Below are 70,828 nucleotides of genomic sequence, written 5' to 3' on the forward strand. Positions count from 1 at the left end.
TCCCTTCTTTCATAATTTCATGTGTCTGGCATTAGTCTAACCATCTTTTCATCCACTGTTTTTATAGTACTTAGTATATTCATATAGATACTTTATAAATTCTAGGAATCAAATGCAATATCGGCAGAGTTCATTTTTGTATGTATTTGTTCTTTTTTTTGTTCATCCATCAAGATGTCTTAAGAACCATTAAAGATTAAACAAACATGCAAAAAACATTGTAATTAGATCAAGAATAAGTCAGTAAGTCCTGGAAAACATTTTGTTTGATTTTTGACTGACTTTTCCCAATGAAAAAAAAAACTAAACAAAGTACAGGACTTGGAAGCTTAATGCACAAAATGTATAACCTAAACTTATAAAAATGAAAGTCAGGGTGACTTTATATAAAAATGAAAGTCAGGGTGACTGTAATCTTTGTTTTTTTTTCAGTTTTGTTGCTTACACTGTTGGAGGTCATTGGATGTCTTATTATAAGTCTAATTCCAAATGTATTGATTTATTTATAGCCACTATAGTGACTTATCAACAACTGTTCTTTGGATTATAATACTTAAAAGATTTAATCTTGAGAAATGTTGTCCTTCTCTCATCTGTCTAAGTCTGAAAACAAAGACCTCATGTTCAAAATGGTTGAATGCAACACTAGAGTCAAGACCAAATTATACAAACTAGGTACCAGAATATGAATTTCTTTATAACATAAAAATTCAAAGTACACTATAAGGACCCAAGTCCTTATAAAAACCAAACTAAATCAAGCATCTCATAACGTCCCCCTCAATGTTTTTATTACGACACAGGTACACACTCAATCATGAATGTTCTTAAAGATTATTTTAACCCTTTTACCCCCAATGGACGTACTGGTACATTTCACAAAACTCATCCCTTTACTCCCTTGGACATACCGGTACATCCTTGCAAAAAAACTGCTATTTACATTTTTTGCATATTATTTATAACTATGAGAAACTTCTGGTATTTTCCAAAATAATGAGACCAACCTGACCTCTCTATGATGAAAATTAAGGCTGTTAGCGCAATTTAAAGAAAATATATTGCAAAATGTGCTTGAAAAAGAAAATGCCTGGGGATTAAGGGTTGGAAAGTTCCAAATAGCGTTGGGGGTAAAAGGGTTAATATGCCACATATATGTGAGTAAAAGACTAATATAAAGGACTATTGAATTTCAAATTGTTAAAGTAGTTTGCTCAAAATCAGTGTTCAGCATATATCAGCCCTAAAAAAAATTTTTATTGATCGGTTAAATGCTCAAGATTGTGCAAGGTAGTGTGTGGAAACTTTTAAACATATTTTTAGGATTCATAGAGTTGTAAATGAGCTACATTAGCCCATTATCTTGGTATGGAGCTTTGAAATTTATAACTCTCTCTTGCTTTCATCTTAATTCTTTTTTACACACATTTGGATTTTCCAGGCACTGATGTATGCATCATTGTTTGAAGACCATTATGAAGGTTCGTCGCCAGATGACGTAAATTACAGTGAGATATACATGTACGGTTTACTACTATTCATGAAATTTAGTTTGTTTTGCAAGTATATATGTGAGAAATTGACCTTGATGAAATACTGTACTTGAAAATTTCTTATTTCGTGATCATCAAATCATTATTATTCACCATTTTTATGGTATACTTGTATGCATTGAAACCATCCATAAATGTGTGAATGTTCCCATTTAACCAAAAGAGGGAGGAATGTGTAACTAGCAAAACAGGGTTATCTAACATGTTGTGTATTTTGTTTAGAGTAAAATTATGGTTTACATGGCAAATTCTTTAAGAAAAGTCTATTTTAGATATGTTTTATTAGCATTGAAATGACACACACCTTTAGATAGAAGCATTATAGAGAGGCAACAAGATAGAGTACCCTGTCAAGGGATGAAAGCTGTACTGCTGTTTTCCATCACTTACAGATCTGTAAAATTTGTGGCACTAATAAGGATTTATCTAAATTCTTAAGCAAAACTTAAGTGATGAAAACAAACAACTTAGCATTTCAAGTTGAGCCTCTTTATACTCAATTTGTAAATAAAGTCCTTCTCACCAAGTACAATGTTGATATATGAGGGAAGTTTTTGTTACTCATAAAATAGTATAGTAAAACAGGAAGTGGTTTTAAAGCTATTGAAGTTATTGGGAGTAAATTGGTTTGCATGACTATTTTTACTTTTTAGAGAAGAAACAATCTTTTATTAACTGATGCTCTTTTTCTAGAATATTGTTAATCATTTACCCCTTAACTTTTCAGGTACTTGTCTCATTTAGTATCAGGAAAGGAACCAATTCAGGTTAGTCCTGGAAGTGCTGCTAAGATTTTAGAAATGCTGGCCAAAATGAAAAATGTGCTGTCTGACAAGAGTACATTAGATTACATGAAACATCTACTGAATCTCAATGTATCTTACCTGACTTCAATAGTAAGTAAATGGTTTGGCTCATTTGTTCACTTTCTGATTAGTATAAGTTACAGTTAAATTCGTTGCTGATAATCTTAAATGCCTGACTTAATTACCACGTTTCCTTTGCGTCTTTTAAATTCGTAATTTTTTTATTATTTTTTTTTTTACTATACTTTTGTGTAGATAGATGGCCTATTTAAGCATTCATGAAAATTTTGCAGATGGAACCAATATCAAGAGTAGACTGCATGTTATTACTGTTTTAATACAATACTTGGTTCAATTCAAGGTTTATACAGTTTTAGATTTGTGAATTTGGGCCATAAGGAAACAAAGTTAATAGGTTGAAGAGTATGATGAAATAAAGGAGGTTGGAACTCAGGGTGATAGGGAACTACTTAAAGGATCAAATGTATAGTATAGATAAAGGCTGATCCTGCTTGGTTTGTTAATAAACAGTAAATGAAGGAACTTGGTAATGTATCTGCTCTCCCAAACCCTTTTCTTCTTAGATCACAATTAAATTGACAAGTCAAAATCCATTCTTAGTTTTCAAATTTATGTCTCTTTATCTAATATTCTTTAATAACTGAAACAGGTCCTTATGAAATAAAAACGAAGATATTTACGAATATACCTACATTGAACTTGGTTTTTTAAAAACCATCCTTGATTTTAACTAATCAAAAGAAACATGACATTGTCCTCACTATAAGTTATTGTAAGAAATTCTTTTCATACTGAAATGGATAATGTAGATGACTGGGAGAACCCCTTTTACCCAGGATAATACGGCTCAGTCTCCATGAAGCTACCTAAAATACTTGAAGAGTTTTGGGTGTCACTTTCACTAGGTACTGAATGATATATCTGTCAAATTTAATAAATTAGTATTGGCAGCGAAGTATTTGTTGCTGAGCCGGTAGTCAAAGGGACTGGGTGATGCATCTGCTGTCCTTACTCATTATTCTACCTTGGCTTCCAATTATATTTCATGTGAGCCTGATCCCAATCTTAGCCTTGCTATCTTTTAAGGCCCTATAACTTGTCAAATTTGATAAAATAAAAGATTCAAAGTAGAACCCCAACTTATAGAGAGCCAGAAGTTTATACATATTCATTCTACAAAACCGAAAGCCCATGGATGAATGCCTGTACTAATAGATGGTTTCATTGCTTTACTGGGGTATGTACTGTTCGTAAGCAAACAACATGGAAATTTTTTATACAATAAATTTTTGGGCATAAAAGTTGATAAAACCGAGCTTCTGGAGAAGCAATTTGAACATCAGGGGAGTATAGAAATTAAAAATTTTATCAAAATTCTGTTATTTACTCCCTAAAATCATTCAATTCCTTTGCATACAAAGGGCCTAGCAACAAGGGCTTTATTATCTAAATTTATATTAAGTACACCACTATAGTGCTCCCATTAGTATGACTTCTGATTTTTTCATTATGTGTATCTACAAAGTTTGGGATTTATTTTTTAGCTGCTTTTAATGGGAAATAATAGCATCGATGTAGACATGTGTTAAGACAAAGCATTGTGTATTAATTATTTTTGCCATTTTAATTCTTTTACTCTTTATTTTACTTACAGAAAAAAGAAAATAAAAAAGAATCACAGAATAGAACTGGAAAAAGAAGGTATGTTACAGTATTCATTCAAAAGTTAACATCTGAGCATTTTGAATATAGAGAAATAGATGAGCCAAATATTGATAACTCCTGATTACAATAAATGAAACTCTGTTATTCCTATCTCTAAGTATAGTTTAGTCATTTATATGAAACAATGCATACTTTACTATAATATCTTTTTAATGTAGGTCTTAAAACTATAAAACATCAAGTCTAAATTTGTTAAAAGTAAAATTGAAAATGATTCAACTAGAAATAATAATACACAGTTCTAACAAGATGGACCATAAAAAATCTTTTCATTGTACTTCAAGTTTAGATAGTATAATGAATGTCACCATGTACACCTTCATGAAAATACTAGATGATTTCTTGTAAATTATGCTAAATAATCATTAGTACCAGAAGTTAATTGCACTTTCCAAAAATTTAACATCTTAGATTGTCAAGTATACAAAAATGCAGTACAGCAGACATTGCTTCCTGATAGTCAGCAATCTTGTAAGAAATGTTTAGATACTTTTGATACTTTTAAGATAATGGCAATAGTGATTGAAAGTATTTTAGCAACCCCATCTTAACCCCCTTTTACCCCCAGGCTATTTGGAAATTTCCAACCCTTAACCCCCAGGGGGTTATTTTTTTCCCAGCACATTTTGCAGTATATTTTTTTTAAATTGCTCTAACAGCCTTAATTTTTGTCATAGAGAGGTCAGGTTGGTCTCATTCTCTTGGAAAATGCCTGAAGTTTCTCAAAAAATTATAAAAAATATGAATAAAAATATTTTATAGCATTTTTTTTGCAAGGACGTACCGGTACGTCCATGGGGGTAAAGGGATGGCTTTTGTGAAACGTACCAGTACGTCCTTTGGGGGTAAAAGGGGTAATATCGTCTTTTCTCATGGTAGTGTTCTGGAACCCTTTTTATTTCTATGTGTTTACAAATGATTTTTATTAGTCTAGAAATTAAAGTAGCATAATATACAGATAAAGGTGGGTGTAATAAACAGATTAAGTTACTCATACAGTGTTTGCTAGTGATGGTCTTGAAAATTATGTAATGTAATATGGAGATGAAGGTGCTCATACTACTGGAAATGTTAAATGGAGTTCCTATTAGTCTTAACAGAAATCTAGATCTGGAAAGTATCATCAGAGGCACAGTCAGCAGGACGTGAGCTGAATTCCAGCTAAACCAAAGCTTTATTGAATAGCCAATCTCTATGAAATGCTTTGCTAGACAAAAGTGTAGTTTATGACCTGAATATCTATCAAATAATATTTAGTGCTGCTTTTGACAAGGGGTTTCTTTTCACAGCATTTAAATATTTATCTTCAATGTATTTAGAGGTAGTGTTTGTAAGACAATCTATATCTTACATATGTAATGAGACAAGTACCACATTCTGCAGTAATTTTATTTTCCATCTGTGTTCGTATACTGTTCTCCAACTTGCGTGTCTTTAGTCTCTTAGAATCTTACCCTTGTGGAGATGGTTGCTTTTAGTGGTCATTTTACTTTTCAAAAATGATAGTAATTATGATAAAGACCATTGCAAGCAGTATCCTGTTTGAGCATTTTCTCTGTCTATATCAACAGAACTTTCATTATTCCGTTTACTAAGTGTACCCTGCAAAAAAAGTGTGTAGTCATCATTTCGTAGAGTCTTTAAGGTGCCATATGTAGCATACTGCTCTTTAAAAGTCTTATTCTTAAACTATTAAGCTGTGGCATTCTCTAATCATTTTGGGCAATGTCTATTTTCTTTTACATTCCAATTTATCTTTCCATCACATGAACCATTGCCTATGATTTTTATGACATAGTACATTGTTTTAAAACTTAAAAACATTACTTTATTGCTTTATTTGGTAACAGTTTCTTTTCTCCAACTGTTAACCAGTTGATCTATCTACTTGCAACTTTTGTCCTTGTGGTCTTTTTCCATTCAAGATGTTTGTTAGATGCTTTACAGCCTTTTCTACCTGTCTTTTGCATGTGTTATTCAGGCATGTGCCAGCATGGGCATTATGTTATTCATCCTGTCAGCTTCTGTATTTTAAAGAATTGCAGCAATGTTTATACCTATTAGTGATGTGTGAATAAAATTCTAGTCAGATTTTTATAATTAAACTTCCTTCATATTTCAGCACATCTGAAGTGGCTGCCTATCCCGAAACATGTCCCCTCTTTGAAGAAGATGAAGGAGAAGTTGAGGCGGTGGAAGAAACAATTATTCTGGAACCTGGGGATCCTTATTACGAAGAGAAGAGGGAACTTTTGGTCAAAAAGGTATTAATGATGTCTTATTTACAGCTTTGTTCAATTAAAGGAAAATTTCAATTATGCTGGATTTAAAAGGGATTTTGATGAAGGAAAAATCTATTTCTGGGCTCAACCTGTGTCGCTCCGTGAAATGCTCCTTATAGCACCATTTCTAAGGTATAAATGCTGCTAAATATACCAGAGAAAAAAGTTGCATGGAATGCCAGGAATATACCCAGCTCGCTCACCCTTATAGAGTGTCGGTATAGTAACTGGGGCGTGTTAAAACCACTATCAGAGGTCCCGTACCAATTAGTCTTCTCATTCCTCAACATCCCCCGTTACTACGAGGTGCCGTTCTACATCTGACTACTGCCCGCTACTATGGCTGCTGCCCCCACACCCTTACCACTACCCACTCTCTCTCTTCTACTCCCAAGTTAAGTATTGCAATTATCAATTTTGACGAGCTGAGGTAGCGACATATAAAAATTTTTATAACATTGTTAATTTAGTCTGGATGGGTAGCTACAGTGTTGTTGATGCTTCTCCCCTGGCAGCCATTTTGGTGTCGCTACCTCCAAGAGCTTCATGCTTACTTGACGACTTCCAATTAGTTCCTCATACTAATTGTAGTCTTGTTTATTTAGCTCTAGATATCTCATACAATGATTATTTATGATTATTAGATTGCAATTAAAGACTGATTTATTGGAGGAACTTTTTCAGAATAGATTGGAAATAATCTTCATGGAAGTGACAACTGGATTTAATCACAATACCAATTTATTTAGAAATGGCATTCTTTCTTCAGTTTTCATTTGTGACCTGAGTACATTGTTATTTATTGTATTGTATTAATAGTAATATAGTAATGATAAACAGAATTTTAATGACAAAATTTAATACTTTTATACTCCTCTTATGCTCATAATCCTCTTCTTCTCCTCTGCTAATAGACGCAACAGTCAAGACCCTAACACCGGGTACCCTTGTGTCACAATGAGTTTCTGAAGCTTGTCCCGGAAAGTTTTTGCTGCCTCATGGTTCACAAAGGCCAACTGCCCAGTAATTTTTATGTTCTTCAGGCCAAAATGCTGTTTAAACTTACCAAACCCGCATTTGGAAAGACATATGAGGGGATGTGCCATCTTGGCTGGTGAACAACTGAGCTTCATCTTCTGTGAAGTGGTGGAGCAGAGATTGGGCCTTTTCCCAGATGAAATGCAAGTCGATGGTGATTCCCTTGTGTTGCCGATCCTTGATGCACAGAAACGGCATTTTACGTCACCTTGAATGCAACTTTTGCACTGCGTGGGGCACTTGCACCCACAGCAGCGCGAATTTTCATCGCATTCTTCTCAGTATACCTTATAGTATTCTCGTTAACACCGAAAAGTCTTCCTACGGCTACGTACTTCTTTCGTTCCTTGCACTTATCAAGGACTTTAACCTTGTCTTCCAACGTCATAACCTTCCTCTGTCGTTTAGCAGAACCGTCAGAAGTCGAAGAAGCTCTTTTGAGGACCATCATGTCGATACAGCAAAGACAATGTGATGCTCCACAAAGAGGACTGAAGCGGGAGATGCACACATAAGGAGAGACAATGCAAGAGTGAGGCTGATTCAGCAAGAGATGGGGTGATATGCTGTGCAGAGAGGGAACTGGTGCAAAGGAGCGCAGTCAGTTTGAAATCGTTGGCTTGCAAGAGTACTTATTGCCAAATTGCGAATGGGTGACTTTTTATTTAATAGGGTACATGGTTTTCTGTGTCGTATAAGATCAAATGCGCAAAGGTAGAACTGGGGAATAACGAGGCCCAACTGTATTTACACTCATATCTGCCAAGAGGAGGCAACTCCCTTAACTTGGAGACAAACTCCTCTCCTTTTGCCATGAATTTGGGATTTTGCTAATCTGGATAAGTCAGGCCTCATACCCAAGCAAAGGATGGAATACATAAGGATGTTAATAGACACAACAGTGGAAAAAGTCTTTCCATCCAACAAGGAGGTTACAAGACTCAGAAGAGTAGCACACCCTTGTCTATGCTTTCAACATCTATCAGAGTGTCATTGGCAGCAAACCTCATCCCTCACGGCCTTCTACATCAGCAGTCACTTCAGAGGTTTCTGAAGAGACACTGGTCATCTATCAGCAACCCACCCTATCATCTAGTTCCTGTAGAACATTAAGTGAGCACTGATCTAAACTGGTGGTTGAGGGATGAGAATCTCTTAAAGGGAACTCCTTTAGAGTGTCGTCTACCAGACCTACTGCTTTTTTCAGATGCATCAAGAACAGGTCACTGGTCACGAGAGAAGAGTCTGCACATCAACCTGCTGGAACTACAGCTCTCTTATTGCTGTAGTCATTCCAACAGTGCGTGATAGATCACTTGGTAGCGTGGATGAGTGACAACACTACCATAATGGCATACACCAATAAGCAAATAGATACTCTTTCCCAGCACCTCTCCAAATTGGATGTGCAGGCTCATGAGTGGTCACAGAATAATGCAGTCGTGCTGTCGGTGGCATTCATTCCCTGCTAAAGGGACATTCTTTTCTGGCAAAAGGAATGTGATTGCCAATACATTAAGTTGCCAGGGACAAGTGATTGGATCAAAAATTGTCCTTCATCCTCATGTGGCAAGGAGCCTCTTGACTTTGTGAGGTTCCACAACGATCGATCTCTTCACGAGGATCAACATAAAGCTCCCAATCTACTGCTCACCAATTCCAGATCAGGGATTAGAGAACGTATTTCAACATTCATGGAACAGCCTCGATGCTTATGCTTTTCAACAGTCTCATTTGATTTGACAGTTGGTAAACAGGTTACAGTCTACCCCAAAACCTCAAAATGAGATTGGTAGTGTCCAACCAGAGAGGTACCCAGACCTTCTGATGCTTCTGACCAAGATTTCGAGTGTTACCCAATTGGCCCAACTTGCTCTGCCAGTCCCATCTGCAGACACCACAACTTGGTGACATCCCCATCCCTTTTATGGTGGACGCTATTCGGCACCTCTGAGCAAAAGGCTTTTCGAGAGGCACTGCGCAGGAGATCTCTAGATGCATCTGAAAGTCCTCCACAACAGTCTACCTGGAAAAATGGGTCCTCTTCTACAATTGGTGCCTTAGAAGGGATAGTTTTCCTCTTGGAGCCTATATTCAACTGATTGCAGACTTCCTTGTTTTCCTACTTATAGAGAAGCTCCTCTCAGTCTCAGTGGTGAAAGGTTATCAGCCTTGAGCCAAGTCTTTCGACTGAGAAGCGCAGACCTTTCCTTTTGTAGGAATTATCAATGCTTATCAAGAGCTTTGAGGAATCCTGCGCTTCGATAGGCCTCAAGCTCCACTGTGGAATATGACCAGAGCTCTGAGGTCCCCAAAGTGGGTCCCCTATGAACCTTCAAGGCAGGTGTTCGACAAGGAATTGGCCCCCAAGATGGTCTTATTGGCCATAGATTAATAAAAAAAAAAAAAAAAAAAAGTTGGAGAGCTGCATGGCTTATATCTGATTAGTCTTTCCAGGGGGGTGGAGAAAGGTTTTGTTTTCCTTCATTCATGAGTCTGTAGCGAAAACTCAAAATTTAGCCGTAGAAGGTTCAAAGTTCGAATCTTTCTCCATCTCCTCATTTAGGAAAGTAACCAATTGATTTGGACAATTTACTTTTTGCCCAGTGAAGACAAAGAATTTGCCCTCAAGACAGTCTTCTTATTGGCCCTGGGTTCAACAAAAAGAGTAGGAGAGGTGCTTGGCTTATACATGATTAGTCATTCCAGGGGAGGGAGAAATGTTTCGTTTTCCTTCTTTCATAAGTTTGTAGTGAAAACTCAAAATCTAGCCGTACAAGATTCAAAGTTTGAATGTTTCTCCATCTCCTCATTTAGGAAAGCAACCGATGATTTGGACAATTTACTTTTTGCCCGGTGAAGACACTAAGATGCTACTTGAAATGGACTCAACCTTTCAAACCATGACTAAAGAACCTTTTCTTCAGCCTTGGCAGGCTGAAAATAAAGATCTCCTAAAACACTATCGCCTTCAGGTTTCGTTAGACAATAAATAGAGCACAAACTAAGGCAGCGAGTGAGACAGAAGAACCAGCACAAGCTCTTGCTCATGATTTCAGAGAAGTATGCGTAACATCAGCCTTCAGGAAGAACCTGTTAGGTGGCCAAATTGTGAAGGCTGGAGTCTGGAGACATCAGGCAACCTTCATATCCTTCTATTTATGAGAATACGAAGTCATTCGATACATTTTCCTTAGGACTCGTGGTAGCTGCTCAGCAGGTTGTGTACCATACCTAGGTCCCTCACAGGACAAGAAGCATCTCGTCTAAGATACCAATTGTGACATTAGTCTTAGGATGAGAGTAAGAATGTGTGGTAGTTTTTTTTTTTCTCTTTTCCTTCTTCTTCCTTGAAGTGCATAGTCAAACCTTTATGTAGCTGAACCATACCTTGATGTAGGTAAGCTACCATACTGAGTAACTATTCTAATTAAGGTTTAGAGAGAAGTGTTTTCCCCATCCTCTTGATGAAGGGAGGATGGATAGTAATGTAAACCCACTACTTTATTTTAGCTTTACATTTAAGACACCATATCCCTTGGGGACATAGATTCTCTCACCTGAAGTTCAGGTAATAAGAGGTGGATTGGAGTCAACACTCTTGCTCGTCCTAAAGTCCAAATGTTTGACATCACAGGATTTTAAACTAGCTTGTTTGAGTATTGGGCAGAGCTTCCCCCCACTACCCGCCAGTAACGACTGACATTTTGTTACAAATTTTCACAGCCAAGTTCCAGCTTTGCTGAAATCCTACTCCTGATAAAGTACTTAGGTTTGTATAGTTAGGAAAAAATACAAATTACTTTTAAAAATTTGCAATTTTACTTGGAGATAGGATTTGTTACCTTTTAAACTAGGCTCGAGTGGTTGATTGTTAATTCCCATCTCTTTCCTGCACTATACCACATCCATCAGAGGGTGGAATTAAGCAATATTAACCTTGAGATTTTTATTAAAATAAACAGAATTCTAATACTAACATTTGTTTTTTTTTATACTTGCCTGATGTTCATATGCATGCCCCCTCCTCCCTACTGATCAGTAATGTCAAGAGACTAATAATTGGGTTTTCTACTTTGAGACTTGAAGAGTAGGAGGTTAATATGACGTGTCATTGGCTAATTAGTGGCCATCAACCACCAGATGACATGGTGGTTCACAGAGGGGAAGGCATTTTGCAAAACGAGACAATAAAGAACTTTTATTTTGGGTTAGACATCAACACAGCTTCAAGTAAAAGCAATATTAACATCGGGTGAAATAATAAATTTCATGATTAAAATTCTGTTTTTGACATTCTGAAAATAAATCCTTAAGAGTTAAATGCTCAAATTTCTGTAATCCTTTTTATGATACCCCTACTGTCAACATTGACCAACATATAGGAGCATTGAAATAGGAAGTCCATATCTTTGGTACCTTCATTCTGCAGAGGTCAGTTGAGAGAAGTTGGTTCTGGGCAGGAGAACAGCAGGTCCAAATTAGAAATTCATAACCATAGTCCAGTATTATTACACTAACAATAGGTATATGAATGCACAATGTGTTCTTTTTCCTTACCCATAGTCTAGTGTTGTTATGCATAAAACAAAAAGGAAACATTATGTGCTCTATAAAGTAGAATAATAATTAATTGCAGTGTAAAGTAATATTTCACTGGTACTGAGGGTCATGATTGTGAAGTGTATGTCTCTTTTATTGATTTTATTTGTTTTTACTTTCTAATTAAGATTGAGCTAAAAAGCAGTGAATAGCTTCTTGAATGAATGCAGTAATAATTGATTACAAGTGAGAAGTGTTCCCAATGGGGGGAGGGGGGGGAGTATCCAATCTCGCCTGTATAATCTTTTCTTCTTTAACTCTGTCTTAAGTTGTCATAAACATTGTGTACTTCTGGCTCCCTTCTACCAGTAGATCTCTAGATTAAGACAGCTTTTCATGCTGCACAGCACATGTTTGATTTTGTAATTTTCAATATTAATCTTACCCGATAATCATGTAGCTGTCAACTCTGTTGCCGACAGAAATCTACGGTCGGGATACGCCAGCGATCGCTATACAGGTGGGGGTGAACACCACAGCGCCATCTGTGGTCAGGTACTCCAGTACTTCTTGTCAACACCACCTCAATTTTTCCTCTGTCGTGCCTCCGGCTAGACCTACATGGATACGCTGTTGATTCTGGAGTTATTGCTCACGATTTGGTGATGTATTTGCTCTAGAGTTTAGCCTTCGCTATTCAGGAAGCTTTATCATTAGCTTAGCTAGCTTTTGGAATTAATTTGATTAATTATGGTGACGAAGAGAGTATGAACTCTCTTTCACTTTTAAATGGCCGACCCTTCCCTTAGACGGAAGTGTTGGTGTCTAAGAGAGTATAGACTCTCTTTCTTAATTTTGCTTAACAAAAGTTATAGATTTATTTTATATCTCTCCGCCTTTTATAGGCCTCTTCGATTAACTTCCATTTATTATAAACTTATTAAAATTAATTTTTATATTTGTTTATATTCGACCTTTCCTAATAGTAGGCGGTCTTTTCTTGGTACCGAAGTTAATTAACATTGAGCCCGTCATTTCGTTTTTACCTGTTAACATATTATGCTATTTTAATGTTTTTGAAAGAATTTCTTTGATAGTCTCATACTGTTTTCAAAGTTGAACTAACGTTTTGTTTTGTCTCTGCAGTTGTTGACGTTCAGAACGTTCAACTTGCGCTCTATCATTACGATAGAGAGAGAATTTTCACGGTGTCACGTTGCAGTAAGAGTAAACCGATTCTAGCGTTTTGTTCATTCTTTCTTAGCTTAATTGTTTTAATTCTAATAAAGGAACTTTTTATTTGGGAAATCTTTCAGTTTTTTTCCTTTAACAATAATATGTTTTAACGATATATATGATTGGGCTCATCTCTCAGGTTCTAAGTCAAGAGAGAGAGAGAGAGAGATAGAGACGGAGGGAGAGAGAGGAGGATAAACGTTTCGTTCAAGCGAGTAACGTTGTTATCGTTTTTGCTCTTCTCCCTAGTCTCTTTAGGGGAAGAAGGTAAACGTTTCTAGAGTTTTATTCTTGTTCTCAAGCTTTATGCGGTGAGAGATTTTAAACGTAGTTTATTTGATCTAGTGTTTAGTCTCTTTCCAGCCACTGAATTATTTATCTTTCATTATATTTTTCTGTTACATTGTAATTCTGTTTTCGCAATTACTAACTTTTAAGGAAGGATAGAATTGCGTGTTTCAGGTACAAACCACTTAAAGTTTCGAGTTCAGTGAAATAAGTGCAAACAGAAAATCAAAAGTGATAAAGTGATAAGCGCAAAGTGTTACAGTGTTGCGTTCGAGGGTTCGTCTGTTCGTGCCAGTTGTTCGCCTAGTCTGGGACCTCTTACAAGCTCCCAAGCCCAGGGGAGAAGTAATGTCGAAGGACTTATGGGTTCAGCAGGCCTTGATCGACGAACAGACGTTTCCCTCCGTGGTTTCGGGTGTATCTACACACGTTGCCGACGTGATCACCCCACCCACACAAAGACGAGAGAGCCCTTTTATTCCTCGTCTGCGGAAGAGGTTTCTCGCAGAAACCATGGACCAAATCTTGCAGCTTTTAAGTGCAAGTCGGTCCCTTCCGCGCAAGTCCAACTCCTAGGTGTAGCCATTAGCACTGGGTCAGTTCGGACTTGCTGCAGTACGACAACTGCACACCTCCCAGAGAGGCAAGGTGGTATCGCAACAGGCAGTAGCTCCGTCTGTTGCCGCACCAGCTGTTTTAGACCCTCAGTCTCAACGGATAGTAGCTCCGTTTGTTGTTGTCTTTCTTAAACTCTAGTGGTCTATGCTGCAGACAATGCAGTCTCAGCTTGCGGTGTTGATGCAGGAGTTTCAGGCAGAGAAGGTTAACACACCTCCTCCTGCGAGCGCTCCTCCACCTCTACGCAGTCCAGCCTGCCAGACGTATGATGTTGAGGTTCCTCAAGCTACCTCCATGCGTGAGCTGCCGCATTGGGAGTTGCCAGATACCAGCTCTGTGCAGCAACCTCCACTTTCCTTGAGGCAGGAGCCTCTTGCCACGCGGCAACCTCCTCAACACTTGAGGCAGGAGCCTTATGCTTTGCAGCAACCTCCTCTACCCTTGAGGTAGGAACCTCATGCGTTGCGACTACCTCCTCCATCCTCGAGGCAACAACCTCTTGCGGTGCGACAACCTCCACCATCCTCGAGGCAGCAACCTCAACTCCACCTCTGCGCAGTCCACCCTGCCAGACGTATGATGTTGAGGTTCCTCAACCTACCTCCACGCGTGAGCTGCCGCATTGGGAGTTGCCAGATACCAGCGCTATGCAGCAACCTCTTGCGTTGCGGCAACCTCCACCATCCTTGAGGCAGCAACCTCAACTCTTGCGGCAACCACCTCCACTCTTGAGGCAAGAACCTCAACTCTTGAGGCAAGAGCCTCAACTCTTGAGGAACCTCATGCTATGAGGCAGCCGCCTCAACGCATGCAGCAACCGCATTCTTCACAGCATGAGCCTCTCTCTGCGCAGCTACCTCCTCAACCCTTGAGGCAGACGCAACTCTTGAGGCAGGAACCTCACAGGAGCCTCATGCTATGCGGCATCCTCCTTAAACCATGAGGCAGGAGCCTCATGCTATGCGGCATCCTCCTCAACCCATGAGGCAGGAGCCTCATGCTATGCGACATCCTCCTCTACCCATGAGGCAGCCTCATGCTATGCGGCATCCTCCTCAACCCATGAGGCAGGAGCCTCATGCTATGCGGCATCCTCCTCAACCCATGAGGCAGGAGTCTCATGCTATGAGGAGCCTCATGCTATGCGGCATCCTCCTCAAACCATGAGGCAGGAGCCTCATGCTATGCGGCAACCGCCTCAACCCATGAGGCAGGAGCCTCATACTATGCGGCATCCTCCTCAACGCATGCGGCATAAGCCTCTTCCCTTGCAGCTTGAGCCTCATCCCATGCAGCATGAGCCTCATACCATGCAGCATGAGCCTCATCCCATGCAGCATGAGCCTCATCCCATGCAGCATAAGCCGCACGCCATGCAACATGCTCTGCTTACCTTACAGCATGCTCTACATACAGCATGCTCTGCATACCTTACCGCATGCTTCTCAGTCACACATCTTTGGTTGTTGCCAACTCACTAGACTGTCAAGCAGTTTCATAACGTTGCCTTCTAGTCTGCTGCTTTTGCACCAGTGAAACCCTCACTGAGAGAACTTAGCTTTTCTCGGATATGGTTCCTGTAGATGAGAAAGTGCTATTCTCCCTCCTTCTGATATTCCCTTGAGGACTCTGTCATTTGGAGAGGAGCCTTTAGCTGCGTAGCCTCCTATGGACTTTTATTTAAGCATAACATGCTTCCAGGGAAGGTAATGGTTCCACTTCAGTCGCTAACCCCGTCTGTTACCACACCTGCTCCCATAGACCTTGAGCTGTGTTGCAAGACATGCAGTCCAAGCTTAGTCCTTGTTAGAGGATTTTTTGTTTACGGAGTCAGTGTGTCACTGGGAAGACGTTCAACAACCAGCAGAAGTGACTTGTTGTGACGCAGTGCGGCAACCTCAGCAACCCGATAAGGAGTTGTCTGTACGACCCAGACAGTCTAGACAGCTTCGGGTTGTCACTGTACTTCCTCGCTTCCCCATGGTTGACAGTTCACAGACTGTGCAGCAGTACCATGATCTTGTGTCCGGCTCCGTCAGACGACTAGCTTTTAAGAGCTCCCACAAGTCGTCGCTGTCTGGAGATTCTCAGATGGACTATGGATCTGACCAAGGAACTGGGCCTCCTGGTCAATTTTGAGGAGTCCCAGCTCGTCCCATCCCAGACCATTGTCTACCTGGGTATGGATCTTCAGAGTCGAGCTTTTCGGGCTTTTCTGTCGGCCCCAAAGATCTACTAAGCCCTAGTTTGCATCCAGAGCATGCTGAGAAGGAACCGATGCTCAGTCAGGTAGTGGATGAGTCTAACAGGGACACTTTCATCGCTGGCCCTGTTCATCGAGTTAGGGAGACCCCACCTCCGCCCCCTTCAGTATCATCTAGCGGCTCACTGGATAAAGGACATGACGCTAGAGACGATCTCAGTTCCTGTTTCCGAAGAGAGGAGGTCTACTCTCACGTGGTGAAAGAACAGCTTTCTTCTCAAGGAAGTCTACCTTTGGCTGTTCAGAAACCCGACCGCCGTCTCTTCTCTGACGCATCAGACACGGGCTGGGGTGCGACTTTGGACGGACAGGAATGCTCGGGAACATGGAATCAGGAGCTAAGGACACTTCACATCTTTTGCAAGGAGCTGTTGGCGGTTCATCTGGCCTTGATAAACTTCAAGTCCCTCCAGCTTAACAAGGTGGTGGAGGTGGACTCTGACAACACCACAGCCTTGGCTTACATCTCCAAGCAGGGAGGGACTCATTCGTGGAAGTTGTTCTAGATCGCAAGGGACCTCCTCATCTGGTTAAAAGATCGAAAGCTCACGCTGGTAACGAGGTTCATTCAGGGCGATATGAATGTCATGGCAGATCGCCTTAGCCGGAAGGGTCAGGTCATCCCCACAGAGTGGACCCTTCACAAGAATGTTTGCAGCAGACTTTGGGCCCTGTGGGGTCAGCCAACCATAGATCTGTTCGCTACCTCGATAACCTAGAGGCTCCCGTTGTATTGTTCTCCGATTCCAGACCCAGCAGCAGTTCACGTGGATGCTTTTCTGCTGGATTGGTCCCATCTCGACCTGTATGCATTCCCGCCGTTCAAGATTGTCAACAGGGTACTTCAGAAGTTCGCCTCTCGCAAAGGGACACGGCTGACGTTGGTTGGCTCCGCTCTGGCCCGCGAGAGAATGGTTCATAGAGGTACTGCAATGGCTGGTCGACATTCCCAGGACTCTTCCTCTAGGAGTGGACCTTCTACGTCTACCTCACGTAAAGAAGGTACATCCAAACCTCCACGCTCTTCGTCTGACTGCCTTCAGTCTTTCGAAAGACTCTCAAGAGCTAGGGGCTTTTCGAAGGAGGCAGCCAGAGCGATTGCCAGAGCAAGGAGGACATCCACTCTCAGAGTCTATCAGTCTAAAGGGGAAGTCTTCCGAAGCTGGTACAAGGCCAATGCAGTTTCCTCATCCAGTACCACTGTAACCCAGATTGCTGACTTCCTGTTACATCTAAGGAACGTAAGATCCCTTTCAGCTCCTACGATTAAGGGTTACAGAAGTATGTTGGCAGCGGTTTTCCGCCACAGAGGCTTGGATCTTTCCACCAACAAAGATCTACAGGACCTCCTTAGGTCTTTTAAGACCTCAAAGGAACGTCGGTTGTCCACTCCAGGCTGGAATCTAGACGTGGTCCTAAGGTTCCTTATGTCATCAAGATTTGAACCTCTCCAATCAGCCTCTTTTAAGGACCTCACATTGAAAACTCTTTTCCTCGTGTGCTTGACAACAGCTAAAAGAGTAAGTGAGATCCACGCCTTCAGCAGGAACATAGTTTTCACATCTGAAACGGCTACATGTTCCTTGCAGCTCGGTTTTTTGCTAAAACGAGCTTCCTTCACGTCCTTGGCCTAAGTCGTTCGAGATCCCAAGCCTGTCCAACTTGGTGGGGGACGAACTGGAGAGAGTACTTTGCCCAGTTAGAGCTCTTAGGTACTATCTAAAAAGGTCATAACCTTTACGAGGACAATCAGAAGCCTTATGGTGTGCTATCAAGAAGCCTTCTCTTCCAAGGTCTAAGAACTCAGTTTCTTACCTATTCAGGCTCCTGATTAGGGAAGCACATTCTCATCTGAAGGAAGAAGACCTTGCTTTGCTGAAGGTAAGGACACATGAAGTGAGAGCTGTGGCTACTTCAGTGGCCCTCAAACAGAACCGTTCTCTGCAGAGTGTTATGGATGCAACCTATTGGAGAAGCAAGTCAGTGTTCGCATCATTCTATCTCAAAGATGTTCAGTCTCTTTACGAGAACTGCTACACCCTGGGACCATTCGTAGCAACGAATGCAGTAGTAGGCGGGGGCTCAGCCACTACATTCCCATAATCCCATAACCTTTTTAACCTTTCTCTTGAATACTTTTTATGGGTTGTACGGTCGGCTAAGAAGCCTTCCACATCCTTGTTGATTTGGCGGGTGGTCAATTCTTTCTTGAGAAGCGCCGAGGTTAAAGGTTGTGATGAGGTCCTTTAGTATGGGTTGCAGCCCTTTATACTTCAGCACCTAAGAGTCGTTCAGCATCCTAAGAGGACCGCTACGCTCAGTAAGGAAGACGTACTTAATAAAGGCAGAGTAATGGTTCAAGTCGTCTTCCTTACCAGGTACTTATTTATTTTATGTTATTTTTGAATAACTAATAAAATAAAATACGGGATACTTAGCTTCTTTGTTAACATATATGCTGGTCTCCACCCACCACCCTGGGTGTGAATCAGCTACATGATTATCGGGTAAGATTAATATTGAAAAATGTTATTTTCATTAGTAAAATAAATTTTTGAATATACTTACCCGATAATCATGATTTAATTGACCCACCCTTCCTCCCCATAGAGAACCAGTGGACCGAGGAAAAAATTGAGGTGGTGTTGACAAGAAGTACTGGAGTACCTGACCACAGATGGCGCTGTGGTGTTCACCCCCACCTGTATAGCGATCGCTGGCGTATCCCGACCGTAGATTTCTGTCGGCAACAGAGTTGACAGCTACATGATTATCGGGTAAGTATATTCAAAAATTTATTTTACTAATGAAAATAACATTTCATAACATCCTTTTTAAATCATTAGGGTTAAGTGATAGTGTAAAGCTATAAAATATTTAAAATCTGTTGTTTTGCTTCAATTACTATAGTATACTAAGTTTTTATGTATCTTTTTTTTTCAGATAAAAACAAAACAACTAGAAGCCATCCCACAGGTTTCATCTATACCAGGCTTGAATCCAATGGAAATTCCCTCTAAGTTTTTAGTGAAACCATGTTCTTCTGTAGTGGAAGCCCACAAGTTTTGAGAAAAATATCAGTCATGTTTTACTGTTGTCAAAAGGCCAGCGATTGCCCTATTTTATTAATATAAAGACAACTCATTTGTTTTTACTAGCATTAAGGAACCTAAATCTTTAAATGCAAAATCCTCATTTTTACCTACATTATGTGTTTTCCTCAGGTAAGGGTTTTACAGATTTAGGATAACTACTTAAATTGATAAAGGAATGGTTAGTATCAAATGAGACCTTTCCCTGCTATGGGAAGTCATCTCATGCACTGAAAGTTCCCTCTTATTCTCTAACTGTAAACCTGAGTGGGTTTCTTAGCTTGCATTTAAATCACTTACATGAACAGAATACTGGAACTACTGGAGAAGGAACTGATTGTACCTGAGATTTTCGAGTGTCTTTTTATTTGGATTGTGGATATTCCTTAAGATGATTGATAACTAGAAAGTTGTAATTTTTTCCTGTGTTCAAATATACTATACTTTGTTTCAATATGACTATGCCTCTTTCTTTCTGAGAGGGTGAGCATGACTGGTCATGAGCCATTCTATCAAGTTGTGAAAGCAATCCTCATTCCTTCTCTATGATCCCAAATACACCCGGCCTACCTGTCTCACTATAAATGAAGTTTTGTTCCTGAGAGAATATAAAATCTGCTTTATTCAGCCTAGTACTGACCTTGATTACCTTTTACTAAGTACTGATAACTTCTTGTACCACTATGTAGATGATGCAAGCTAAATCCATCGAGGGGAGAAGGTAGCTTATAAAAGTTGTAATTTTTAATACATCTACCAGGACTAGAGAAACTAGGGCAAAGTGGAAATGGATATTTCATTCCATCTGCAAAGCTTACTTAAATGTGAAAGCCAACCACTGACCTTTAGCTGGTGAGGTGGGAAAACAGAGGTTACTTGGGCCATCCACCTTTAGTGGGGATTTAGTCTCCTGGGTCTTCTTGCATACTATACTATTTTTTGTTCACTGACAACAGTAGACGATATTTTAGTTGTGTGAGAGAGATGGGAACGCTGCTCAAAATAATGTCCTAACAGTATATACTGAAGGTTAATCCTAAACTTAAATAGCACCAACTGTTGGTTATGTGGGGGATAATTCATGCAAAAATTTCGCACCTAAAGTACATTGAGTATATGATAGAATATAATTATTCAGAAGGGGGCATCAATGAGAGAGCAATAACAAGAGGACTTGGATGGTAATGCCACTCCAGGTACTGTACTGCCTATCACAAGTAATGTATAAACAAAAAAATAAACTCCTCTGTACAATATACATATCCCATTCTTGTTGTCACACTTCATCAGCTGACAGCAGCATCTCGTGCTATTGCATGATCATCAAACATTCAATACCATTAAGAGGGTGAATGTAACAGCGAGTTCCTTTCAGACTTGCAATACCCATGTAAACATCTTACTCTCTTACAGAAGTCAGATGTTATGGCCCAAATTCCAAAAATATATTTCAATTCTTTAATGGAAGAAGTACAAAACAAGAGGGTAGACCATTTATTTTCTATTTACTTTAGAAAAGGAAATTTAAATAGTTCCTTAGACTGAAAATAAAATGAATAGAATTGGTCACTGAAAGTTACCAAAAAGAAGGGTCTTGATTATACCAGCTTCCAAGAAAAATGGGGATGAAAGTTTACAAACATGAGATTAAGATGGCTTAATGGAAAGAGTACGGATTTTAGCAACAGTCAAAAGAATGCTGAGTTTTCTTTGCACAAGCAAGAAAATAGAAGGGCGAACAAAAATTAAATATGCAACTGAAGAGGAGAAAATGTAGATAAGTAAAATTAGAGCATGGAACAAAATCACTTAACAGCTTTAAAAATACAATTGAAACAGGAACTTAAAAAAATCCTTACAAAATTATCCTTAATACATATACAGTAATGTATATGAACATCAGATGTTTTGACAAAAACTTTGATATTTTCAATATTAAACTTACCCGATAATCATGTAGCTGTCAACTCTGTTGCCCGACAGAATTCTATGGAGGGATACGCCAGCTATCACAATACTAGAAGGGGGTGTACTTACCAGCGCCACCTGTGGCCAGGTACTCAAGTACTTCTTGTTGACACCTCCTCAATTATTCCTCTGTCGTGCTTCTGACAAGACGTTCTGGGATACGCTTATGTTCTTGGAGTATTTTCACGACTTTGGTGAAGTATTTCTCTTTGATTTCGGCTGTCGCTTTACTGGAAACTTCTATTTTAGCTTAGTTAGCTTTTGGAATTAATTTGATTAATTTTGGTGACGAAGAGAGTATGAACTCTCGTTCACCTTTCAATGGCCGACCCTTCCCTTAGACGGAAGTGTTGGTGTCTAAGAGAGTATAGACTCTTTTTCTTAATTTTGCTTAACAAAAGTTATAGATTTATTTTATATCTCTCCGCCTCTTATAGGCCTCTTCGATTAACTTCCTTTTATTATAAACTTATTAAAATTAATTTTTATATTTGTTTATATTCGACCTTCCTAATAGTAGGCGGTCTTTTCTTGGTACCGAAGTTAATTATCGTGAGCCCGTCATTTCGGTTTTACCTGTTAACATATTATGCTATTTTAAGGTCTTTGAAAGAATTTCTTTGATAGTCTCGTACTTTTTCAAAGTTGAACTAACGTTTTGTTTGTCTCGGCAGTTGTTGACGTTCAGAACGTTTCAACTTGCACTCTATCGTTACGATAGAGAAAGAATGTTCACGGTTTCACATTGCAGTAAGAGTAACCGTGTCTAGCGTTTTGTTCATTCTTTCTTAACTTAATGGTTTTGATCCTAATAAGGAACTTTTCTTTTTGGGAAATATTTCAGTTTTTTCCTTTAACAATAATATGTTTTAACGATATATATGATTGGGCTCTTCTCTCAGGTTCTAAGTCAAGAGAGAGAGAGAGAGAGAGATAGAGACGGAGGGAGAAAGAGGATAAACGTTTCCCTCAAGCCTGCCAGGCGTACGAGTAACGTCGTTATCGTTTTGCTCTTATCCCTAGTCTCTTTAGGGGAAGAAACTAAACGTTTCTAGAGTGATCTAGTGTTTAGTCTCTTTCCAGCCACTGAATTTTCTTTCATTAGATTTTTCTGTTACATTGTAATTCTGTTTTCGCAATTACTAACTTTTGAGAAGGATAGAATTGCGTGTTTCAGGTACAAACCACTTAAAGTTTCGAGTTCAGTGAAATAAGTGCAAACAGAAATCAAAGTGATAAGTGATTAGCGCAAAGTATGTCAGTGTTATGCGTGAGGGTACTTTTGTGCGCGCCAGTCGTCCTCCCAGTCCGGGACCTCTTGCAAGCTCCCAAGCCCAGGGGAGAAGCAATGTCGAAGGATTAAAGGGTTCGGCAGGCCTTGATCTGCGCACAGAAGTATCCTCGGTGGTTGTGGGCGTGTCTTACCGAGACCGTCACTCCCACCCGCAGACGATTGAGCCCTTATTTTGCTCGTCTGCAGAAGAGATTTAGAGGAGAAAATATAGGCAGAGTAACGCTGGTCTCAGGTCTCAAGACCTCTTAAACGTAAGTCCAGACCTATGCCAGACGTACGAAGTAAAGTTCAACAACCCGGATGCAGTCATTGGGTTAGCTCTGACTCTCCTCAGTCATCAGTTTGTCGGGCTGAGAGTGCGCCTACACTCCCCCCGCCTATGCTCGCTCCACCTGATCGCAGTACCACCTGCCAGGCGTACGATGTTGTGGACTCTACTACAGTCCATGCAAGCACAGCTTTCGGACCTGATGCGTGAGTGTCGTGCTGAGAGTGTTGCACCTCCTCCTCCTCCTGCACCGGTGGTGCACCAACCGCCTGCACCCGTTCAGCCTGTGCTGCACCCGCCTGCACCGGTGGTGCATCAACCGGCTGCACCCGTTCAGCCTGTGCTGCACCCGCCTGCACTCGCTGCACCCAGTCGCAGCACTATCTGCCAGGCGTACGATGTTGTGGACTCTACTACAGTCCATGCAAGCACAGCTTTCGGACCTGTTGCGTGAGTGTCGGGCTGAGAGTGTTGCACCTCCACCTGCACCCTTTCAGCCTGTGCTCAACCCGCCTGCACTCGCTGCACCCAGTCGCAGCACCATCTGCCAGGCGTACGATGTTGTGGACTCTACTACAGTCCATGCAAGCACAGCTTTCGGACCTGTTGCGTGAGTGTCGGGCTGAGAGTGTTGCACCTCCACCTGCACCCGTTCAGCCTGTGCTCAACCCGCCTGCACTCGCTGCACCCAGTCGCAGCACCATCTGCCAGGCGTACGATGTTGAACCTCTTTCTGTGTTCGCTGTTCCCAGTGTTGTTCAGCCTCAGCCTTCTTTAAGGCAACCTTTGGTTTGGGATCAGGAGGATTACTCCACTCTTCCTCCTCCTCCCCTGGCTGCTCCACCGGTGGTGCAACTCTCGGTGGAGGTACAACCTCTTCCACCTGTGAGTCAGTCTCCTCAGCTGCTGCACCGAGCTCAACCCGGGCACCCTGATCCTGCGCCTCAGACACCTCTGCTTGCGGGAACTTTACCTTGTTCTGCGCAACCTCGGTCTCTTCACGCTCCACTCATACCACAGGAACAGGAACTTTCTGCACCTTCCACTGTTGTTGTTCCAGCTCGTTCTGACTCTGCTGTTTAGCATACCTTACCTCCATTTTCAAACCATGGCAAAAATATGAATCATGAGTTATGAATGTAAGGTAAACATTATGTTGATTTTTAAACCCCATGCAAGCATGCATAAAGCACTCTAGCACTGGTCATGGAATTTCTGAGAATGTTAAACGCCATGCACACGCTCTGCTTTCCTTACAGCAGGCTCTGCTTACAGCAGGCTCTGCTTACTACATGCTCAGCATTCAGCATGCTCTGCATTCAGCATGCTCTGCATACAACATGCTCTGCATACAGCATGCTCTGCATTCAGCATGCTCTGCATACAACATGCTCTTCATACAGCATGCTCTGCATACAGCATACTCTGCATTCATCATACTCTGCATACCTTACCGCATGCTTCTCAACATATCTTGGGTTGTTGCCAACTCACTAGACTGTCAAGCAGTTTCATAACGTTGCCTTCTAGTCTGCTGCTTTTGCACCAGTGAACCCTCACTCAGAGAACTTAGCTTTTCTAGGATAAGGTCCCTGTAGATGAGAAAGTTCTTTTCTCCCTCCTTCTGATATTCCCTTGAGGACTCTGTCATTTGGAGGGAGCCTTTAGCTGCATAACCTCTTATGGACTTTTATTTAAGCATAACATGCTTACAGGGAAGGTAATGGTTCCACTTCAGCCGCTAATCCCGTCTGTTACCACACCTGCTCCCATAGACCTTGAGCTGTGTTGCATGACATGCAGTCCAAGCTTAGTCCTTGTTAGAGGATTTTTTGTTTACGGAGTCAATGTGTCACGGGGAAGACGTTCAACAACCAACAGAAGGGACTTGTTGTGACGCAGTGCGGCTACCTCAGCAACCCGTTAAGGAGTTGTCTGTACGACCCAGATAGTCTAGACAGATTCGGGTTGTCACTGTACTTCCTCGCTTGCCCATGATTGACAGTTCTCAGACTGTGCAGCAGTATCATGATCTTGTGTCCGGCTCCGTCAGACGACTGGCTTTTAAGAGCTCCCACAAGTCGTCGCTGTCTGGAGATTTTCAAATGGACTATGGTTCTGACCAAGGAACTGGGCCTCCTGGTCAATTTTGAGGAGTCTCAGCTAGTTCCATCCCAGACCATTGTTTCCTTGGGTATGGATCTTCAGAGTCGAGCTTTTCGGACTTGTCCGTCGGCCCCAAGGATCTTCCAAGCCCTAGAATGCATCCAGAGCATGCTGAGAAGGAACCGATGCTTAGTCAGGCAGGGGATGAGTCTAACAGGGACACTTTCATCGCTGGCCCTGTTCATCGAGTTAGGGAGACTCCACCTCCGCCCCCTTCAGTATCATCTAGCTGCTCACTGGATAAAGGACATGACGCTAGAGACGGGCTCAGTTCCTGTTTCCGAAGAGATGAGGTCTACTCTAACGTGGTGGAAGAACAGCATTCTTCTCAAGGAAGGTCTACCTTTGGCTGTTCAGACCCCCGACCACCGTCTCTTCTCGGACGCATCGGACACGGGCTGGGGTGCGACACTGGACGGACAGGAATGCTCGGGAACATGGAATCAGGAGCAAAGGACACTTCACATCTATTGCAAGGAGTTGTTGGCAGTTCATCTGGCCTTGATAAACTTCAAGTCCCTCCAGCTTAACAAGGTGGTGGAGGTGAACTCCGACTACACCACAGCCTTGGCTTACATCTCCAAGCAGAGAGGGACTCATTCGAGGAAGTTGTTCAAGATCGCAAGGGACCTCCTCATTTGGTCAAAGATCGAAAGCTCACGCTGGTAACGAGGCTCATTCAGGGCGATATGAATGTCATGGCAGATCTCCTCAGCCGTAAGGGTCAGGTCTTCCCCACAGAGTGGACCCTTCACAAGAATGTTTGCAGCAGACTTTGGGCCCTGTGGGGTCAGCCAACCATAGTTCTATTCGCTACCTCGATGACCAAGAAGCTCCTCTTGTATTGTTCTCCGATTCCAGACCCAGCAGCAGTTCGCGTGGATGCCTTTCTGCTGGATTGGTCCCATCTCAACCTGTATGCATTCCCGCCGTTCAAGATTGTCAACAGGGTACTTCAGAAGTTCGCCTCTCACAAAGGGACACGGTTGACGTTGGTTGCTCCCCTCTGACCCGCGAGAGAAGGGTTCACCGAGGTACTGCAATGGCTGGTCGACGTTCCCAGGACTCTTCCTCCTAGAGTGGACCTTCTGCGTCAACCTCACGTAAAGAAGGTACACCCAAACCTCCACGCTCTTCGTCTGACTGCCTTCAGACTATCGAAAGTCTCTCAAGAACTAGAGGCTTTTCGAAGGAGGCAGCCAGAACGATTGCCAGAGCAAGGACGACATCCACTCTCAGAGTCTATCAGTCTTAATGGGAAGTCTTCCGAAGCTGGTGCAAGGCCAATGCAGTTTTCCTCAACCAGTACCACTGTAACCCAGATTGCTGACTTCCTGTTACATCTAAGGAACGTAAAATCCCTATCAGCTCCTTCGATCAAGGGTTACAGAAGTATGTTGGCAGCGGTTTTCCGCCACAGAGGCTTGGATCTTTCCTCCAACAAAGATCTACAGGACCTCCTTAGGTCTTTTGAGACCTCAAAGGAACGTCGGTTGTCCACTCCAGGCTGGAATCTAGACGTGGTCCTAAGGTTCCTAATGTCATCAGGATTTGAACCGTTCCAATCAGCCTCTTTTAAGGACCTCACATTAGAAACTCTTTTCCTCGTGTGCTTAGCAACAGGTAAAAGAGTAAGTGAGATCCACGCCTTCAGCAGGAACATAGGTTTCACATCTGAAACGGCTACATGTTCCTTGCGGCTCGGTTTTTTTTTGACTAAAACGAGCTTCCTTCCCGTCCTTGCCCTAAGTCGTTCGAGATCCCAAGCCTGTCCAACATGGTGGGGAACGAACTAGAGAGAGTACTTTGCCCTGTTAGAGCTCTTAAGTACTATCTAAGAAGGTCAAAACCATTACGAGGACAATCAGAAGCCTTATGGTGTGCTATCAAGAAGCCTTCTCTACCAATGTCTAAGAACTCAGTTTCTTACTACATCAGGCTTCTGATTAGAGAAGCAAATTCTCATCTGAAGGAAGAAGACCTTGCTTTGCTGAAGGTAAGGACACATGAAGTGAGAGCTGTGGCTACTTCAGTGGCCTTCAAACAGAACCGTTCTCTGCAGAGTGTTATGGATGCAACCTATTGGAGAAACAAGTCAGTGTTCGCATCATTCCATCTCAAAGATGTCCAGTCTCTTTACGAGTACTGCTACACCCTGGGTCCATTCGTAACAACGAATGCAGTAGTAGGCGAGGGCTCAGCCACTACATTCCCATAATTCCATAACTTTTTAACCTTTCTCTTGAATACTTTTTATGGGTTGTTCGGTCGGCTAAGAAGCCTTCCACATCCTTGTTGATTTGGCGGGTGGTCAATTCTTTCTTGAGAAGCGCCGAGGTTAAAGGTTGTGATGAGGTCCTTTAGTATGGGTTGCAGCCCTGTATACTTTAGCACCTTTGGGTTGATTCAGCCTCCAAGAGGAACGCTGCGCTCAGTAAGGAAGACGAACTTAATAAAGAGACAGAGTAACGGTTCAATTCGACTTCCTTACCAGGTACTTATTATTTCATTGTTATTTGAGATAACTGTTATATGAAATATGGGATACTTAGCTATCCTTTAATCTTGTACACTGGTTTTCACCCACCCCCCTGGGTGTGAATCAGCTACATGATTATCGGGTAAGTTTAATATTGAAAAATGTTATTTTTATTAGTAAAATAAATTTTTGAATATACTTACCCGATAATCATGATTTAATTGACCCTCCCTTCCTCCCCATAGAGAACCAGTGGGACCGAGGAATAATTGAGAAGGTGTCAACAAGAAGTACTTGAGTACCTGGCCACAGGTGGCGCTGGTAAGTACACCCCCTTCTAGTATTGTGATAGCTGGCGTATCCCTCCATAGAATTCTGTCGGGCAACAGAGTTGACAGCTACATGATTATCGGGTAAGTATATTCAAAAATTTATTTTACTAATAAAAATAACATATTACGTTAACATGCCATAAAAAAAAAAGGGAAGAAACAAGAAACATGAGCAGTAAACATACATTAGCATGTTACAAGTACAAGGTCACTAATAAGGAAAGCAGCACAGTATGGCAAAGAAACCAATAAGTACTGTACAGTAAATAAACAATTAAAGGGAAAAGCAAAAATTAAAACAAATTAAGATGCATACCAAAGTGGAATAACAAGTAAAAGATAAACTATGAAACAAAACTAAAGTCAACCTCTTCCGCTAAGAAGCACTTGTACCAAATTTGACGTAAAAGTTTTGCTAACTATTAGAATCAACTGAATTCCTAGTACAGTGCAGCCTGGGCGGATATGATTGCACAGATGGTCAGAATTATATCAAATCTCACTCGACATGCAAAATAAGCTCATAAAACAACTTTACTACACTAATATCCAAATCAAGGATAAAGAATATGATATAGGCAAAGATTTTGTCCAACAATTCAAGAAGAGAGTCATGTTTATGAAGACCAGACAGGATAACAATATTCAAAACATGGCAGAATAAAAAAAATATTGAAAAACATCCTTGGGATAGACATGTCTTTGAAATTCTTGAAAGACTTTCTCAATAATGGATTTTTTATGCAACTAAAGAAACATCAGAGCTTCTCAAAAGTGAATTTGAAATCAAGAAGTAAACCTGAATTTTTTTTAAAACCTTCATATAGTTAAAGAATTATCACCAATGATATACTATGGGTCGGGGAGTTTATGTCCTATAGATAATAAAAACCATACTTTGAGTTTTATTAAGGTTTCTTAGTTATGTTTTCAAGAGGATAGTAAATATGTGTTTTTTTTTCTTTAAACCCCATAATTTGCACACACACTAATTTAGCAATACAGTACAGTGTCTGCCAAGATATTCAGCCTCCACAGTTCTACATACAGATGGAATCCATACAAAGAATAGCATCATCTAAATAAGCAATAATATCCATTTTAAAAACTCAACCTAAATATGTATGTATATTATGAAAGGAAATGGGCCAAGAGATAACATTCTTATAGTCACTATGGTACCGTACCATCAACAACTCTCTATTCTTTTAGTCAAAAATTCAGTTACAATGCCAAAAAATTATCTAATGATTCACCAATTCCCATCCATTTCTTTAAAAACAATGTGCTCATGATTAACACAGTCGAAAGTAACATCAAAGTCAAGACCAATTACAGTGTATTATATTATTACTAGCCAAATTACAACCCTAGTTGGAGATCGTAAGAATATCATAACAAGAACAAAAGCCCTAGCAAAAGCCTACAAACTAGCAAATAGATTATTAATTCAGTAATAGGTTTTAACATGTTTTACCAACATACCATATATTAAAAGAACCTAAATAATATGCGTGTTGCATAAATTGTGTGATTATTGGCCGAGGAACACTGAAAAAAATAAATAAAAGGAGTTTAGCTTTAGGAAAACTGAAATGGGGCACACTATGTTTCTCATTGTTCTGTTTGCTGCCTAATGCATAATCCAAAGGGATTTCCTTTCTCTTTGAATGGTAAGTGACAGACACAACTCTGGTTTAAGCAAAGGAAGAACTATTTAGTCTACCCCAAAGCATGCAGATTTGAGGGTTGCTCTTGAGCTTTACCAGTAGTTACTTTTGCTATCATAATGTATTTAATGAAGCATTAACTCTGGGCAACAGATATTTGTTAAAAATGTAATGAGTACTGGATTATCTTGTCTAGCTATCATATAATCAGAAAATCCCTTGCTTTTTGCCAACTCCACACTTGTCAATAACCAAGAAATAAAATATACTTTAAGGGTTGAAAATGCGACTAAAAAAATTCTTGGTACATGAGTGTTCTACACAATGCATGTCACCACTTTACTACCATAAAATTCTGTCACACCTGCTATACTGTACCCTACATTTGTGACTTGTTAACAAAGTTTTCAAATTCGGGGGGCAGAACTTAGCCTCGCATGCCGTGTACAATTCTTAAGACGTCACCATACATATAGAGTACATTTTACTTTAGCAGAAAAAGCAGCAGGCTTATTTTACACTTTGCCAGCATTTTTCATATTGAGCTAACTAGCATAGCATAGATATTACATACTTACGACTAATTCACAAATTGATAATGAATACTTGGCAACACTTGTCAGCATTAAGGCATAAATGGAAATAGAGGGGCATGCAAGAAAAGTTGTTCGACTTAAAAAATGGATATGTAGATAAGAATGACAGGTCTAGATGATTTGAGGGTAGATCCACTATCACTATGGACAATTTTCTTTTACTTATAATTCCTTTTGAGTTTAAACACAAACTCCTGGCCAGATATAAGCAAAGATATATTCTAACGTAATTCTAAATGTTGTAGGATAGCCTACAAGGCCAAATTACAATAAAGTTCAATAAAACTGGGATGTTATTGCAGGAATGATGGAATTTCTAACAAACCTTGGTTATAAGGGTTATTGGTATGCTAAGAAATAAAACTGAGAAAGAAATCACCAGAATATACACACGTATGTTTCAATTTCTATCACATAAGTAGGATAGAGGAAAAAATGACACACTTCACTTCCCTGGAGGAGGATTGGCAAATTTTATGTAATCTGAGGAACACTCAGTCTCTCCCAAATATATTTCCCCCATCCCTATACTATAAACCACCTGTTCTCTCATCATAAACACATATGCTAAGTGATTTCCCTGTTACCTATACAGAAAAAAAATATTCCATTTTTCATCATCCATTGTTCACAATTCCTTTAAACTTTCTTTTACTTACTCTTTCACTTCCCTCATCCTCAATCAGAATTATAAAATTCGCAAACAATGGCCAGCCATTTCACAATACAGTGCCAGTGCATCCACTTGCCATTTTCTTGTCCCTCAACTTTGCAACATCTATGAATTATGATCCTTTCTCTAACTTTTGCATCACTGTATCCATAAATATAACCATAGACATAACAAAACCCTGGCAATTAACTTATTTTAATAGCAAGATAGACACTCTCTGGTCAACCTGTTTAAATTCAATAACTATATTCTTCAAAGATATTAAATTTCCAACTTTAATATATGTTCACCAAACGCTGCTGGAGTGTAATACTCGCATATCCCTACCCTTGTAGGTAGTAAGTTGGCTGGGACACCAATCACCTGTGAGGTATTGGGTTCTTTGACTGGTCAGACAGTAGTACACTGGAATCTGGATCAATCTCTTTGTTTACAGCTCATTTTTCCTTTGCACGCACACACACACACACATACACCGAATAGTCTGGCATATTCTTTCCACATTCTTCTCTGCCCTCATACACAGTATACTTGACAACACTAAGACTTCCAAACAATATTTCACTCAAGAGATTAACTACTGCACAATAATTGTTCAGTGGCTACTTTTATTTTTGGTAAGGGTAGAAGAGACTCTTTAGCTATGGTAAGCAGCTCTTCTGTGAGGACACTCAAAAATCAAACTATTGTTCTCTAGTCTTGGGTAGTGCCATAGCCTCTGTACCATGGCCTTTCACTGTCTTTGGGCAGAGTTCTCTTGCTTGAGGGTACACTCTGGCACATTTTTCCATATTTCCTTTCTTGTTTTTATCTTTTTTAATAGTTTATATATGAGAGATCTATATTAATGTTGTTACTATTCTTGAAATTTTTCATATTGTTCATTACTTCTCTTTTAGTCTATTAAAATCCTTATTTCCCTTCCTCACTGGGCTATTTTTCCCTGTTGGAGCCTTTGGGCTTACAGCATTCTGCTTTTCCAACTAGGGTTGTAGCTTAGCCAGTAATAATAATAATAATAATAATAATAATAATAATAATAATAATAATAATAATAAATCGAAGAACATTTTTGCTGCGAATGGAAAAAGTGCCATTGAAAATTAGCATTCTGACTAAAAGTTTTCTCAATGGTTTTCTTTATTTCTTTAATTGAGGTTTATTAGACATTCTTTCTGATAAATGCCTCAAAGCATTTTATATATTCTGGTATATCTTGAGAGAGAGAGAGAGAGAGAGAGAGAGAGAGAGAGAGAGAGAGAGAGAGAGAGAGAGAGAGAGAGAGAGAGAGAGAGCGCACCCAAATCAAAGCTGTTGCTATGGTGCCAATGAAACTTGAGGCCAACATTACTTATTGCATCATATGGTGTCCCTTATTGAGACACTATGAAATGTTTGATAACATTAGAGTCTAACTAATATATGACGGATAATTAATTGTCATGAATGCAATTATAATAAAAATAAATAACAGTGCTTTTACACGTTATAACAAGTCACACACATTCCTTTACGAATATACTTCCACCGTAAACATTAATCTATTAACATATTATATTGATAAAAAGTATAATAAAGTTAAAAATTATAGAGCAAGAATATTGAATATTAAAATAAACGTTTAAAATAACGTACAAGAAGACGATTTATAATAATAATGGTAAAAAATACCAAAAAACTAAAAGCACGACAGAACAGGAATCGTTGCGATCGGTGGCACCATAACAACGTGCTTTTAATAAATAAAAGTCACGTCGTACGTGATAACATTTGTCATTTCACAGGTCAGGAAGATTCAAGAACTTCGAGACGGATATTTATTCTCACGTGACTGTTTAAATAGTATAGTGATTATCCATCATTAATCAAAATGAGTAGGAGTGGAGGTTCACGTATAAATACTCCCACCAATCAAATACGTTTGACTAATGTGGCCATCGTTAGGATGAAGAAGGGAGGAAAGCGATTCGAAATTGCTTGCTATAGGAACAAAGTCCAGAGTTGGAGGCAGAAGGTGTAAGTATACTGGCATTGTACTTGCTTATATATGGGTGACTGACTGACTGTCATGTGTTGAAAATAGCTCCAGCCCGTGTAACATGATGTTAAGTATGGTAGGCAGGCCTATAGGTAAAGGAGGTTTCCCCAACCGTAACTTTAAATCGATTAAAAATGCACATCAACTTACCTCAACCCCCACCCCAAGCCTAACCTACAAGCCGTGTCCTTACCTACTTGCCTAATGGGGGGGGGCCTAACGCCCCATTACGACCCCCTTTACAGTGCCGTGATCAAAGTTAGACATAATAATACAAACAGGTGGCCGCTATCATACATACACCCTAATATTTACATGTGTGTCTTTATAAAACATCAAACTTTCTTTCCCCGCTACCTAACCTAACCTATGGTAGGGCAGAGTCCTTACTCGTCAGTCACACATCCCCCCCACTATCGTTCTTAAACTGACTTAGGATGCTATTTTCTTGTTTACTTATTTTATTTTAAGAGACCTAAAAGCTCTCTGTTTGTTGTATACATTCTTAGGAGCCTTTATGTAGTTTATGGGGACAGCCCTTTGACCGGCCGAAAATCGAGTAAAAAAAGTCCGAAATCAGCTATTTTTCACGGGAATGGTCACGGAATGAAATAATATTAAATTAACTAGTTTTGTAAATGCTTGTCCCAACAATCTACATACTAGGACCACTGGTCATGGATGTCGGAAATGTGCGAGAAAAATGGACAACTAACCCAAAATTCCCCTCCTAATCTGGCCTACAAGCCATGTCCTTACCTTCCTCGTGACCTAACTGGGGGGGCTAACGCCTCCCTGCGATCCCCCAACCACTGTCGCTAATATACAAACCCAACCTAACCGAACCTAGTAGTTCCCAGGTCACTACCCCTACCCGGGGGCAAGCCCCCGGACCCCCTTCGTAAGTCTCTCTCCTACACAAAAAAAAGGTATGGGCAGCACCCAAAATTACAAACACATTGTCATAATAAAAAAGTTACTCAGGCGTACCTTAATATTCGATGTCACTAAACCCAAAATCCTTGGGTTCTTGCACCTTCACCAATTTTACACTTCTCACATGGACCCCTAAAATCACCTAAAAGCCCTTCTCGAAATAAACAATGAAAAAATTCATTGCAACTCAAGTAAAATCACGTAGGTGTATATACCTTAGTCTTAATCGAATCAGTTTGATCAATATGAGTGATAAACTCAGCAACATCGCTCAAAGAGAAACTGTACGAAACACGACTATCCATTACTGTGGTTAGAGTTGGAAAGGGTCAACTCCAGGTCAATCTCGGGTCATGTGGGGGGGGGGATTGAAAACTTGAAATCACGCGGCCAACGAAAGGGATAGTTCGGTTGCTTTGTTTGACACTGGCTTTATCTACCGAAATATCTTAACTAGATGTTGGCTAACCTAACCTTTGGTTGTATATAAAACAAATAACAATCTTAACAAGAGGTTAAAAATGAAGATTGTTGGAATTAGCGAAAACATAAGTCCGAACATCGATAACTGTTCAAGCTTGCGCCACCAGCTGATAGGTGAACCGAGCGCTGCCAAACGGGTGTTGTTATAGTCAGGTAGAAAACAATGCTTGCAGGAAATTTTACGATCGAGTAAGTTGGCCGTGGCTTCAGCCGACGACGCATTGTAACGACCTTTCCCTAACCTAACATTTCATGATAATTATCCTAGAAGTATCAAATCTCACTATAAATGACATGTCCCTAAAAACTGCAAACTTAACGGAAGCCTAATATGTAGATTGATGGGACAGTATTAAATTGTAAAACCGAACGTTTCTTAGACTCGGATGACACAGGCTCTATCTATCGGGAAAGTTGGAAACTAAGCAGGAGCTACCCGTGACTTGCGTTTGGACTGTGCTGAACTTTGAAAATATTGCCGTGGTAAAGGTAAATTATGATATCATTCAAAATGATAAAATAACATCATATTATGGTATATTGGATCATTGTAAAGAACATCTTCCCCATAATGAAAAACAATTTGGCTAGTAATAAGAAAGATATCGTCCTGTCCCCAAAAACTACAGACACCCCCATTTGGAGGCATTTAAAGTATCAAGCAGTGTATTCTGCGTCATTTGTCAAATCCAGGTAATTGAATCTCATAGAACACAAGAAAGTCTTCAGTCTCTTCTTATAAACCTTAATATCTTGGTTTTTTTTTTAAATTTACGGACGGTTAACATGTAACAATTCTCGTAATGTTAACACATTGAACATCAGTATTAGGGGTTTCATTGTAGTTTATTACATGGCAATGTATTCTAGTATTCCAACTACTTTTTCTTATAGGAAAAATTACGCTACCGTATTAGGGTAATTAGTCTACAGGCTGGCTAGACCAACCAAGGCATATCAAAGACATACAGACTAGGCTAAAATCTGTGTAAATAGTAGCTCTATTATCAGCACCAGTGTAAAACAAAATCTCATGTTCCCAAACTGAGCCTGGAACATCTACCCAAACTGACCTTGGGTATTATGGTTTCGCACAGCCAACATTTTAGTAACTGCGTGCAGGGAAAGTTTTAGAGCATAAACTTTGGAATAAACAGTATTGTGTCTTAAAATACTAAATCATAGCTATAAATTGCCACGTAGGGATTATACACCAAAATCTTGACGTGTTGCTTTGGTACTAGGAAACATTTAAACCTCATGTTCCTACCTAACCTAATCCAAGTCACAGACCTTATTCATAAATGGAGGTTCTGCCCCCCGCCCAACCTACTCAAAGTGACCTATAACAGAGTGGTCTTGTGAACAACAAATGTTAGATGTTTGTAGTATTTATGTAGTTGCACCTGCTATGTAAATCAAAACATTCATCTTACATTATGTAAAAAGCATTATGTAACAACAGTTGTTATTCTTGAAAATCTATGGTTATGTGGAGATGAGGTAGTTTTCAAGCACATTTTTTGGAATCATTAATTTTTTTATTTTCATAAGAAAAAAAAAGATAGTAAGGGAAAGGTGAATACAGTTCCCTTGGCCAAGTGAGGGCATACCATCCTAAGTTAGGTTAGGGTGTATCCCTCTGGTGCGTACAGTGTTTTGTTCTTATGAGATGGCACACAATTTTTGACATATTGTTGCTCAGTGGCTTAAATACCTGCAGTGAATAACATTTGTAACATTTTATCATTATTTTTATTAATATTATTATTGTTATTATTACTAGCTAAGATTCAACCCTAGTAGGAAAAGCAGCACGATATAAGCCCAAGGGCTCCAACAGGGAAAATAGCCCAGTGAGGAAAGGAAATGAGGAAAAACTACAAGAATAGTTAAAGAACATTAATGAAATTAAAATAAATCTTTCATATATAGATTATAAAAATTTGAAAATAACAAGAGGATAAAAACTTAAAAATAACAAGAGTAAGAGAAACAAGATAGAATAGTGTGCCCAAGTGTACCCCCAAGTAGCACAAATTACTGTAATTGAAATTTAAATTACTGTTTACAACTATTTTTAGTTGACATGTCCTTTGGTGACATTCTTATGCTCTTCCAGAAATTTTTCACTACAGTATTTTTCAATATTAAACTTACCCGATAATCATGTAGCTGTCAACTCCGTTGCCCGACAGAATTCTATGGAGGGATACGCCAGCTATCACAATACTAGAAGGGGGTGTACTTACCAGCGCCACCTGTGGCCAGGTACTATAGTACTTCTTGTTGACACCTCCTCAATTTTTCCTCTGTCGTGCTTCCGGCAAGACGTTCTGGGATACGCTTATGATCTTCGAGTATTTTCACGGCTTTTGGTGAAGTATTCTCTCAGATTTCGGCTGTCGCTTTACTGGAAAACTTCTATATTAGCTTAGATAGCTATTATTTAGTCCTGATTAAACGGTTAACGATCTTTTGCTTGATTTTGAAACCCCACTTGGCTAACTCTTTGGATTCAAGATGTCTGACATTTCACAAGCCCCCACCCATAGACGATGTAGGTCTTGTAATAGGCGTATTCCGAAGGCCTCGGTAGATCCTCACACCGCTTGTTCTGACTGTAGGGAAAGACCCTGTCAGTTAGAAGATCGATGTGAGGAATGCGCCGGACTTTCGGAACTTGATTTTGTCCGTCTTCTTAAGTATTCAACCAAGTTAGAGAGAGAGAGAGTTAGGAGGAGTTCTTCTCACTCTTCACTTTTTTCCTCACCTCATGATCCCCTACCTTTTCCTACCCCTGTAGTGGCTACCCCCGAACCTACTATTTGCCCTCAGCCTGATATGTCTGTTGTTTTGCGTGCCATTCAGGCCTTAGGTGACAAAGTAGAGTCAGTGGTTAGTGATCATAAGTCTCTTATGGCCGAAGTCAAGGAACTTAAGGTCAAGAGTGCAGTGGGTGGAATTAGTGCCAGTGCTGTGACGAGTGCTAGTGTCAGTGCAGTGCCAAGTGCTAGTGTCAGTGTCAGTGTGGTGCGTGAGGATACTTCTGTGCGTGCCAGTCGTCCTCCCAGTCCGGGACCTCTTGCAAGCTCCCAAGCCCAGGGGAGAAGCAATGTCGAAGGGCAAAAGGGTTCGGCAGGCCTTGATCGGCGCACAGAAGTATCCTCGGTGGTTGCGGGCGTGTCTTCCAGAGACCGTCACTCCCACCTGCAGACGATTGAGCCCGTCTTTTACTCGTCTGCTGATCAATTGTCAGGGAAGAAACGCTGGACTCAGGTCTCAAGACCACTCAAACGCAGAGTCCAGACCTCAAGAACTCAACCGGGCTGCAGTCATTGGATCAGCTCTGACTCGCCGCAGTCATCAGTTGAATGCACTCCGCCTAAGAGGAGTAAGGTTCTGCCACAACAGATCTCTGCTGTTAAGGCTTTACCTCAGCAGACCTTAGTGTCTGCCGACCCCAAGTTGACTCTACTGCAGTCCATGCAGTCACAACTTGCGGTCTTGATGCGTGAGTGTCAGGCTGAGAAGGTTACACCTCCTCCTGCGATCGCTCCGCCTGACCGCAGTACTGCCTGCCAGGCGTACGATGTTGAGGCTCCTCAGGATACCTTACCACGTTCTGAGTTTACTGTTGCCAGTGGTGTGCAGCTCCCTCCGCCTTCCTTAAGGCAACCTCAGCAATGGGAACAGGAAGCTTATTCCTTACTTCCTCCGCTTCCACTTGCAGTTCCACCAGTGAGGCAACACTCTCTTGAGGTACAACAACCTCTCCCATCCATGAGTCAGTCTCCTCAGCTCTCGCTGCAGCGAGCTCAACCCTCCTCAAGGCAAGCTCAACACCTTAGCCTTGCGCCTCAGGAACCTCAACTCGCGAGACAATTACTGTGTTCTGCGCAGCCACTACCTCATCGCTCACAGCTCACACCTCAGGGACCTCAACTCGTTCCTCAGGAACTTGCTACTGCGCATCCGCCAACCACTCAGCAAGCGCAACCCTTGAGTTCAGACACTCATGCTAGGAGTCAGCCTCCTCCACCCATGCGCCTACCTTCTGCTACTTCTTTTGATCAGCCTTTGCAGTCTGAGCCTCAGGTGTTCCCTCAACAGAGTCTTGAAGAGGAAACCACAAATATTGTTGTTCCAGCTCGTGCTGACTCTGCTGTTCAGCATACCTTACCGATCTCTTCGCTACACTCTGGTGATGAGGCGTCTGATGATGAGGCGGCACACCTGGATCCCTCATCAGACGTGGATGAATCCAAGTCTTCTCCACCTTCTATTGACTTTCGTAAGGTCTTGGCTCTGTTTAGGGAGGTATACCCAGACCACTTTGTCTCTGCTATCCCCCGCTCTCCGCCATCTGAGTTTTCGCTGGGCATGCAGCCAGCTAAGTCTACTTATACTAAGCTAGTCCTAGCAAGGTCCTCTAAGAGAGCGTTAAGGATCTTAGGGGAGTGGTTGCAGACTAAGCAACACCTTGGAAAGACTTCGTTCATGTTTCCTCCGACTAAGCTCACTTCTAAAGCGGGCGTTTGGTATGCCACAGGAGAGGAACCAGGCTTGGGAGTACCTGCCTCTGCCCAGGCTGACTTCTCAAGTCTGGTAGACTCGCCTCGTAGAACAGCAATGAGGCGCTCTAAGGTTTGCTGGACCTTCTCAGACCTTGATCACTTCCTGAAGGGTGTTTTTAGAGCATTTGAGATGTTCAACTTCCTAGACTGGTGCCTGGGGGCCCTCAGCAAGAAGACCTCCCCTGCGGACAAGGATTCTGCCATGCTATTAATGTCCTGCATGGATAAGGCCATTAGAGATGGATCTGGCGAGCTTGCTTCGATGTTTGTGTCAGGGGTTCTTAAGAAAAGGGAACAGCTATGTACTTTCCTTTCCTCCAGCATCACACCTTGTCAAAGGTCTCAACTCCTTTTCGCTCCGCTCTCGAAGTTCCTCTTCCCCGAAGAGCTTGTTAAGGACTTGTCTTCTGCCCTGATACAAAAGGACACACATGATCTTGTGGCCTCCTCGGCTCGTAAGACTAAGGTTGCTACCTCAGTCCCCAGGACTTATCGCACCCCAGTGGCTGATACTCCTGCTACGAGGTTCATACCGCCCTTTCGTGGTAGAGCCCCCAGCCGAGGAAGCTCCCGTCCAGACTCTTCCAGGAGCAAGTCTAGGAAAAGTTCCAAGGCTTCTAAAGGAAAAAACTGACTCTCCGCATCTCCAGACAGCAGTAGGAGCCAGACTCAAGATCTTCTGGCAAGCCTGGGAAAAGAGAGGTGCAGACGCCCAGTCTGTCAGTTGGCTGAGGGAGGGTTACAGGATACCATTCTGCCGCAAACCCCCTCTGACCACATCTCCCATCAACCTCTCTCCCAACTACAAAGAAGAGGACAAGAGGCTAGCGTTGCACCAGGAGGTGTCGCTCCTTGTACAGAAGAAGGCAGTGGTTATAGTCCGGGACCATCAATCCCCGGGCTTCTACAACCGTCTCTTTCTGGTGGCCAAGAAGACAGGAGGTTGGAGACCGGTGCTGGACGTCAGCGCGCTCAATGCGTATGTCACCAAGCAGACGTTCACGATGGAGACGACGAAGTCGGTCCTAGCAGCGGTCAGGCAGGAGGACTGGATGGTCTCGTTGGACCTGAAAGATGCCTACTTTCACGTTCCTATTCATCCAGACTCCCAACCTTTCCTGAGATTCGTTTTTGGAAAGGTTGTCTACCAATTCCAAGCCCTGTGTTTTGGCCTAAGCACAGCTCCTATGGTGTTTACGCATCTGATGAGGAATATAGCAAAATTCCTCCACTTATCGGACATCAGAGCCTCCCTTTACTTAGACGACTGGCTGTTGAGAGCCTCCACGAGTCGTCGCTGTCTGGAGAGTCTCAACTGGACTTTGGACTTAATCAGAGAACTGGGTCTGTTTGTCAACATAGAAAAGTCTCAGCTCATTCCCTCCCAATCCATTGTGTACCTGGGAATGGAGATTCGGAGTCAGGATTTTCGGGCTTTTCCATCGGCCCCAAGGATAAGCCAAGCCCTAGATTGCATCATGAGCATGCTGAAGAGGAGCAGTTGCTCGGTGAGACAGTGGATGAGTCTCACAGGGACCCTTTCATCGCTGGCCCTGTTCGTCGAGCTAGGGAGACTCCACCTCCGCCCTCTTCAATTCCATCTTGCAGCTCATTGGGACAAGGGTTTGACTCTCGAAGCAGTCTCTATCCCAGTCACCAAAGAGATGAAGACCACTCTCTTGTGGTGGAAGACCAATCTCCTTCTCAGGGAGGGCCTATCGTTGGCTATTCAGACCCCCAATCTTCATCTCTTCTCAGATGCATCGGACTCGGGCTGGGGTGCGACCTTGAACGGACGGGAATGCTCGGGAACGTGGAACGAGGAACAGGGAACGCTCCACATCAACTGCAAGGAGCTACTAGCAGTTCATTTAGCCCTGCTGAACTTCAAGTCCCTCCTGCTAGGCAAGGTGGTGAAGGTGAACTCAGACAACACCACAGCCTTGGCTTACATCTCCAAGCAAGGAGGGACCCATTCGAGGAGCCTATACGAGATCGCAAGGGACCTCCTCATTTGGTCAAGAAGTCAAAACCTCACTTTAGTCACGAGGTTCATTCAGGGCAACATGAACGTCTCAGCAGATCGCCTAAGCAGAAGGAATCAGGTCATTCCCACGGAATGGACCCTCCACAAGAGTGTGTGCAACAGACTTTGGACCTTGTGGGGTCAACCTACCATAGATCTGTTTGCCACCTCCATGACCAAGAGACTTCCGCTGTACTGTTCCCCAGTTCCAGACCCTGCAGCAGTTCATGTGGATGCTTTTCTGCTGAACTGGTCCCATCTCGACCTTTACGCATTTCCACCGTTCAAGATAATAAACAAAGTCCTTCAGAAGTTCATCTCGCACGAAGGGACACGGCTGACGCTGGTTGCTCCCCTTTGGCCTGCAAGAGAATGGTTCACAGAGGTACTTCAATGGCTAGTCGACGACCCCAGGACTCTACCTCTAAGAGTGGACCTTCTACGTCAACCTCACGTAGACAGGTTGCACCCAAACCTCCACGCTCTTCGGCTGACTGCCTTCAGACTGTCGAAAGATTCGCTAGAGCTAGAGGCTTTTCGAAGGAGGCAGCCAGCGCGATTGCCAGAGCAAGAAGGGTTTCCACTCGTAGAGTCTACCAATCTAAGTGGGAAGTCTTCCGGAGCTGGTGTAGAGCCAATGCAGTATCCTCTACCAATACCTCTGTGACCCAAATAGCTGACTTCCTATTACATCTTAGGAATGAGAGATCCCTTTCAGCCCCTACGATTAAAGGGTACAGGAGTATGTTGGCTTCAGTTCTCCGCCACAGAGGTTTGGACCTTTCTTCCAACAAGGACCTTCAAGACATCCTTAAGTCTTTTGAGACTTCTAAAGAGCGTCGTCTATCCACTCCAGGCTGGAACCTAGACGTAGTCTTAAGGTTCCTTATGTCACCTAGGTTCGAACCTCTCCAGTCAGCTTCCTTCAAGGACCTTACCCTCAAGACTCTTTTTCTCGTCTGCCTTGCAACAGCTAAGAGAGTCAGTGAGGTTCATGCCTTCAGCAAGAACATTGGTTTCACGACCGAATCTGCAACATGTTCTTTTCAGCTCGGATTCTTAGCTAAGAACGAACTTCCTTCACGTCCTTGGCCTAGATCGTTTGAAATACCTAGCCTCTCCAACATGGTAGGTAACGAACTAGAGAGAGTTCTTTGCCCTGTCAGAGCTCTCAAGTATTATCTTAATAGGTCTAAACCTATTCGAGGACAGTCAGAAGCCTTATGGTGTGCCATCAAGAAACCTTCGAGGCCCATGTCCAAGAACGGGGTTTCGTATTATATAAGGCTTTTGATTAGAGAAGCCCATTCTCACTTAAAGGAGGAAGACCTTGCGTTGCTGAAGGTAAGGACCCACGAAGTAAGAGCCGTAGCTACTTCGATGGCCTTTAATAAAAACCGTTCTCTGCAGAGCATAATGGATGCAACCTATTGGAGGAGCAAGTCAGTGTTTGCATCATTTTATCTTAAAGATGTCCAGTCTCTTTACGAGAACTGCTACACCCTGGGACCATTCGTAGCAGCGAGTGCAGTAGTAGGTGAGGGCTCAGCCACTACATTCCCTTAATCCCATAACCTTTTTTAACCTTTCTCTTGAATGCTTTTATTGTTGTTTTTATGGTTGTTACGGTAGGCTAAGAAGCCTTCCGCATCCTTTTGAATTGGCGGGTGGTCAATTCATTCTGGAGAAGCGCCTGGGTTAGAGGTTGTGTAGAGGTCCTTTAGTAGGGGTTGCAGCCCTATATACTTTAGCACCTTTGAGTTGATTCAGCCTCCAAGAGGAACGCTGCGCTCAGTAAGGAAGACGAACTTAAAAAAAGAGGCAGAGTAACGGTTCAATTCGACTTCCTTACCAGGTACTTATTATTTCATTGTTATTTGAGATAACTGTTATATGAAATATGGGATACTTAGCTATCCTTTAATCTTGTACACTGGTTTTCACCCACCCCCCTGGGTGTGAATCAGCTACTGTACATGATTATCGGGTAAGTTTAATATTGAAAAATGTTATTTTTATTAGTAAAATAAATTTTTGAATATACTTACCCGATAATCATGATTTAATTGACCCTCCCTTCCTCCCCTTAGAGAACCAGTGGACCGAGGAAAAATTGAGGAGGTGTCAACAAGAAGTACTATAGTACCTGGCCACAGGTGGCGCTGGTAAGTACACCCCCTTCTAGTATTGTGATAGCTGGCGTATCCCTCCATAGAATTCTGTCGGGCAACGGAGTTGACAGCTACATGATTATCGGGTAAGTATATTCAAAAATTTATTTTACTAATAAAAATAACATTTTTAAGAAGTAGTTTGGAAATTAAGTTTGAAGATATTTAACCCCTCTAAATCACCTTATACTTGTTTGGTGAAGGTGAATCTTAGAATTTGAATGTGAAGCCAGTTGAAAAAAAAAAAATCAGAAAATACATTGCAAAATGTTGGTTCACTATAACAAGATGGATTTGAAGGTACAAATTTTAAAACTCAATTTGACCTGTTAATCTATTGTAAACAGTTTTGCCCTAGCAACATCTCAGGCAATGTTGCCTCTGTGAAAAGTTTGGTAAGGAATGTAGATTAGGTTACAGTATTTTATAACAAAAATAGCATCCTAAAAAGTTATTCAATTCATTTAATGTATACTGTACAGTATGCTAATTTTAGTGTACGGCATCTAGTTTAGACTTTAGATTACGTTTTCTTAGGTAAATTTTATGAAAGAAAGTGAATATGTTTAAATTAGCTACTGCTATTATTTATGTTATTTCCTAGGGTTAGAATATGTGGCAAATGTTCAAAACATGTGAACAGTTTTTAATGCATAAACTTACATATTTTTTTTTATTTGATTTTATACATAAAATTTTGGTCTGGTGACTTGGCATTGGAACCAGCGGGTCATTCAGAAATGCATCAAGACGTTGAATAGAACATGTTAACATTGGTTACACAACAAAATAGAGCATTTTGAAAAGTACAATATATGAGATGAAACACAAAGATTTAAAGGTGTGCAGCATCTGGAGGAAAATCCAACTCATTGTTCTATGAACTAACAATAAAATAGGGTAAATAGCAACATACAGTGAACCCTCGTTTATCGCGGTAGATAGGTTCCAGTCGCGGCCGCGATAGGTGAAAATCCGCGAAGTAGTGACACCATATTTACCTATTTATTCAACATGTATATTCAGACTTTTTAAACCTTCCCTTGTACGTAGTTCTGTTAACAAACTACCCTTTAATGTACAGAACACTTAATGCATGTACTACAGTACCCTAAACTAAAACAGGCACAAATATTAAAGGTGATTTTATATCATGCATTTCCTAAACACGCTAAAAGGCACGATAAAAAATGGCAACCAATGTTTTGTTTACATTTATCTCTGATCATAATGAAGAAACAAACTGGAGGTAGAGCTTTGCTTATTACCCAGACATATTTCCCATACTTTTCCCTTAGAACTACATCACATCTTCCTACTTTAGATATATATATATTTATATTTGTGTGTGTGTGTATATATATATATATTTATATGTATACACATATACATACCTACATATATACATAAATACATGCATACATATATATATATATATATATTACTGTATATATATGGGTTATGGAAAAAATCCGCGAAGTGGTGAATCCGCGATGGTCGAACCGCGAAGTAGCGAGGGTTCACTGTACATACATATACCAAGGCACTTCCCCCAATTTTGGGGGTAGCCGACATCAACAAATGAAACAAAAACAAAAAAGGGGACCTCTACTCTCTACGTTCCTCCCAGCCTAACAAGGGACTCAACCCAGTTCAGCTGGTACTGCTAGGGTGCAACATAAAAGGGCAAAAATGGATCCTACAAAGACCGTTTTATTTTATTTTTGGAAAATGTACCATTTAGCACAGAGGTCCATCTTGGGGAAAACTGAACAGTTATATTATGAAACCCCAAAGTGATAAAGTAATATACTATTGGGTCGATGGGTGGATTCTTCAAAGATCTTCTACCATTGTAATACCAATAACTGATGGCACTAACCCCCTATGGTGCAAAGACCATATGGATATGCCAAAAGTGCACTGCATCAGGGGCATTAATTGCACTTCCCCACAACATTACTTATTTTAATCTTGTTGCACTGTTTATATTTGATTGTTGTGTTTTGTTTTCTCATAAGATTAAATAATTCATTTTGGAGCACACTAATACATTGTTTAGCAAGTATACAATCTTATTGAAACCATTCTCAAAAAAATTCAATATGATTAAACACCCATGTGGGTTTTATAATCGTACAATCTAACATTCTTCGAAAATTTCAGCAGGATTAAATGCCTATACAGTATGGTCTTTATAATTGTATCTTTAAAAAATGGGTTTTGTTTTCCCAGGGAAAAGGATTTGGATGAAGTTCTTCAGAGTGAGGCAGTCTTCACTAATGTGTCCAAAGGTCAAGTTGCTAAGAAAGAAGAACTCATGAAATGTTTTGGCTCAGATGATCAAAAGAAGGTTGGTAAACTGAACATTTTTTTTTGTATTGTCAATGATATTAACCCTTTTACCCCCGGGGTATTTGGAAATTTCCAACCCTTAACCCCCAGGGGGTTATTTTTTCCCAGCACATTTTGCAGTATATTTTTTTTAAATTGCTCTAACAGCCTTAATTTTTGTTATAGAGAGGTTAGGTTGGTCTCATTCTCTTGGAAAATGCCTGAATTTTCACAAATAATTATCAAAAATATGAAAAAAAAATTTTATAGCATTCTTTGCAAGGACGTACTGGTACGTCCATGGGGGTAAAGGGATGGCTTTTGTGAAACGTACCAGTACGTCCTTTGGGGGTAAAAGGGTTAATAAATGCCACATAGTTATCATTGCAGAATTAGCTGTAGAAATTGCGCTGCTAAAATACTTACGAAACTGACAGGAAATGTTTTAAAGTACAGTACTGTACTACACAGTATATCAACTGAACTTTGTGCTTTATGTTGCAGATCTGTTTGGATATTCTAGAAAAGGGAGAACTTCAGGTTTCAGACAAAGAGCGACAAGCAACCCAGGAATCCTCATTGAAGGAGATTGCTTGTATTGTGTCTGGTGAGTATTTGACCTAATATGCCATTTATTATTGTAATTTTACTGTGAATATTTTATAAGAAACGAAAGGGACCTACGAGGAATGCTGTTTGCTTTAATATGAAATTTTGGTTGATATGGTTTATATTTCCAGGTTTTTAATCTTGGTCATATGCTTATGAATAAACTGAACAATCTTCAAGTTTTCCTTTTTCAATAAATAAAAACAGATGCCGCTTAATAACCAGAAATAGTTACTGGTGGTAATAAGTTTTCTCCCTTTTTCCACTGAAGGGTTTAGTACACTTTATGAAAGATAGAAAGTAAATGTCTCTTTAATTATTAAAATACAACTTTTATATACAGTATAAAAATGATGAAAACAGTTTTTCTATATTTGTAATTGTCTTAAATGTGCAAAAGTAAATTTGGTTACTCAAACCAAAATGATTTTTTTTTTTTTTTTTTTTTTTTTTTTGGGCTAATATAATGTTATAGGATAGTTCAGTGTACAGTATAAAAGGAGAATAAGTTATTGCTGATTTTGTACTAAAGCTAATGTTGCTGTAGGTTAAGTGAAATTTTGTGATGAAATTGTATATTTTTTTGTGGGCATATCCTGAAACTTTTCCATTTCTAGTATTTGTTTCATTGATCAGTATTGCATACAATTACATTTTGGATCTTTGTGTGAATATACATCTTTTGCATTAACCCTTTTATCCCCAGGCTATTTGGAAATTTCCAACCCTTAACCCCCAAGGGGTTATTTTTTTCCTAGCACGTTTTGCAGTATATTTTTTTTAAATTGCTCTAATAGCCTTAATTTTTGTCATAGAGAGGTCAGGTTGGTCTCATTCTCTTGGAAAATGCCTGAATTTTCTAAAAAAAAAAATTTAAAAAATATGAAAAAAAATTTTTTTATAGCATTTTTTGCAAGGACGTACCGGTACGTCCATGGGGGTAAAGGGATGGCTTTTGTGAAACGTACCAGTACGTTCTTTTGGGGGTAAAAGAGTTAACTTCATGTAGGCCAGGATTATAACTTTTCAAATTTATCAATTTGGTTATTTTCAGAATTTATTATGACATCTAGTATTACCAAATTAATTTTATAAACAAGTAAATTCTGCCATATATTGTGTAACATTACAGAGTTATTTTCAATTACAGAAAAATGCATAAACCCAGAGACAAAGACCCCATACACAGTTGCCATGATTGAGAATGCCATGAAGGATCTTCATTTTAGTCTGAACCCAAAGAGAAATAACAAACAACAAGCCCTTCAGGTCATTAAGCAGCTACAAGAGGTAAGGTAGTACTTTAGATGTTTTTAATGCAAGTAGCCACAAAAGTTATATTCAATTTGCCTTTTTTTCAATATTAAACTTACCCGATAATCATGTAGCTGTCAACTCCGTTGCCCGACAGAATTCTATGGAGGGATACGCCAGCTATCACAATACTAGAAGGGGGTGTATTTACCAGCGCCACCTGTGGCCAGGTACTCAAGTACTTCTTGTTGACACCTCCTCAATTATTCCTCTGTCGTGCTTCCGGCAAGACGTTCTGGGATACGCTTATGTTCTTGGAGTATTTTCACGACTTTGGTGAAGTATTTCTCTTTGATTTCGGCTGTCGCTTTACTGGAAACTTCTATATTAGCTTAGTTAGCTTTTGGAATTAATTTGATTAATTATGGTGACGAAGAGAGTATGAACTCTCGTTCACCTTTCAATGGCCGACCCTTCCCTTAGACGGAAGTGTTGGTGTCTAAGAGAGTATAGACTCTCTTTCTTAATTTTGCTTAACAAAAGTTATAGATTTATTTTATATCTCTCCGCCTCTTATAGGCCTCTTCGATTAACTTCCTTTTATTATAAACTTATTAAAATTAATTTTTATATTTGTTTATATTCGACCTTCCTAATAGTAGGCGGTCTTTTCTTGGTACCGAAGTTAATTAACATTGAGCCCGTCATTTCGGTTTTACCTGTTAACATATTATGCTATTTCCGCCACAGAGTTTGAAAGAATTTCTTTGATAACGTACTGTTTTCAAAGTTGAACTAACGTTTTGTTTTGTCTCTGCAGTTGTTGACGTTCAGAACGTTCAACTTGCACTCTATCGTTACGATAGAGAAAGAATGTTCACGGTTTCACGTTGCAGTAAGAGTAACCGTGTCTAGCGTTTTGTTCATTCTTTCTTAACTTAATGGTTTTGATCCTAATAAAGGAACTTTTCATTTTGGGAAATATTTCAGTTTTTTCCTTTAACAATAATATGTTTTAACGATATATATGATTGGGCTCTTCTCTCAGGTTCTAAGTCAAGAGAGAGAGAGAGAGAGAGAGAGAGATAGAGACGGAGGGAGAAAGAGGAGAATAAACGTTTCATTCAAGCCTGCCAGGCGTACGAGTAACGTCGTTATCGTTTTTGCTCTTCTCCCTAGTCTCTTTAGGGGAAGAAACTAAACGTTTCTAGAGTGATCTAGTGTTTAGTCTCTTTCCAGCCACTGAATTATCTTTCATTAGATTTTTCTGTTACATTGTAATTCTGTTTTCGCAATTACTAACTTTTGAGAAAGGATAGAATTGCGTGTTTCAGGTACAAACCACTTAAAGTTTCGAGTTCAGTGAAATAAGTGCAAACAGAAATCAAAGTGATAAGTGATTAGCGCAAAGTATGTCAGTGTTGTGCGTGAGGGTACTTCTGTGCGCGCCAGTCGTCCTCCCAGTCCGGGACCTCTTGCAAGCTCCCAAGACCAGGGGAGAAGCAATGTCGAAGGGCATAAGGGTTCAGCAGGCCTTGATCGGCGCACAGAAGTATCCTCGGTGGTTGTGGGCGTGTCTTACCGAGACCGTCACTCCCACCCGCAGACGATTGAGCCCTTATTTTGCTCGTCTGCAGAAGAGATTTAGGGGAGAAAATAAAGGCAGAGTAACGCTGGTCTCAGGTCTCAAGACCTCTTAAACGTAAAGTCCAGACCTATGCCAGACGTACGAAGTTAAAGTTCAACAACCCGGATGACAGTCATTGGGTTAGCTCTGACTCTCCTCAGTCATCAGTTGAATGCACTCCGCCTAAGAGGAGTAAGGTTCTGCCGCAACAGATCTCTGCTGTTAAGGCTTTACCTCAGCAGACCTTAGTGTCTGCCGACCCCAAGTTGACTCTACTGCAGTCCATGCAGTCACAACTTTCGGTCTTGATGCGTGAGTGTCGGTCTGAGAGTGTTGCGCCTCCGCCTCCGCCTACACTCCCTCCGCCTACGCTCGCTCCGCCTGATCGCAGTACCACCTGCCAGGCGTACGATGTTGTGGACTCTACTACAGTCCATGCAAGCACAGCTTTCGGACTTGATGCGTGAGTGTCGGGCTGAGAGTGTTGCGCCTCCGCCTCCGCCTACACTCCCTCCGCCCACGCTCGCTCCGCCTGATCGCAGTACCACCTGCCAGGCGTACGATGTTGAGCCACGTGCTGAGTTTGCTGTTCCCAGTGGTGTTCAGCCTCCGCCTTCCTTAAGGCAACCTTTACAATGGGATCAGGAGGATTATACCTCTCTTCCTCCGCCTCCACTTGCTGCTCCACCAGTGATGCAACACTCGGTTGAGGTACAACAACCTCTCCCGTCCATGAGTCAGTCTCCTCAGCTCTCGCTGCAGCGAGCTCAACCCTCCACAAGGCAAGCACCACAACACCTTAGCCTTGCGCCTCAGGAGCCTCAGCTTGCGAGACATTTACCTTGTTCTGCGCAGCCTCTTCCTCATCGCGCTCCGCTCACACCACAGGAACTGGAACTTGCTACTCCGCTTCCGCCAACCGCTCAGCAAGCGCAACCCTTGGGTTCAACCACTCATGCTAGGAGTCAGCCCCCTCCACCCATGCGCCTTCCTTCTGCTTGTCTTTTATTCAGCCTTTGCAGACTGAGCCTCAGGTGTTCCCTCAACAGAGTCTTGAAGAGGAAACCACAACTATTGTTGTTCCAACTCGTTCTGACTCTGCTGTTCAGCATACCTTACCTCCATTTTCAAACCATATGATAATGGAGGTTATTTGTATTACTTATAAAAATATATTTGTATTCCTTGCAATATATTTTTAACAAGATCGCAAATATGGCAAAAATATGAATCATGAGTTATGAATGTAAGGTAAATATTATGTTGATATTAAACCCCATACAAGCATGCATAAAGCACTCTAGCACTGGTCATGGAATTTCTGAGAAATGTTAAACCCCATGCACACGCTCTGCTTTCCTTACAGCAGGCTCTGCTTACAGCAGGCTCTGCTTACTACATGCTCTGCATATAGCATGCTCTGCATACAGCATGCTCTGCATACAACATGCTCTGCATACAGCATGCTCTGCATTCAGCATGCTCTGCATACAACATGCTCTGCATACAGCATGCTCTGCATTCAGCATGCTCTGCATACAACATGCTCTACATACAGCATGCTCTGCATACAGCATACTCTGCATACATCATGCTCTGCATACCTTACCGCATGCTTCTCAGTCACACATCTTTGGTTGTTGCCAACTCACTAGACTGTCAAGCAGTTTCATAACGTTGCCTTCTAGTCTGCTGCTTTTGCACCAGTGAACCCTCACTGAGAGAACTTAGCTTTTCTAGGATATGGTCCCTGTAGATGAGAAAGTTCTTTTCTCCCTCCTTCTGATATTCCCTTGAGGACTCTGTCATTTGGAGGGAGCCTTTAGCTGCATAACCTCTTATGGACTTTTATTTAAGCATAACATGCTTCCAGGGAAGGTAATGGTTCCACTTCAGTCGCTAATCCCGTCTGTTACCACACCTGCTCCCATAGACCTTGAGCTGTGTTGCATGACATGCAGTCCAGGCTTAGTCCTTGTTAGAGGATTTTTTGTTTACGGAGTCAATGTGTCACGGGGAAGACGTTCAACTACCAACAGAAGTGACTTGTTGTGACGCAGTGCGGCAACCTCAGCAACCCGATAAGGAGTTGTCTGTACGACCCAGACAGTCTAGACAGATTCGGGTTGTCACTGTACTTCCTCGCTTGCCCATGATTGACAGTTCACAGACTGTGCAGCAGTATCATGATCTTGTGTCCGGCTCCGTCAGACGACTGGCTTTTAAGAGCTCCCACAAGTCGTCGCTGTCTGGAGATTTTCAAATGGACTATGGATCTGACCAAGGAACTGGACCTCCTGGTCAATTTTGAGGAGTCTCAGCTCGTTCCATCCCAGACCATTGTCTCCTTGGGTATGGATCTTCAGAGTCGAGCTTTTCGGACTTTTCCGTCGGCCCCAAGGATCTTCCAAGCCCTAGAATGCATCCAGAGCATGCTGAGAAGGAACCGATGCTCAGTCAGGTAGTGGATGAGTCTAACAGGGACACTTTCATCACTGGCCCTGTTCATCGTGTTAGGGAGACTCCACCTCCCCCCCCTTCAGTATCATCTAGCTGCTCACTGGATAAAGGACATGACGCTAGAGACGGTCTCAGTTCCTATTTCCGAAGAGAGGAGGTCTTCTCTCGCGTGGTGTAAGAACAGCTTTCTTCTCAAGGAAGTCTACCTTTGGCTGTTCAGAAACACGACCGCCGTCTCCTCTCGGACGCATCAGACACGGGCTGGGGTGCGACTTTGGACGGACAAGAATGCTCGGGAACATGGAATCAGGAGCAAAGGACACTTCACATCATTTGCAAGAAGTTGTTGGCGGTTATTCTGGCCTTGATAAACTTCAAGTCCCTCCAGCTTAACAAAGTGGTGGAGGTGGACTCTGACAACACCACAGCCCTGGCTTACATCTTCAAGCAGGGAGGGACTCTTTCGTGGAAGTTGTTCTAGATCGCAAGGGACCTACTCATCTGGTCTTAAGATCGAAAGCTAACTGGTAACGAGGTTCATTCAGGGCGGTATGAATGTCATGGCAGATCACCTCAGACGGAAGGGTCAGGTCATTCCCACAGAGTGGACCCTTCTCAAGAATGTTTGCAACAGACTTTGGGCCCTGTGGGGTCATCCAACCATAGATCTGTTCACTACCTCGATAACCTAGAGACTCCTGTTGTATTGTTCTCCGATTCCAGACCCAGCAGCAGTTCACGTGGATGCTTTTCTGCTGGATTGGTTCCATCTCGACCTGTATGCATTCCCGCCGTTCAAGATTGTCAACAGGGTACTTCAGAAGTTCTCCTCTCACAAAGGGACACGGCTGACGTTGGTTGGCTCCGCTCTGGTCCGCGAGAGAATGGTTCTTAGAGGTACTGCAATGGCTGGTCGACATTCCCAGGACTCTTCCTCTAGGAGTGAACCTTCTAAGTCTACCTCACGTAAAGAAGGTACACCCAATCCTCCACGCTCTTCGTCTGACTGCCTTCAGACTTTCGAAAGACTCTCAAGAGCTAGGTGCTTTTCGAAGGAGGCAGCCAGAGCGATTGCCAAAGCAAGGAGAACATCCACTCTCAGAATCTATCAGTCTCAAGGGGAAGTCTTCCGTAGCTGGTACAAGACCAATGCAGTTTCCTCAACCAGTACCACTGTAACCCAGATTGCTGACTTCCTGTTATATCTAAGGAAAGTAAGATCCCTTTCAGCTCCTACGATCAAGGGTTACAGAAGTATGTTGGCAGCGGTTTTCCGCCACAGAGGCTTGGATCTTTCCACCAACAAAGATCTACAGGACCTCCCTAGGTCTTTTGAGACCTCAAAGGAACGTCGGTTGTCCACTCCAGGCTGGAATCTAGACGTGGTCCTAAGGTTCCTTATGTCATCAAGATTTGAACCTCTCCAATCAGCCTCTTTTTAGGACCTCACATTAAAAACTCTTTTCCTCGTGTGCTTGACAACAGCTAAAAGAGTAAGTGAGATCCACGCCTTCAGCAGGATCATTGTTTTTACATCTGAAACGGCTACATGTTCCTTGCAGCTCGGTTTTTGCTAACGAGCTTCCTTCACGTCCTTGGCCTAAGTCGTTCGAGATCCCAAGCCTGTCCAACTTGGTGGGGAATGATCTGAAGAGAGTACTTTGCCCAGTTAGAGCTCTTAGGTACTATCTAAAAGGTCTTAACCTTTACAAGGACAATCAGAAGCCTTATAGTGTGCTATCAAGAAACCTTCTTTTCCAAGTTCTAAGAACTCAGTTTCTTACTATTCAGGCTTCTGATTAGAGAAACACATTCTCATCTGAAGGAAGAAGACCTTGCTTTGCTGAAGGTAAGGGCACATGAAGTGGGAGCTGTGGCTACTTCAGTAGCCTTCAAACAGAACCATTCTCTGCAGAGTGTTATGGATGCAACCTATTGGAGAAGCAATTCAGTGTTCGCATCATTCTATCTCAAAGATGTCCAGTCTCTTTACGAGTACTGCTACACCCTGGGACCATTCGTAGCAACGAATGCAGTAGTAGGCGAGGGCTCAGCCACTACATTCCCATAATCCCATAACCTTTTAACCTTTCTCTTGAATACTTTTTATGGGTTGTACGGTCGGCTAAGAAGCCTTCCACATCCTTGTTGATTTGGCGGGTGGTCAATTCTTTCTTGAGAAGCGCCGAGGTTAAAGGTTGTGATGAGGTCCTTTAGTATGGGTTGCAGCCCTGTATACTTTAGCACCTTTGAGTTGATTCAGCCTCCCAAGAGGAACGCTGCGCTCAGTAAGGAAGACGATCTTATTAAAGGCAGAGTAACGGTTCAAGTCGACTTCCTTACCAGGTACTTATTATTTCATTGTTATTGTGGATAACTGATTATATGAAATACGGGATACTTAGCTATCCTTTAGTCTTGTACACTGGTTTTTCACCCACCCCCCTGGGTGTGAATCAGCTACATGATTATCGGGTAAGTTTAATATTGAAAAATGTTATTTTTATTAGTAAAATAAATTTTTGAATATACTTACCCGATAATCATGATTTAATCGACCCTCCCTTCCTCCCCATAGAGAACCAGTGGACCGAGGAATAATTGAGGAGGTGTCAACAAGAAGTACTATAGTACCTGGCCACAGGTGGCGCTGGTAAGTACACCCCCTTCTAGTATTGTGATAGCTGGCGTATCCCTCCATAGAATTCTGTCGGGCAACGGAGTTGACAGCTACATGATTATCGGGTAAGTATATTCAAAAATTTATTTTACTAATAAAAATAACATATTTCACACTGTATATGATTTAATTTAATCCTTAATAGCCAGTTAAGCTTTAATTTTTCAGCTTATTCTCTAACTGACAGTGAAGTCCAGATGAATTTATTGTTGAACACTACCTAAGGGAAGTGGTTACCAGTGGGTTTCCTTCTAGCAAGGGAAAGGCCCCATCCACACTCTGTGCTTTCATTATTTGGTTAGGATCTTTATAGACCTGTAACTTTACCCTGAACAGCTATGAGTACAGCTATGATTTCCAGCCAGCTGATGTGTAGAGCTTATTTTTTACTCCAGCCACTTGCCTAATAAATGAAGATAATCCATAGTTGAGCTCCACCTTTCCTGGGAAGCATTTGTGAAAAGATGCTGTACATCTAGAATCTTTATCCAGGAACACTCCCGGACTCAAGCAACAAGAGTTGCCTCGTCTTTTGTTGCTGGTTCTGTATCATTGGTACCCAAGTCGTGTCCTGATTGGAAGTTCTGTTTCAATGACGATGGAGGTGCAACTGAAATTTCCTCATCTTCAACTGAATATTGAACCCTTTTGAAGTGGGATTGAAGACTTCTTTGCATGAAAGTAATCATATCTGTTGAACCCAAATCTTTTCCAAGGTGGTGGTCAAAATTAACCTGTCATTTAGGTACATAGAACTTTGATGCCCATATCGAGATTAAAGCCATCACCCTGGTGAATACATGTACATGAGCATTCCTGTGTCAAAAATACAGACACATGAATTTATGTATTCTCTTGCCATTCATAAACTGGAAGAGGTTCTCTGATTCCGCATGAATCGGAATGTGAAAGTAAGCATCTGTCAAGTCTGTCATAAGCATCCAATTCCCTTTTCTTTCTACCCCAGGGCTATGAAAGTTTCCATAAAAAACTTGGTGAGAACAGTACACCCTTTAAGAAAGATAATTCCAGGACTGGTCTCTTAACCCCCAATGACTGGGTACTAGGAACAGCCTCTTACAAAACCCTAAGGAAAAATCTAAGATTTCCACTATCACTTTCTTCTCCAGAAGTTTTGCCATTTCTATATTTAAAATATGGCTGAATTGTTTAGTTTACCTAGACACAAAAGGAATGTATTCCCCTGGCCAAGGAGGATTGAGGAATTAGATATACGTCTTACTACTCGTATAGTAAAACCAGTGGCTCAAGGGTGAAGATTATTACAAACAAGATGAAAGTGGGACTGCCTTCCCTCTACCTCGATTCCCATAAGATCGACGAGTCTTATTGGTACTTCTGCCAAGCCTTCTGTTAAATTAAGTTACCGAAGGCCTATCACTGATGCAAGAGAACTTCTGTAGGGGTACAGTACAACAGAGGGTAGTCTTGAGAGAAGAGGGAGGCACAGTGCAGTAAGGGAAAAAAGCAGTCCTTCCTAGGATACCCCTCAAAGCGTAACTTTGGGTTCTGAAGGCCACTCGTGTTATAATGCTATCATTCCTATTTTGATCCAGCATGTGACCCACTGATTCTCATGTGACCCACTAAAGAATCAGTGAGTGATTCTGTGCCTTAGAAACTTTCCTAACCTAGAGGAACATAGATATTCCCTATAATTTAAAACAAATTCACAAATTTTGTAGAAGTTACTAGAGAAGTATCCAAAATTTCCCTAATATAGAATCTGCAAAATCTGCATTTCCGCTATACAGTAAGTACACTAAGTGTACTTTTTATTCTTGCACGTTGATGGCATCGCCTAAGTCAACCAATTTGAAAAGCCTGCATTCAACAACTTCCTTTTGTTGATAATAATAAGGGGTTCAAGAGAATTAGGTAATTGATTTGTTTTGTTGTTAATGACCATTTCTGCAGAAAGTGTTAGTAGAATTCCCTTCTGCCTGAGACATTAATTTATTCACTTTGTGAAAATATTAGAAAACTTTGAAGTAGGTACAAGAAGTGTTAGTAGCAGCAGCATTATTGCAGTAGATGGAGGGATATTAGGATCCAGACTACCAGTATTTTTTGCAATAGTAATATTAGAAGTACTTTAATTTGAGGGAACGATGCTCGAGATAAAACTACCAACTCACTAATGGGTTGTGTACCATCATAACCCATACTGACGGGTACACCAGAACTGCCAGGAAGAACTTGAGGAGCAAGTCTAGGGTTCAGAACAGGGAAGGTTAAACTATAAACACTGTCTTTTCCCAAAGGTGTGCTAGCCTTTTCTTCCACGAACATAGCAAATTGAATAAAAGGCTGATGAAGCTCATTACGATAAACCCCAGAAAGCTCTACAATAGCATGATTGGCGTGATTACCATCCCCACATTAATCCAATAGCCTAGTTTTCTTTGGATTTTTTTCCCAAAATAGAAGTGACTTTTCCTTCACTTTTAGTCTCACTTGAAAGTGGTCAGCTGCAAGCTAAACACCTTCCTTCATATGAGGGATAGGTTGTCACCATATTCATCTCAAGGAATGATCAATTCTCATTGCTACCTTTGACATGGAAAATAAAGAGCATAGGTATCTTTATCATGCAGTAGTAAATACCTTGACCAATCTGCAAAGAATGCATAGCAAATCCAGCAGAAAACATTCCTTATTAATTTGTTGTAGATTAACCATTTAAAACACCAAAATCTATCTGGATTTGCAGGTAGAATTACACACTTTCAACACCAAAACGACTAAAAGACTGAAAGCAATGCCGTGGTAAGATACCCAGGTGCTCTCATTGTCATATAATTTCAATACTCCACCAGAGGGGCAATATCATCACAGTGAAAGATAATTGGAAAAAGTTTAGATTTTAGGTTATTTGTCGACATCTAACTTGCTTTAATAATGAAGCAAAATGAATGCCTCGGGAGATTCAAAGGAAACCTTAGAATTATGGGGCATGGAAGTTCAATCCTAAGAAAATTCAATGTATGATTGAATGTAGGTCAAGGATAGTGACTCCCAAACATCCAGATCTTTGCATACATGTCTCTTCAACTATATACTACTCATTTAAAATTCTAGGTGTGATATTTCATTGCAAATTTACTTTGTTTTGAATAGTGGCAGAGAGTTTCCAATACAGTACTACCAGTTACTATGAACTCGGCTGAGGGAAAGAGATGATAAATAACCTGTGTGCAGGACACCAATACAGTAGATTCTCTTGGGTGATAAAAGCCCTTCAATTAGGAAAATACAAGTAATTGTTCTAGTTTTAGCAATCCATACAAATATAGCCTCCAGAAATCTGGTTTGGAAGTAAATTAGGATAGACCTACTTAGCAGAGGGGAATATTTTCAGTACTCCAACATGTGCACTAATGTATATCTCTGGTACTGTGTCATTATGTGAAGAGTTGGCTGCATTTCTAACAGTAGGTTAGTGTCTGATGGGGACATAATGAATGGGAAATACAGTGCTATTGAAATCAATACTGCATTGTTGGCCAATACAGTCCCATTATGTACTAGATCTAGTTTTCTTTGAAAGAAATTCAGTTGGGGACTCAAAGAATTTCTATGACTATAAGGAGGAGCTAAAACAAAGCAACATTAAGCCCAACATTCATCAGGAAGGTTTTCAAGATCTCGGCTAGTTTCTAGCTCCTGCTTAAGGGAACAAGGATCAGCATCACTTATACTGAAGTGCTTGCAGAGATTATGGTGGGCCTTATTAGCCCATGCTGCTGACTATGGATAGTGTGCACACTAAAAGAGCGATACAAAATTCCATTATCTATAGGCCTTCATCCAATGTTGCAGTCTCTTATAGTTCTTAAAGGTATCATCTAGGAAGACACAAGTGTGCAGTATTGAAGACATCATTCACCAACAACGCTAAATAAAAAAAAAGAGATTCAGTAAAGGTTTTTGGTATTTTAAATGATTTTTTAAAATAATGACAGGATGGAAATTGGCTAAGATCTAAGTCCCTAACTTGTTTGTTAGGCAAACTCCTTTTAAGATGGAGATTCCCAACCAGTCATAAAAGAAACATTTAGTTTTAGTAATTTTTTGTATTTATGTCAAGAAGAGTAAAACTTACGCATAGAAACTTCAAGTAGAGACATACATATCCCACCTTCATAGTTGTCACTACACGTGGAAGTATACCGACACCATTGAAACCTGACAGAAAACATTCATTGTGAATTAAAATATTCATAATTGTCTTACAAGTATAATGTAATACAGTTTTCTATCAATTTATAGATTCCATAGACATACAAATCCCTTAGTTTTAATGGGAGAGCCTTTATCCCAGCCAATTCATGTGGTATACATCTCATTCAAGAAGTAAATACATTTGGCAGGTGAAATTGACTCACTGAAATGATGTCCTACCTAACCATGGACACCGGTGTCCATAAAAACATATCTACATATATCAGATATATTTTGTAACTTATCCACTATGAGAAAGTAAACAAGATTCATTCTTTGAATCTGGTATATATTCTCCATTCATTGCTATTATCACCCTTTGTTGTCAGTACAGTATAAATCAGTAGCTAATCTTGTACTTTTTTGGTACATATAGAATATACCCTTGTATTATTATGTCACTAAGTCATATTATTAGTACAGTTCTCCTCCTCCACAGACAATTCCTATCCAGCGAGCACAGATGAAGATTAACATCATCATCCCAGCCAAGGAATCCAAAAAGCTAAAGGAAAAGATAACACCTCTAATGACAGTAGAGAGTGAAAATTATGATCCTGATTTGAATTTGGTAAGTAGCATGTGGTTGTAATGGATTTTATTTTGATGACTCTTACCTGTCACGCACATAGGTAATATCTAGGAACTACATAAATCTCCAACCCTTCCCCTGAGTAGACCAGAATTATAATTATGAAATGTTAGTAACAAACCAGGAGAAGAGATGCAAGTAATAAAATTGGTATGAATATATGAGGACAGAACTTCGGGCCTCGTAGTGGTTTACTAAGCTCACCTTCACCACCAGACAGATTCACAACACTTGATCAGTTACAATAAATCGCTATTAGTGTTCATCAAGTAAATCTACACTTAGTACTGTAATGAAATATTGTATCAGTCACTGTCAGCATTTGAAATACCCTGTAAAAAAACACCAATCACTATCAAAGATTATTAAGAAATTGCTGTATTCCAATGGCTTAAGACACTCTGGCATATTAAAGCATCTATTTCTATGGTGGTTTTAAATCAATCAATCTCTCACAGTATTTTCTTTGTTTTCATGATGTAAATTGATATTTTCACTGGTTCGGGAAGGTTAGCAAACTCCTCTCTTCCCTATCAAATAAAGATAAGGATGATTTCTTTCTAATTTGAAGATAGCTTAATGAACCACAATTTTGTGTCGAGAGTGAGCAAACCACCTCTTGGATTTGGTGAACCCAGGAGTGTTTAGCAGTGTGACTGATCTCTGTGTATTTATTTTTTATGACAATCCTTACTTCATAACTATTATCAATTGGACCAATAAGTAAAATATTTTACCTCCTTTTGGACTGGCCTGAAAGGTTTTCTTCTAAAAATAATCAGATTATATTTAATAAGTGGCAGTTTCAAAAGTTTCATATTTTGTTTAGCCTGTTCTTATTGCTAAATCTGATAAAATTTCTTCGAGATTATTTTACAATACTTGCCATTCACTGTGGAAAGAAGTTTTAGCATTCACACAAAATACATTCTAATTAGGAATGTTTTAGTTCAATGTTTACAGAAAGGGATCCATAGTTACATATTGTAGAGAGTATTAGTGAATTCTCAGATTGTCAATTTTTATGCCATTGATATAATCCATCATGCTCAAGTGTATTTTATATACAGTACTTGAAATTCACATGAAGAACTGATTTTGTGACTAAACTTTTCATACCTTAGGTTGGACTCATAGATCCTGGCCACTACCGATCCATCGAAGAAATGATCATAGGACCCACAAAAGGTCGTGCAAAGGTTGAAGTAATGAGCCTCAAAGAGATATCTGATACTGGAAGTGATGATTTAATATAATGGTATGGCTGGTTGATATTTTTGTAATTATATTATTGAATTTCAATGCCATTTGATATTGTACTTCCCATCCCACTGTTGATTCTCCTGCCTAATCACCATTAGGAGCTATAAAACAGGAAACACCTCATAGGAGGTAAGGTTCTGCAGATGCTGGGCGGTATTGTGTAATGGGCTATGGTTTGTTTTATAATTATGAAACTGAATTTCAATGCCATTTGATATTGTACCTCCACATGTTGACACTTTTGCATAGCAAGCATGAGGTACTTTGGAGGAAAGGTTTTGCATGTACTGTATTATGTAATTTGCTGTGGTTTGTTTTTGCAATTGTCCTTGGCCTATCACGGCAGCTGTTAGAAAGTGAAGTGTATATCTTCAGTATAGTAAGCAATTTCACTTTACAGAGAATGAATACAGTATTGTACAAACTGTAACACGGAAGTAGAATCATTGAGCTAAATTTATGCTTATCACATATTAAACATAGAAAAGATTTTTCTATAATACAGAAATGTTAATTAATTGTTTGTTTTCAATTCTCTTGGCATTTATTCATGAAGCTTTTTATTTTGTTGCTTGCATTTGTTTTTTGAGCCCCAAACTTGTGATAATGAAAAGCTACACTACAGTACTATTCTTTTGCTTAGAAAAGAGAATTAAAGATCTCTAAACTTGAAAGAGGTTATATTCCCTTTTTTTGCACTGGAGAAATATTTTCATTCATATATTTTTTCATAGTTAAACACTAATAGATAACTTTAAATAATATAAGTAGCATTCTGCTGTGACTAGATAGAAGCATTGGCATTGCCTTTAGAAGAGGCAAATACCTTCGAGTTTTCAGTTACTGAAGGAAGAAAATATTTATTGCCTTTAAAAGAAGAGGCAAGTAACTTCTAGGTTTTAGTTAGTGAAGGAAAAAGTTAATTATTGTCTTTGAGGCAAATACCTTCTAGTGTTTAGTTAGTGAAGGAAAAAAATCATTGATCAAAACAATTTATGTTTGAAGTCAATAGCCGTACTAAATTCTGTAGCCGTACTAAATTCTGTAAGTATACGTTGTGCCTGAAATCATATGAATTATGCTGAAAACTCCAAGGAAGGAGATTTATGCTACAGGTTATGGTATTTGAAGTTCCTTTCTTGCATAAAAGGAAAATCAAGAAAGGCTTTTAATTGTGGGTAAAAAAATTTCTTTGAATGTTACCGGGTCATAGTATATGTTTAAATGTCAGAAGTGATACATTTGTCAGTGAAGTAAACAAAATCAACTTAATTCAAATATTGAATAAGTTTGCATTTATATTTTTTCTTGTACTATTTTTTTCCTTATAAACATCCATTTAATTTCAAACCTAATTTTGTTATTCCTAATTCATAACTGATGAATCTATCCTATTTAATATCCTTTAGTTAAGATGCATATAAATCCCAAACCAATGTAGCATTTGTGCAAGTACAGAATTAATGTACCAGTTAAGGAATGTTCTGACCATTTCATATTGTATTTGTTTGTGAACTAACAATGGTAATTTTTATCAAGGTGTATAAAAGATCATATACAATTTCACATACTATAATAGGCAGTTAAAACTATATATTATATAGCACATTAATCCAATAATTATAGCTACATTATTTTGTATCAATTAAATTTATCATGTTATTACTGGCTTTAATACCTGCTACTGTTTTATACAGTATGCTTATCATATATCACTGGTGTAAATGTAAAGTAACTCGTGTACTTTTCTGGTAATAAAAAAAAATATATATATTTTCCTTGCGATGTGTACTGAAGAGTAAACGAAAACTGAATTAATATAGCGGTTATTAATAAATATGTTCCTAAAGATATGTAAGGATTGGTAAACCGATTCATGGAATGGTGGTATGAAAAGAAAGACAAGATAAAGCAGAAATTCTAAATACATTACTTAAAAAGAATATAGAGCCTGGAAAGAAATACATTAGTGTTTACAGAAGAAATGTATGTTTTTTAAAATAAATTTTGTTATATTCAGCAAGGAAAAATGGTCAATTTACTTTTTCCTTTTATTTTTATCTTTGATTCTTGGTTTAATAGCCAACATTATATATGTACTGCATTGATTCATTTACTGCTCCTAATATAAGCATCAAGAAAAAATTCTTTTTAATCTGGCAAAAAGTATAGGTACTTTATGAGTCCAAAGAGTTCCAACATTAAATCCAAGTCAGTTCCAAGAACTTTACAGGTATTGTGATATGATTCCATAGTTGGAATTGTAAATACGGACGCCATAAGAAGCAACTGGCATATATCCAGTAAAACACTGAAGGTTCGATGCAGCATCTTTTCATCCACCGCTGTGCTGTTATCTACCTTTTATCTTTCTTGCTTTCCTTTTCATCCCATTCCACCTGACTTTACGATTTCCAAGTTTCCTTCCTATTTTCAACCTTCATTCTAAAATAAATTTGAGAACCTAATAGACAATTCGGTGGCCTACTTAAACTACTTCATGATAGCATTGACAATGGATGTGTGACAAACACTTTCTTTCTTTCTTTCAATTCAGTGATCTAATTGAATTACTTCATGATAACATTGACAAGAAATTTTCTAGAAACTGCTGATGAGTGTCTGTATCTGTCATAACACTTGTATACCATCAAAACAGGAGAGCCTCAATTAGGCATCTCGTCCTACTTTAGATAGAATATAAAAAAATTAATGCTTTAAAACTTTGCTTTTCTATAAAGTTGGTTTTAATTCTTTACTTCTATTTTGATGAAATTAAAGTACCATATATAACAAGACAGATACAATAACTTGTGATACTGCTTTTTGTGGTTCGTAGACCTAATTTTAAATTGGGTAGCTGTATTTTCAGTATCCTCCATAATTTTTATTATGTGATATTGTTGTACTGTGGCTTATAATGCAACTTTGTATTACCAAATGACCATTAACACTAAGCTAGAAAAGAAAATGTACCTTGTTACGTTTGGGTAATAAAGAATTTATATATTCTAGACTTGTAGTTATTTAAAGTTAGCCAATATTTTTATATATTTTGATTTACCCCATAAACAAATTTTGAAGATAAAAAGAAAAAATGCATTTTGTAGCTCATGCATGTACCCCAATAATAATCCTCTTTTACTCTTTTTATAGATAGCTAATACTTTCTTCCTATAGGTAGTAGCAATAAGAATTATAAATTTTATATGACAGCTAATGTCATGTTTAGTACCTGTGAGTTTGAAGATAGTACAGTATCCTAAAGTTTGCAGAACTCTGCAACTTTACCCAAATATGAAACAAATTGAGAAGAGTCCTATACAGTACTCTAGAATATTCCAAGTCTGCATTATTGCATTCATCTTTCATGTAGAATCTGGTTGATAAGGACAATAAATCAGTTTTTTGTTGAAAGATATTACAAAGTCAATGAGAAAAGTTCTCCATAGCTGCCATACATGTCTGCAATAAAGGATCTAACGGCTCCGGATCAAGGCATCAGTGAATACCTTCCGGGTACACTCACCAACATTATCACAATCCTTACGTTGTGTTCTGTCCACACAAGTATTACTACTGCTAGATATCTACTCCAAATGGGTTCTTGTGTTTTGGAAGTGATGATGTCAGATATGACTAACACTTCCAATGATGTTGTAAACACTTGGAAGCTGAAGATGGATCATAACTTAAAATATTTTTATGTAGGAACTTCTTTTCTGACAACCTATAACTTGCAAACCCACAAGGTAGGTAACCTTAATCTCTGAGATGATGTGCACTAAAATATGGAGCAATTATGAGGACTCCTTGTCTCAGATGATCTTTGTGTCAGCAGCACTTGGGATCCTACAAAATCTCATTCAATATGCCAGGAAACCCTGGGGCATAAACACTTTCCAAAATTTGTCTAGCGGAAGTTGAAATTAGTGAATTATGAATTACTTGTAAAAGAAAAAAAAAAAGTTTTTCCAGTGGCGCCATGAGATGTAGAACTAATCTCACCTCAGGTGCAGTATCAGTAATGGTGTGGGTACAGCCACTTGAGTCATGGGTAGGGAAGCTGGAGCAAGATGTGTAGAATGGACTACATTTGCAAAGATATGGGATGAGAAACTAAATCAAGCTTGTTATTTACTAACCATACAATTCTAAAGTATTTGAAAGTGATTGCAAAACAAGAGACTTGTGAATAAATGTGAGCAAGAGTAAAGTTATAAAGGTAAAATGTAGCAAAAAAAGGTATGTCAATTATATGCTCGAGTACCTAAAAGTAAATATAACTGGAAAGGATGATACTGTATAAGAGTAAACTATTAGATGGGAAAAGATGAGGAGGAGGTGAGCAGATGATTGATTAAGAGACTTCAACTGCCGGTGGAGATCAAGGTGGGAACGTTGGTAGACTATAAGTATACTCATTTTATGGAGAGTACTACCGTATGTGGATGATACTGTACTGGTTGCAGACGCGGAAGAGAAGCTTGGCCGATTAGTGACAGAATTTGGAAGGGTGTGTGAGAGGAGGAAGTTGAGAGTTAATGTGGGTAAGAGTAAGGTTATGAGATGTACGAGAAGGGAAGGTGGTGCGAGGTTGAATGTCATGTTGAATGGAGAGTTACTTGAGGAGGTGGATCAGTTCAAGTACTTAGGGTCTGTTATTGCAGCAAATGGTGGAGTGGAAGCAGATGTACGTCAGAGAGTGAATGAAGGATGCAAAGTATTGGGGGCAGTTAAGGGAGTAGTAAAAAATAGAGGGTTGGGCATGAATGTAAAGAGAGTTCAGTACGAGAAAGTGATTGTACCAACTGTGATGTATGGATTGGAGTTGTGGGGAATGAAAGTGACGGAGAGACAGAAATTGGATGTGTTTGAGATGAAGTGTCTAAGGAGTATGGCTGGTGTATCTCGAGTAGATAGGGTCAGGAACGAAGTAGTGAAGATGAGAACGGGTGTAAGAAATGAGTTGGCAGCTGGAGTGGATATGAATGTGTTGAGGTGGTTTGGCCATGTTGAGAGAATGAAAAATGGCTGTCTGCTAAAGAAGGTGATGAGTGCAAGAGTTGATGGGAGAAGTACAAGAGGAAGGCCAAGGTTTGGGTGGATGGATGGAGTGAAGGAAGCTCTGGGTGATAGGAGGATAGATGTGAGCGAGGCAAGAGAGCGTGCTAGAAATAGGAATGAATGGCGAGCGATTGTGACGCAGTTCCGGTAGGCCCTGCTGCTTCCTCCGGTGCCTTGGATGACCGCGGAGGTAGCAGCAGTAGGGGATTCAGCATTATGAAGCTTCATCTGTGGTGGATAATGTGGGAGGGTGGGCTGTGCCACCCTAGCAGTACCAGCCGAACTCGGTTGAGTCTCTTGTCAGGCTGGGAGGAACAGAGAGAGGAGACGTCCCCTTTTTTGTTTCATTTGTTTGATGTCGGCTATCCCCCAAAATTGAGGGAAGTGCCTTAGTATATGTATGTATGTACTACCGTGTGTGGATACTGAAAGAGAATTAAAAAAAAAACGGAACTTCTGAGAAGTGAAGTGTGTCATAAGAACTGGACAAGAAAGTTGGAGATTCATTAAAGAGGGTAAAAAGTTTAATGGATCCACATTTTTGTTGATTTTGTTAGTCAAGCTACAACCTAAGTTGGGAAAGCAGAATACTGCAAGCTTAAGGGCTATGCTTGAGAAAGCATTCCAGGCACTAAATTCAGAAATAAAATATAGGCTGCATAATGAAAATAACACACTAACAATCGGAATCTAAGCAATTACATTATGAAATAAGACATGTATGTTCACCAAGAAAACATTTACACCTATTGTCATCATCAAGATCATCTACACCTATTGACGCAAAGGTCCTCGGTTAGATTTCGCCAGTTGTCTCATTCTTGAGCTTTTAAATCAATACTTCTCCATCCATCATCTCCTACTTCAAGCTCCATAGTCCTCAGCCATGTAGGTCTGGGTCTTCCAACTCTTCTAGTACCTTGTGGAGCCCAGTTAAATGTTTGGTGAACTAATCTCTCTTGGGGAGTGCGAAGAGCATGCCCAAACTATCTTCATCTACCCTTCACCGTGACATTATCCACATGTGGCATTTCTCTCATAGTTTCATTACTAATCCTGTCCTGCCATTTAACTCCCAATATTCTTCTGAGACCTTTGTTTTTAAATCTGCAAAACTTGTTGGATATACAGCCAGTTTAAACTTCTTAAATTCCAACAACATGCTTAGGGAGATCATCCCATGATATGGTGACAGCCAGAACAAGACTTTTAGAGATCCATCTGGTACTGCTGAACCTTGCTATAAAAACGGGGCCCAGCTTGTTTTTATATACATTTTATAGTTTATATATGAGAGATTATTTTAAGGTTGTAATTAATCAAATATTTTATTTTAATTGTTCATTACTTCTCTTGTAGAATATTTACTTAATTTCCTTTCCTCACTGGGTTATTTCCCCTGTAAGAGCCCTGGGACTTATAGCATCCTGTTTTTCTAACTAGGGTTGTGGTTTAGCAAGTAATAATAATAATAATAATAATAATGATAATAATAATAATGAATAGTAAAAATATTACTACATGGTGGACGGTAAACTTGGGAAGATCTGACTACAAAGTATGGCCAAAATTAAGAAAATTTTTATAAACTTGGGAAGATCTGACCACAAAGTATGGCCAAAATTAAGAAAAAATTTTGTAAACTTGGGAAGATCTGACCACAAAGTATGGCCAAAATTAAGAAAAAATTTTGTAAACATGGGAAGATCTGACCACAAAGTATGGCCAAAATTAGGAAATATTTTTTGTAAACTTGGGAAGATCTGACCACAAAGTATGGCCAAAATTAAAAAAAAATGTTGTAAACTTGGGAAGATCTGACCACAAAGTATGGCCAAAATTTAAAAAAAAATGTTGTAAACTTGGGAAGATCTGACCACAAAGTATGGCCAAAATTAAAAAAAAAATGTTGTAAACTTGGGAAGATCTGACCACAAAGTATGGCCAAAATTTAAAAAAAAATTTGTAAACTTGGGAAGATCTGACCATAAAGTATGGCCAAAAATTTAAAAAAAAAATGTTGTAAACTTGAGAAGATCTGACCACAAAGTATGGCCAAAATTAAAAAAAAAAAAATGTTGTAAACTTGGGAAGATCTGACCACAAAGTATGGCCAGAATTAAAAAAAATGTTGTAAACTTGGGAAGATCTGACCACAAAGTATGGCCAAAATTTAAAAAAAAATTTTGTAAACTTGGGAAGATCCGACCATAAAGTATGGCCAAAATTTAAAAAAAAAAATGTTGTAAACTTGGGAAGATCTGACCACAAAGTATGGCCAAAATTTAAAAAAAAAAATGTTGTAAACTTGGGAAGATCTGACCACAAAGTATGGCCAGAATTTAAAAAAATGTTGTAAACTTGGGAAGATCTGACCACAAAGTATGGCCAAAATTAAAAAAAAAAAAAAATTGTAAACTTGGGAAGATCTGACCACAAAGTATGGCCAGAATTAAAAAAAAAATGTTGTAAACTTGGGAAGATCTGACCACAAAGTATGGCCAAAATGAAAGAAAATGTTACAAAGAATTTAAGATGAATTGATGGAAAAATTGTGTCAGAGGCCAAGATTTGGTAATTTTATGGAAAATAAAGTTTTTAGTCAACAATTTAAGAAAGAGTCAGTTGCTGAACACCAATCTTGGTGAAAATATTCTAAATACCTTACGGCAGAATAAAAGAATAAAAATATTCACCCCAAATAATCAGACCCTCTGAAATGATGAAAGATTTTCAATATATAACAACTTAAGCAACATAACACGAAATGGACACGATATATTTCTAAAAATCGTTTTCCTCAAAATGGAATTTGCAGTTGACAGTGACAACATGTTGAGAGTTTCAAGGAATTACAGAGCATTTTATGGGGGTTTAGGTAATGTAGAAAAGTCTTCAAAAGTGAAATTGTGTGCAAGATATGAGTTGAATGGCAATGCAGATGTAAGGATATTTGAGAGACGATGGTAAACCCTAACCCTATGTGTAGGTGCTTGAGCTGTCAATGTAGGGGAAGTATGCTGCACCTGATAATCATAAGTAATAAGGTAACTGAACTATGAATGCCGGTGACACACACATTATATATATATATATATATATATATATATATATATATATATATATATATATATATATATATACATACATACATACATACATACATACATACATACATATATATATATATATATATATATATATATATATATATATATATATATATATATATATATGGTGTCCGGACAATTCAGTACAGCGGCATAGCAGACCAATTGTTCAAATTGGTCTAAAAGCACCAAAATTGGCACACATGTAGATTAATATATTCTAAACATTTTTGGATATGGAGGCATTCAAGATTAGCCCTTAGGAAGATATGGCGGCCATTGTTCAAAATGGCCGCCATTTAACATTAGCGTCATTACATAGACTTCATTATGTGTCGTTAGTTTGGTGCTAGATGGGCCAAAATTCCCTTTTTTTACATCAGAATTAACATCAATAAATGTTTAACAGATATTTAGATGAATCTTCTCAAAAATGGCCCCCAAACTGGCCGCCATTTTGTGGAAAAAGTGGACATTTGATGAAGATTTCAATACTCAATGACATAATACCTCTAATAACCAGTACCTGATTTCAGGAACACACTTTAATTGCTCAAGTTGCTTTTTTATTTCAAATTGCTGGCAAAATTGCTAGTCAAAATAATACACAGAGTACGGGAAGTTTACAGTATGGTCAGATTGTAGTTATATAGTCGACCAAAAGCCCAGTCTCTAGGCACAGTACTTGTGTAATCCTGCAGTACATACATGTAATACAATAACGTAGATTTTGCCACACTATGTTAATTATGATTCCGAACTTTTCAAATCTGGTCACCAGAATTATGAATGTCTACAGATCATAATGTTGGTTAGCAAGTTTTCTGTCCCAATCTACTGGCATTCGCCTTCACAGAAACATAGACCAGTGCATTGCAGTGAAGCGTTCTTGCACTTGCAGCGGTTTTTGCAGCCTTTCTTGCATCCGCAAGACACCAGCTCATAGCAGGCCTTGGATGCCTCAGGGAGTGTGGTCCAGAGTGGTGTGTAGAGCCCATCATCACTCCGATGCCAGCCCCAGTCTGTTGGTGGAGGGAGCACGGGCGTTGGTACCAATGCCTGGCCCCAGACATGACCATCCTGAAGGGCAGATCTCTTCACATGCTGCTCCAGAGCAGCGTAGGTTGGCGGGATGTTCTGAACAGAGTTCGTCTTTGCAAAGAGCTGCTTTCTCGCCTTGTTGACGTCCTTGCATTTGCTTGTGCGGTCATACAGGAGTATGACAAACCTCTCGATGACATGCATTGTATCCTCTTGGATGCTTGTGGGTGCATTTGCCAGACTCAGCAGGGCATCAGTGAGTTCTGGCAGCGTGTTCCATGTTGCCCAGGCAGATTTCTTCCCATGTCCGACGAAGGCTGACACAGTATCACACCCTGTGATGGCATGAAACATTGGAAGAGCACATGCCTTCTCTGGACCAAGGGAGGAAGCTATTTCATGGGCTGCAATGTAGCGGTAGTTCTTGCCTGTCCCAAAGGCTACCCAGAGTTCGTCTCCAGCTGGTAGTTTCTGGACTACCATCACTGCTAGGACCACGACGTCACTGTCTACTGTTCGAACCTGTATCTGGTGGTGACCATGTTGTGCAGCATGTGCTACATGTAGCATCATGCGGGTGTCTGCCTCTTCTTGGTTGCATGGTGCGAGTGAGTTGACATCCTCTTGCTGTGGAACACAGATCACCTGCTCCCCATCAGTGACGACCAGTTCCTTGCCTTCTTCTTGAAAGGACTCTGCAAGCATGGTGGAGAGGTAGCTGAAGAGCTCCACTTTGTTGCTATCAACTCGCAGGAAACTTTGCCAATTTCCTGGTATGACTGCTGAGTCGACAACACGCCGACGTACTCCCTTTCCACGCTGTTCTCTGGTTGATGCCTTCAGGGAATCTGCTCTGTAGCTGTCCCACACAAGGTCAAGACGTGATACATGTTGGAAACGTTGTACAACGTATGGGATGAACACTTGTTGTGCATATTCCTCGAACGTGTTGGCAGTACCCGGCTTCAACATCTGTACGATTACTGCTCCATCGAGGACAACAGCAGTGACAGTAGGAGCTTCAAACTGAGGCTCAGCATGGCCTTCAAGGCACACCAGCAAGTCACTCTTGCTCCCTAGGTACAGTCTCCCTCCGTCAGATAAAGCTGGAGGGCATTGCTGATTTTCATGCCTGAAGAACTCTTCTAGATTCCCATCACGGGTCTGGCAGCCGATATATAATCGTGCGAAGAGCGCAACATCATTCTTCAGAGATTTGACCTGTTCTTTTCCTTTGGGTATATTGGGTCCTCTCTTGGTCGCAAACAGTGGTAGCTTGTTCCGGTGGATTGCCACCTCAATGGACTTGGTTCTGTCCACGATGCATTCCTTTGAGAATGCTTCAAACTGGTCTTGGCCAATCTGCTTGGCGTTACGGACTGTTTCTATGACTGCAGGGTCTGCG

At 40.2% G+C, this 70,828-nt stretch overlaps 2 protein-coding genes across 3 annotated transcripts in view; both read left to right on the plus strand.

Moving 5' to 3' along the window:
• Positions 1–19,878, plus strand: part of LOC137623096 (uncharacterized) — a 62,013-nt gene extending 42,135 nt beyond the window's left edge. The window contains exons 4-8 of one of the 2 annotated variants that reach the window (XM_068353755.1): positions 1,442–1,521; positions 2,281–2,449; positions 4,035–4,081; positions 6,228–6,369; positions 19,316–19,874. In XM_068353755.1, coding sequence (XP_068209856.1) covers positions 1,442–1,521; positions 2,281–2,449; positions 4,035–4,081; positions 6,228–6,369; positions 19,316–19,441 — 564 coding nt within the window. In that variant the 3' untranslated portion in view covers positions 19,442–19,874. Of the gene's footprint in view, positions 1–1,441; positions 1,522–2,280; positions 2,450–4,034; positions 4,082–6,227; positions 6,370–19,315 lie in introns of both variants that reach the window. The other variant, XM_068353756.1, reaches the window with a different exon arrangement.
• Positions 19,879–32,636: 12,758 nt separating this feature from the next.
• Positions 32,637–60,723, plus strand: LOC137623098 (ribosome maturation protein SBDS-like). Its single transcript, XM_068353757.1, has 6 exons — positions 32,637–32,926; positions 45,377–45,494; positions 45,980–46,082; positions 47,235–47,374; positions 58,790–58,921; positions 60,067–60,723. The coding sequence occupies exons 1-6, from the start codon at positions 32,781–32,783 to the stop codon at positions 60,196–60,198; spliced, it is 771 nt and encodes a 256-aa protein (XP_068209858.1). The 5' UTR covers positions 32,637–32,780; the 3' UTR covers positions 60,199–60,723.
• The last annotated feature ends 10,105 nt before the right edge of the window (positions 60,724–70,828 follow it).

This window comes from Palaemon carinicauda, chromosome 30, assembly GCF_036898095.1.
Source record: "Palaemon carinicauda isolate YSFRI2023 chromosome 30, ASM3689809v2, whole genome shotgun sequence".
Lineage (NCBI taxonomy): Eukaryota > Metazoa > Arthropoda > Malacostraca > Decapoda > Palaemonidae > Palaemon > Palaemon carinicauda.

Coding starts and splice junctions, on each gene's coding strand:
- LOC137623098 (XM_068353757.1), top strand. CDS start 32,781: ATGAGTAGGAGTGGAGGTTCACGTATAAATACTCCCACCAATCAAATA. Junction 47,375..58,789: donor TCATTAAGCAGCTACAAGAG/GTAAGGTAGTAC, acceptor CCTCCTCCACAG/ACAATTCCTATCCAGCGAGC. Junction 58,922..60,066: donor ATGATCCTGATTTGAATTTG/GTAAGTAGCATG, acceptor TTCATACCTTAG/GTTGGACTCATAGATCCTGG.